Here is a 70,034-nt window from a genome sequence, read left to right as displayed (position 1 = left end):
AGGGTCAGGGCTGGAGTAGGGGGTTAGGGTGCAGGAGGGGGTGAGGGAAGCTGGCTCCAGCTGGGCAGCACTGACTTACCTCCGGTTGCTCCCGGTCAGTAGTGCAGCGGGGCTAACGCAGGCTCCCTGCCTGTCCCAACCCTGCGCCACTCCTGGAAGGGGCCAATGTGCCCCTGTGGCCCCTGGAGGGGAGCATGTGGCTACACACGCTGCCCCTCTCTGCAGGAACCACCCCCGCAGCTCCCATTGGCCACAGTTCCCCGTTTCCGGCCAATGGGAGCTGCGGGGATGGTCCTTGCAGGCGAGAGCCACGTGAGGGGAATGCTGCCCTCACCCCAGGCTGTGGGGACATGCTGGCCACGTCTGGGAGTGCGGCACGGCTGGGGCAGGCAGGGAGCCTGCCTGCGCTGCCGGAGATCGTGATCGACTGGGAGAATCTCCAGGATCTACTAGTCAATTGCAATCGACTGGTAGGTGACCACTGGTCTAGCTAGACAAAAGGTGGAAAGGGAAACTGAGGCACAAACTGGGGCAGTGAGTTGCACACAATCACCCAGCATGTCAGTGACAGAGCTTAGCATAGAACCCAGATCTCCCCAGACCCAGTCCAAGGCCTGAATCACTTTGCCATGCTGCTATCTTAGCATCAGCCCCACCCAGTGACGAAGTGTCTCCGTTAGGAGGGAGAGACGCCTTGATAAAGGTCCCAGGCCCACCAGGGAGAGGAGGTTTCTCACTGGGATTCTGAACTCCTGTGTCGCTCCACGAGGGATTTAACTCAGATGCTGCCGGCCTGCACTAGAGGAGATCACTGGGCTAAACGCTGTGTGGGACCCCGAGCACCTTCAGTCCTTACACAAAAGGGCTCCAGACAGCTCAGGTCCATGCCAAGTACCACTGGGATTACACTGGGTTGTATCAAAACCAACCCCAGGCTGGAGCTGACTGGTGCCAGTCTGACCTGTTCTGTTGTGTACGTGGGCAAGGACCAGCCAAAGTGGTTCCATTAGTCCAGGGTCTCAAACACGCCCCCGCGAGGTTATTTTCTGTGGCCCGCGAGCTCCTCGTGGCCTCCCCCCAGCGTTTATCTAGAGCGGCTCCGGCCCCACACGCACCAGGGTCAGGGCAGATTCCCTTCCTGTCGGCCGGCTCTGCCCCGGCGCCGCTCCGGGAAGCGGACGGAACCTGGGGGAGCAGAGGCGCAGGGGTGTGTGTGTTGCTGTTGCTTCAGGCACCACCCGCAGCAGATCCCATTGGCTGCGGTTCCCCGTTCCCAACCAATGGGAGATGCTGGGGGCAGTGCCTGAAGCAACAGCAACACACACGCCCCATGCTCCTGCTCCCGCACATTCCAGCGGCTTCCCGGAGTGGCGCAGGGGCAGGGCAGGCAGAGCCTGCCCTTTCCCCAGTGCACGCTGGGACAGAGCCCTTGCTGCACCCCTCCTGCACCCCAACCCCCTTCCCTGAGCTGCCTGCCGCACTCTGCACCCAACCTCCTGCCCTGAACCCCCTGCTGCACCTCACACCCCAACCCATTGCCCTGAGCCCCCTGCCACACCCCTCCTGCACCCTAACTCCCTGCCCTGAACCCCCTGCTGCACCCTTTTTCCCTCCTGCACCCCACACCCCAACTCCCTGCCCTGAGCCCCTGCCTCACCCCACACCCCTCCTGCACCCGCTGGGGGCAGGGAGGGGGCGGAGTTGGGGTGGGGATTTCGGGGAAGGGGTTGGAATGGGGGCAGGGAAGGGGTGGAGTGAGGGCAGGGCTGAGGGTGGTGGGAGGAGGTGTCAGTAATGCGGCCCTCAGGCCAATGTACTAGTCCTCATGTGGCCTCGTGGTCATTTGAGTTTGAAACCCCTGCATGAGTCCCACCAGGCAGCCTTTTGAAATCTCCCAGAATGCACTGCTTCCGGGATCTTTACCAGGGAATGGGACAGTGGGGCATTTGCCCAGGGGGCATTGCCACGGAAAGGCTTTAGGACAGTCGTAGGGCAAACCCAAAGCCGTTCTTTATACAAATCTGCATCATGTCTAATTAGGGAGTTCACTGAGGCATCCCCAGAACATCGGACATGCCCACGCCTGCCTGCATGGGCCCGTCCACACTAGTATCACTCACCCTGTGAGGGCCCCACCACCGCTTTTTTCAGCGTGCCACCTGCCTGCATCATTCTGCATGAAGGTGCCACTCCCATCCTCATGGGTGTCCTCCTGCATCCTCCGTCTCCTCCTCTCCCTTTTGCACCAGACAAAGCCACGTTCAGTGCCGAGTCCCTACCGGACAGGGACAGTGCTCCACAAAACTGGGATTGCGCAGCTTCAAACCAGACGAATGGCCTCCCAACGTCTCATGGGGTTTGCCCTGGTGCTTAAACCAGCTCTGCCCAACCAGTGCAGTCCCCAGGGCTTCAAGGGTGAAACCTGGGTGGCTTCGAGGATTTGTATCACTTGGTTCTTTAAACCTACAAAACAGGTTTATTGATTCACCCCCATGTAACTCCAGTGCCCTGTTATGCTCTGTACCACTAATCAGTTCACAAATACCAGTAAAGCTTGTCAAGCATCAGAGGGGTAGCCGTGTTAGTCTGGATCTGTAAAGGCAGCAAAGAGTCCTGTGGCACCTTATAGACTAACAGACGTTTTGCAGCATAATACCGAAGAAGTGGGTATTCACCCACAAAAGCTCATGCTGCAAAACATCTGTTAGTCTATAAGGTGCCACAGGACTCTTTGCTGCTTTTACAGTAAAGCTTGGGTATCATTGATATCTCTAATTACTAAAAACACTGAACCGGAATTGGTAATGAGTCTGAATGTGACACGCTCCCAGTCTCTATTAATGAGGTTTGATCTCCTTGGTGGTCCTGATGTCACAAAGCGATTAGAACCACAGTCATCTTGGGTTTCAGGTGGAAAAACACCCACTTCCAAGCACCTCTCAACTATCCAGATGAAACCTCCCAAATCATTTCTGTTTCTTCAGGAAAGAATCCAGGCCCATTTGAAGACTCTGAGGGAAGAGAGAGAAAAGCTGCTGGGATTGAAAGCGACTGGAGAGGGGAATAGCCGGGAGTATCTGGTAGGTGCCTGTTGTTATGAACCAGCAGGGACTGGTAGTGGGAGGCCTGTTTGGAGGCAAACTCCTGTGTGGCCTTGGTGAACATGGGCTTATGTGTGTGTTTCTCCATGACCATGGATTGTTGGGTTTGATTCATGTGTAGACAAGCCCTAAGCTTTGTGGCTTACCCAGAAATCCCCCCAAGTGAACTGAATGTCCCTGTGAAGTGCTGTCCACTGGGTCTAGACATTTTGTGCATTTTTAAAATGTTTGTTTCTTTTAACTCCCCTGACGTCTCTGTCAGTGTAGTGCTGAGTCCTGCCTCCTGCTGCTCTGGGTCTGAATTTCCACAGACCATAAATAACAGAAGATGCTGACCATGACTGACAGAGAAACTTCCCTTTCACAGGGACACAGGGGCCAAAGGGGAAGGTGTGAGAGAATCCCCTGCCTAGTACCCACAGGGTAGAGTTAAATGTCAGAAATTGTAGGATTTTCACAGAAAATCGCCCTCCTGCACACTCAGCTCTCCATGAAAGGACCCTGGGCTCCATCCATGTCCCTGACCAGCCCTTGCCCTGTTTCTTACAGAAACAAACACAAACCGAGAGGCAGAAGATTGTGTCTGAATTTCAGCAACTGCAGCAGTTCCTGGAGGAACAAGAGCGACTCCTGCTGGCCCAGCTGGAGAAGCTGGACAAGGAGATTGTGAGGATCCAGAATGAAAATGTCAGTAAACTCTCCGAGCAGATTTCCTATCTCAGTGAGCTGATCCGTGAGCTGGAGGGGAAGTGTCAGAAGCCAGCGAGTGAATTCCTACAGGTTAGACTGATTGAGAAACATAGGTGGGTGCTCCAGGACAGCCAGCTCTCCCCCTCAGTGCTACCCACCTTCAGCCTTGCTGATCAACTCCTCCCCCTTCTTCCAGCACCATCTGCCTGCTGCAATCAGCTGTTCCACTGTGTGCAGGAGATGCTAGGAGGGAGCGGGAGGAGTGGGGAGGGAGTGTGCTCAGGTTAGGATTTCCTCCCCACTTTGAGCTCTGGGGTACAGATGTGGGGACCCACATGAAAGACCCCCTAATCTTATATTCCATCAGTTTAGGTTAAAAACTTCCCCAAGGCACAAATTCCTTTCCTTGTCCTTGGACGGTATTGCTGCCACCACCACCAACTGATTTTAAACAAACATTCAGAGATGGGTCACTTGGAATCCCTATTTCCCGCAAATATCCCCCCAAGCGCCTTCACCCCATTTCCTGTGGAGGCTTGAGAATAATATACCAACCAATTCCCTTTAATGAAAGTACAGACCAGACCCTTATCTTTAGGACACTAAAATCAATCAGGTTCTTTAAAGAAGAACTTTATAATAAAGAAAAAAGTACAAGAATCACACCTGCAAAATCAGGATGGAAGGTAATTTTACAGGGTAATAAAAAGATTTAAAAGAGAGGACTCCCCTCTGGACTCAGCTTCACAGTTACAAAAACAGGAATAAAACTACCTCTTCGCATAGGGACAATTCACAAGCTAAAACAAAAAATAACCTAACACATTTCCTTGCCTTAGTCAGAATTTTTGTAATCTTAGATGGATCTTTTCAGGTAGGTTTTCAGGAGATGTTGTCCCTGCTTGGTCTATCTCTGTATCAGGAGAGGGAACAAACAAACAGAGCCCAAACAAAACCTCCTGCAAGCCACCAGATTTGAAAGTATCTTCTTTCCTTATCGGTCCTTCTGGTCAGGAGCCAACCAGGTTATCTGAGCTTCTTAACCCCTTAGAGGTAAAGCGATTCAGTACAGCTGCAGGGAGGTATTTTATGTGACTCGTTGCTTTATATTTATGGCAGCTCACAAGAGGAGGTGAGGAAGAGACAGTGTGGAGGTTGAGTGGGAGGGGGAAGAGTTGGGTTGGGGTGTGGCATTGGGGAAAGGTTTGGAGTGGAGGTGGGGCATGGGGTTGAGCACCCCCAGGGACAATTGGAAACCGGCACTCATCATTAGAAACATGCCAGACCCCCACAGAGGGAGGAGCGGGCTGCTGAATCATAAGCACTAGAGTCCAGCAGTCGGAGATCCCAGTGTAACTCGGCATGTGCATTGCTGACATCTAAGTGAGTATTATTTGTAGCAGAGTCACAGAGATATAAAAGATGGAAAAGCCCCATTAGCTCAGGGAATCAATGGCCCTGGGGCCAGGGCAGGGTCTCTTCCCCCATACTTCTTAAATCCCTTCCCTGGAATCCCCTGTGTGTGTGTGTCAGAGAGGACTGAAATTATTTTGTCTCTCTCTCTTCTAGGATGTCAGAACCACCTTGAGCAGGTATGTGGCTCCGTCGCACTCCACAATGCTGGGAAAGAGCTTGATGATGAGGGTAGCGCTGCATCTTCCCAGGGCTCTACATCAAAATGAGTGGGGAGATAACGAGTTGGATACAAATCTCTCTGATCAGCTCCATCCTGGGGTGCTAACTCTTGTACAGAAGATTCTGGAATTCTCCAGTCAGTGGGAAAGGCTGACCTCAAGTATTTTGTAGAGATGTCACATCCCTGGGGGACAGGGTGCCTCAGGATTGTGGGGATGGAATATGGGCCTGTCACTGCTGGGTGCTGGTCACTATTCAGCCCAGGGCAGTAGTTTTCAAGAGCCTTTCCCCATCTCAGGGCTGTTTGGAGACCTGTGAGAAATGAGCTGGGGAAGGGGTAGTTGGTGTCTCAGTCTAGTTCCTAGAGGCAGATTTTTACAGCACTTCACCTGGGAACCTCCTGTCCCTCAGAGCATGGAGGCCAAGGAGTGAATTGGCCATGGAGACTCAATTCCCCTTTTGTCCCCAGAGCTGATCTCTCCAGACCAGAGTTGAAGAATATTAATGACTTTTGAAGGGAAGACTGCTTGGCCCTGGGTTGTGTTGCACCTGCGCTGAGGCTGGGAGAAGTCGAGGAATTCTAACTCCAGGCCCATGAGAGCAGCGACTCACTAGCCAGAACTTATAATGAGTCACACAGTAAAATATAATCACGTGAAATTGTTTCCCTCCAGGTGTGAGAAGGGGAAGTTCCAGCAGCCAGAGGAGATTTCTCCTGAACTGGAAGAGCTAGTCAGTGGTTTCTGCCAGAAAACGATGGTGCTAATGGAGATTCTGGGGAAGTTCAAAGGTACTTAGAAGGGATCTAGGAATGGAAATTGGGATGAGCCTCTGAGAAGAGAATGGTGCTGATCAATTGGTTCACACTTAGATGATGCTGTTAAATTAAGAAATGACTCAAAGACTTTAAGGCCAGAAGGGACCATCATGATCATCCAGTCTGACCAACTGCACACTGCAGGCCACAGAATCTCACCCACCCACTCCTGCAATTGACCCCTAACCTCTGGCCAAGTTACTGAAGTTCTCAAAACATGATTTTATAACTTCAAGTGTAACTGGTTGAGCACTCAGCAGTGTGGCGCCTCCTGCTGGTCAGTCAGGGAATTAGCTTTCCCGCTGCAGAGCGCCCACAGCAGTACCCCCACACTCTGGGTCTCCTCTCCCAGGGGCATCCCAACCCTCTATACCCACCTTGCCTCAGTGGTTACTGCCAGTCATCTAGCCCCCTTTCTCTGGGGCAGCCTGCAGTCCACAATGTCCACTCATCATTAGCAAGGGGGTTGCACCTACTGCCTTTCTAGCCCTAGTACCATCCCTGGCCCTTAACAAGGCCTCAGCCTGGGGACTTGCCAGGCCAGAGCTCCCCAGCTCTGCCTGCCCTACCCCAGCCCTGCTCTGTGTAAGGTACCCTGTGCTCCCAGGCAGCCCTGCAGTGAGACTCTTGCCTGCCTAGCTCCCAGCCCTTTGATCAGGGCCAGTTGTGACCTAAATGGGTGTGGCCCCAGCTGTGGCTGCCTCCCCAGTCAGCCGACCTCAGCTGCTTTTCACCTTTTACCTCGTTTTATCCCAGGAACAGGGTAACTGCCTCGCTACACAAGTTACACAGAATCCACCATTGACTCTAGGCTAAAACTGCAACTGACCCGTGCCCCACGCTGCAGAGGAAGGAAGGAAAAAAATCCCCAGGCTCTCTGTCAATCTGACTTGGGGGGAAATTCCTTCCCCACCCCAGATATGATGGTCAGTTGAATACAGAGCATTTTGGCAAGACCCAACAGCCAGACACGTGGTAAAGAATTCTCTATAGCTCAGAGCCCTCCCCGTCTACTGCCCCATCACCAGCCATGGGGCACATTTCTCAAAGTGGATCCAGCACATCACTGAGCTCTGGTCCCGTTTGCAGCTAGTTTCGGCCAAATGGGCTGCAGGGAAGGAGAAAGCCCCTCCCCTATGGTCAGGGATCCCTTCAGCACAGGAGCCTCTGGTGCCTCCTCCACAGCAGTTGTAGGCCCAAGGCGTGTTCCTGAGAGGGCTGGCAATGGGGTGGGGTTGGTGAGGGCGGGTGGAAGAGGGAGGGGGTGGACGAGGGACAGAGGGAGGTGGGCAGTGTAAAGCTGGGCCTCTGACACTCTGCACGCTGGGCAAGACACATGGGGGCCATTGTCACAGGGATGTAGCTCTGGCTGGCTTCAGAACTTCCTCAGCCTGTGCCAAGGTCTGCACCGGCCCCTGCAGCCACTGAACAGCAGAGTCACACATGGCCCCTCCCCTCTCTCCTTTTCCCGGTACAGGGGGGAATCGGACCCTTTGAGCCAACCCTCCCCCACCTCAATTTCCACCTTGATAAAATAATTTTACTATTATTTCCACTTCTGCCTATGGAGGACGAGGTCCCGTCGTGCTGCTCTCTGTAGAGGCGCTGAGTAAACAGACCCAACATCTCACAGTTAGAGCCAAGATTTCATAAACTCTGAACATCCCATTAGTGTCAAAGGGACCCAAGTGGGTAAAGTTACCTTTATGCCAAAGTCTTTGTATGATCTGGGTCTAGGTTACGACAAAAGGCAGTAAGTGAATGAGTCAAACCAACTGGAGTCTGAAGGGACGGAGGGGATGAGGAGGGAAAAGTAAATCTCCTACAGATTGTGTGTCCTGGGATAGTTGTGAGGCTGTAAGGCTGCTGGCTCCATTACTGAGAGATGCCTGATTGAGAGGGGAAAATAGATTTCAGACCTTTTTATATTAAATACCTGAGTGTGTCTCTGGGCCTCTGTCTGTTTCTCTCTCATAATTATAAAACAGTTTCAGTGTGGGATGCTCTTATGAATATGAAAGTCTGAAATCTCACCTCTCTTCTCCTTTCTCCCCCAAGACACTCTGCCGTCTGAACTGGAGAGAAAAAGGGGAGGATCATTTGGAGCACACAGAGAGGGTGAGTCTGCGGGAGAAGATTGCCTTTAAATTATGAGAAAATTCCAGAGAAAACGTCTTCATGAGATTGTAGCTAAAGTTACCAACCAAACTGACAGCGACCATGACACACACAGCCCTAAAAATAACACATTAAACGGTAAGGAGATCCAGGGGCCCATGTCTGCCCCCACAACACACACACACACTTTTAAAGGTGGGATGACCAGGACACTTTTCAGCATGGGCATAGTTTGGGGGAAGAGGGCCACGTTGCCCCCCCACACTGCAAGCCTTGGCAGGGGTGGAGCATGGCAGGCAGTATCTATGCTTAGGGCAGGGCAGCTGAGCAGCTCCTCTCTGTGTAGTGCAGCCCCTGCCCGCAGCACCAATCTCTTCCTGGTGCTGGCCTCTCTCAATGGCCCCACCCCTGCTCCTCTTTCCTTGAGGCCCTGGCCAGGCCAGAAGCCAGAACCAGGCTGCCATCCAGGGACTGCACTGGGTAGCCCTGGATCCTCCACCTGCCCAGGGTGGTGCACCCCGGGGAGTGGGGATATGGGCTGGGGACTGCTGCCAAAGGCCCATGGACCCATGTCCAGGGCAGGTGGAGTGTCAGGGGCTCTCCATAGCGGGCAAGTCTCCCAGCCTGGCCAGGGGGCAGGGCCTCAGTCAGGGCCATGGAGCAGGCGGGGACACAAAAACAGTCCTGACACCACCCTTAGTGCTGAGTTCATGCCCATTCTGATGAACAGAAACACTCTTAACTGAGACGCTCCTGAACAGAGCTCCCTGCCACATCGCTCTGCTTCACCCCGGTGCAGCGGCTCCACCATCGCTCTTCTCCAACATCCTGCCTTTCCTCTGGGCAGGGATGGGCTCTCCCATTGGAGCTGCTCCCTGCTTCCTGGATTGGGGAGATGCTCTTCCTGTGAGACTGTCAGCTCCTCCTTTCGCTCTAGGCTGGAGATGGTGCTACCCCACCCAGAGCCACCTCCTACTCTCTGGTCTTAAGTGGCTGTTCCCCATTGCTGCACCTTCCTCTTTGTTCCCTGGCCTGGGACTGGAGGCTGCATTAGGGAGGGAGCTTCCCTCTGGGGTTTAAAGCTGGTGCCTGCCACTTCTGCTCCCTCAATAAAAACTTCTGACACCTTCTTGGCTGTGTCTGTGCTGCTGGGAATGGGGCAACACCAGCAGCGGGATGTGGGAGCTGAAGCCTCTGTGATAAATGAGAAACTAATGAAGTGGGACCCGTTACAAAGACTGAGGAGCTGCAGTGACATCTCTGCTCAGTCTCAGGGCTGGTCTACACCGGGGGGGGTCAATCTCAGATACGCAAATTCAGCTACGTGAATAGCGTAGCTGAAGTTGAAGTATCTTAGATCGATTTACCTCTCGTCCTCACGGCGTGGGATCGACGTCCCTGGCTCCCCCTGTCGACTGCGCTACCGCCGTTCATGCTGGTGGAATTCCGGAGTCAACAGGAGCGCGTTTGGGGATCGATATATTGTGTCTCAATCGATCACTACCCGCCGATACAGCGGGTAGTCTAGACGTACCCTCAGGTGTCCAGCACAGAGGCAGTTCCCTGGGATCCGGGACTGTCCCAGCCTGAACGGGGCTGCTGGGGAGTGTGAGAAATGGCCCCAGATTTCCCCAGGGCTGAGCTCTGCCCCTAACGCTCTGATTCTCTCTCCAGTGAATGTGACTCTGGATCCAGACACGGCTCATCCCAACCTTGTCCTGTCTGAGGATCGGAAAAGTGTGAGATGGGGAGACACACGACAGCGACTGCCCAACAACCCTGAGAGATTTGACACTGCGCTGTGTGTGCTGGGCTGTGAGGGATTCACCTCGGGGAGACATTGCTGGGAGGTGGAGGTGGGGGGTCGGAGAGACTGGGCTGTGGGGGTGGCCAGAGAGTCTGTGAGGAGGAAGGGAAGGATCAGGTATCACCCTGATGGGGGTATCTGGGCTGTGGAGCGGCACTGGCTTGGTCAGTTCCAAGCTCTCACCTACTGTGTGACCCCCCTGCCCCTGAGCCGGACCCCCAGCAGGATCCGGGTTTGTCTGGACTGTGACCGGGGGCAGGTGACATTTATCGATGCTGGTGACGAGGCCCCAATCTTCACTTTCCCGCCGGACTCCGACTTTGGGGGGAGAATCCGACCCTGGTTCTTTGTGGGGCCAGGATCACGGCTCTGCCTGTGTCCCTGAGACATGCAGCAGAGGCAGGAACCGGAAATCAGCCTCTCTAGACACACACAGTCCAGTCTGTATGACCTCTGGCTCCTCATCTCTATGGCCCCTGGAAGCACCTCCCCTCCCTCTCGGCAGCCTCAGGGATGGGGGAGGAGGGGGAAGACCCCTGGGGCTGCAGGAGGGGCCCTGAGGGGCAGAGGTGGGGGCTGGGCAGGGGGTAGCACTAATAGCCGGGCAGGGGACAGGCAGAGGTGGGGGTGGCAGGGACACAGCATGAATCAATCAGGGTTTGGGGAGTGGGGAGAAGCAGCAGCAGCAGCAGGGAGCGTTTTGTACAGATCTGTGTCCTTAGATTTCACTGGGGGCTCCCAGCCCAGGATCAGCAGGAGGGGAAGGGATAAGATCAGGGAAAGAAGGGAGCAGGTGATGGGGTGATCTGTGACAGGGAGGAGAGACACAGGGAAATAAACAGGGATGGGAAGTGAGGCTAGAACAATGATGACTAGAAAAGGACAGTACGAAAGGAAAGGGAACATGAGCGGGGCGGGGAGATTTATTACATGTTTATGAAAGTGAGACTGTAACTCATTAATTCCCTATATTAATTCCTGGCCATTGGTTCAATTTTAGTGCCATAAAGAAAACTGTTCTCAGTAGTTGGGGATCTCCTGGCTGTGCTGTGGTTATTAAAGCTCCTTCTTAGCTCCTTTTACTTTGCTACTTTCCAGCAACTTACTGTAAATAAAACATTACAAACAATAATTCTTGTTTGTTCCACTTTAATGTCCCAGCTGCAAGGAATATTGTGCCTCTGGGAAGAGAGTTTGGATTTTACTGTCTGATGTGTCACTAACCAGCCTGTGCTCTGCCTCTGTCCTGTGCACACCCATGTCAATCAGGAATTGCTCAGCTGTGCTCTGTGGAGAGGTGACTGTTTGCACAGGGTCCAATCCATGAAGGGACTCAGGTGTTGCAATGCTGAGAATCACAGTGAGTAATTTTTAGGCAGTGAGAAAATCACAGGGACCAGCAGCACTGTGACCCTCAGAGCTGAGTCAGGGGCCTAGAACTCCCTAGACAATGCCAGAGCGACACAGGCACCTTACAATGTGATTCACAAAAGCCACCTCAGTAGGCGGGCAGCCATGTCAGCTAGCCAATGGGAGATGCCGACAAGGGGGGAAGGGGTGTCCTAAGTCACACCTCTCTCACAGTTAAGGGCCTATATCTGGGCTGCAGAGGGGTGTGTCTCTCTGCTTAGCAACCCACAAACAGGAACCCACCATCTGATGTCTGGGGCCTCCAGTTGCAGCAGCTGCCAATGCCTGGTAGTGATGGTGGCAGCAGCTGGGAGCCCCAGGCCCTTTGAAATCGCCCCAGCAGGCTGCAGGGCTCCTAGGCGCATGCGCTGGATGGGTGCAGTGGCACATTAGGGGAAGGAAAAGCACTGGACCTTGGCAGGAGCCACACTAAGCAGGGGTGGGGGGAAGAAGCCCTGGACTGTGGTAGCTGGGTGGGGGGTTGGGCAGAGTGAGTAGGAGAAGCCCTGGACTCCAGCAGGAACCATGCAGGGTGGGGTGGGGGGCAGAAGCTCTGACAGCTGAGTCCCTCTCTCTCCCATGCCCTCTGTGTGGAGCTGGCTCTCACTCTCCGGCTGTGGAGAAATTCAGCCCAAACTACTCACCTTGGTATCTCCAGTTCCCCCCTCACCACACAGCCATGAAGGGATTCAGCCTCGGAGGCAGGGTCAGCATTAGCCCCACGTGGCAGGTTGGATCTAGGGTACACAGAGGTGAAGTGACTTTCCCTTGGCTAAGCAGGGAGTCAGTGGCAGAGCAGAGAATCAAACCCAGCACACCTGACCCCAGGCCTGTGCTTGAACCACTAGGCCACCCTTCCTACGTGAGGAGGGGGAACCTCCTCTGCTGTTTTGAGTGGGTGGGTGGGAGTGGGCACTAGACAGAGCCCCCAGGAGATGGGGAGCAGAGAGACATGAGAAAATGGACCTGGGTGCATAGGCGGCAGGTTTGTATAATTTTTGGTGGTGCCCAAAATGGTGGTCCCCCCGCTCTCGCCCTGTAAGCTGATATAAAATGAAGCTACAACGCGTCGGCACCACAAGATTACAAGGGTCAATTAAAAGTGGAAAGTCAGGAGCAGCACTTGCCTGCTTCAATATACGGTATTATATTTTGTTGCACCTGTTGTGACAAAGTGGGAATGTTCTTAATGTTTTCTCTGAATCCTGTGTGGGTGCCTCAGTTTCCCCTGCAAGGTACCAACTGAAGGTGTTGGGGACAAAGAGATCAGGTGGCCTCCTTGCCCAGAAGAGAGACAAAGGCTAGAGGAGGGAGTGTCAGTTTGGAGCTGGCTGGGGAAATGGGGAGAGACCCAGAACTTGGGTCTGGGCTCCCCACCCTCCAAGATGGACCTGACTGAGGGGTCCTGTTTTCTGTACCTACAAGCTCTGTTTTAGACTGTGATCCTGTCGTCTAATAAACCTTCTGTTTCACCGGCTGGCTGAGAGTCACGTCTGACTTCAGAGTAGGGGTGCAGGGACCTCTGGTTGCCCCAGGACCTGCCTGGGCAGACTCGCTGCGGAAAGTGCACGGTGTGGAAGGACATGCTGAATGCTCTGAGGTCAGACCCAGGAAGGTGTAAGCTTCTTGCCCTGGAGACAGTACGCTCAGAGAGAGGAGGCTCCCCCAAAGTCCTGACTGGCTTTGAAGGAGTGGTTCCAAAGCATCCCAGCATCCCCTTCCATACCATGTGCTTCCCGGAAGTCCACACAGGCACGGACACTCTCTCCTCTGGCCTTTGTCTCTTTTCCAGGCATTAGGAGGCCACCTGATCTCTTTGTTCTCCAACACCTTCAGTTGGCAGCTTTCAGGAGTGCGGCCCAGGCCATCAGTTGCCCGGAGAAAGGGTTTCGGCCATTCTCTGTGCAGATGGCATCACACTGGCACTCTAGGGCTCTACAACAATCACACCCCCTTATCCCACCATCTAGATCCTTGAGAAATGCATAGGGGAAACTGAGGCACCAACACAGTATTCAGAGAAACCATTAAGAACATTCCCACTTTGTAACACCTGTATATGACTATATACTTTAAAGGGGTGTAAAATAATCAAGTATTGTGCTAAACACAATGATACTCCAAACTGACCACCAAGTTTAAGTTGCACGTTTTTCCCCTCAGGTGAGGGCTCTGGGGTGGGGCTGGGGATGAGGGGTTCACAGTGCAGGAGGGTGCTCAGGGTTGGGGTGCTGGGGGGCACAGGCTCTGGGGTGAGGCAGGGCTGGGGATAAGGAACTTGGGATGCAGACAGGCTGCCCCAGGCCTAGGGCCAGAGAGGACTCCCCCCCCACCCCGTTACCAGCTGCAGCAAGCTCCAGGGGAGGGACCCCTCCTCTCCCCTGTCCGCAGCATACTCACTCTGCACCACAGTCAAGGCACATGCTCCTAGGGACTCTCTTAGGTCCAGAAAGCCCACTCGCCCACCTGGTGGGTACCGGGTGTCATGGAGTCCCCGGGTGATGCTCTGGAACTGCGCCCCACCAAGCCAGTCAGGACTTTGGGGAGCCTCCTCTCCCTCGGAGCAGACTTTTTCAGGGCAAGAAGCTCACACGTCTTCACCAGGCATGACTGCGGATGGTTCGCTGGTCGCGCGGCTCGGCTGGACCTCTCGCAGGCATGACTGCGGAAGCTCCACTGGAGCTGCGGGACCAGCGAACCCTCCGCAGCTGCGGGAGGTCCAGCCGAGCCGCACGACCAGTGGACCCTCCACAGTCATGCCCGCGGGAGGTCCGCTGCCCCCGGGGTTCCGGTGCACCTCCCGCGCATGATTGCTTGGGGCGGACAAATTCGTAGAGCCGCCCCTGCTTCTTCCCACAGCCATCAGTGGCCCTCAGCTCCCAAACAAGCCCTAAGCAGGGGTGAGGCACAGAGTGAACACAGTGTCTTTACACAGGGGTGTCAGTGGAGGCAGCTTGTAGCTGAGTGTAATGATTTTAATACACTGTAATTCATGATAATGTAATGCTGTCGTTCACTGCTATTTTAATAATGACATTGCTGCGATACCAGTGATAGACACACATTCAATAACTAGAGTATGAAAGAAGTGTATAAATATGCTGAAAACTGTCAGTTCTGGGGACAGACTGAGCCCCCCTAGACACACACCCCTCACCCTTAAGGCAGGAGGGGGCAGAAAGGAGTGAGCAGTGGGTAGGAGGAGGCTGTCAGGGGAGGCGACTTGTGGGAGGAGGCAGAGCAGGGGCAGGAAGCCGTGGAGTGGGGTGAAGTGGGGGCTTGGCCTCGGGGAAGGAGGAGGAGCCGGGATGGGGCACCCACCGGTACAACTAAAAGTCAGCACCTCTGGCGCGTGGAGTGGTACTAGTGGCAGGAGCGAAGGCAGGCGGGAGGCATGTGGAAGCCCTGGCTGTGCCGGAAGAGTCCCCAGCAGCACAATTGACAGCTCACTGGGCACCAGCCAGCACAGGCGCAGCACCGCCCAAATGTCAGGTGGACAGGTCCACATGGGCGCAGCTTGTGCATGCGGGCACCAGTGGGGGCCCATTGACTGTTCTGCCCTGGGGTCCGGAATTGCTGTTGTTGGGCCTGGGGGGACTGTGCTCATGTCCTGCTTGGGGCCCACAGCCCAGCTCTGCGCGTTCCCATAGGTTGTCCTCTGTGTCCGTTCCCCTTTCTGTTCACTGTGCTGGTTTAGATCAATGATGACACTCATTTAGGGGATTCCCTTGGGTAACTGAGAGAGATTTATGGTCTGAATTCTCACTGGCACAGCGCTGCCAACCCCAGGCATTTAAAAATCTTAAATCAGGCCAGCCCCCCAAAATCATGAGATTTAATCATAATAAATAGTAAATATTAGTATTATTTTATTTGCCTTTTGGTTTCTCAGAGCTTTAGATGGCGCTCAGGGCCCCCACATGGTGGGGGTGCGGGGGGAGGATTGGTACACTTTACCAAGGCCCGGAGACCCTGGGGGCCCAGCCCAGGCTGCAACCCCCATTACCATGTGTGGGAGGGGGCCTGAGTTACAAGTTTGTACTGGGCCTGAAAAAATTATGCTTGAGCATTGACTGCACTGGGGTGAAATTTTTATGTTTTATTTCTGCAACAAAAAGAGCTAGATATTTCCTTTGCTTAGAAAACAAAAGCTGAGAGTCTCACCTCCTCACATGCTTCCAGGAGCTGGGGCTTCATCAAACACACCAAATATTATAAAACTCATAATAAAATCATGAATTTGGTGATGCTGCAGCTCCTTTCCACTGAGCGAAAACAGTGTTAGTGTAAATGAGCATCGAGTCTCAAAACACTTATTCCAGCTTAACCAAGCTTTTAGCCTGAGAGTTTATCATCACAAGGTTGGGAAGAATTAGCTTTTATTCATAAATGTTGGCAAGCATAGCTTTTGCTGTCTACACACAGACCAACGAATAAAATATTTCTATTGATAATAAATGATAATTGGAGATACACAAAGTAAGAACAAGGCTGCTTCAGAACTTATTTGTGTTTGATTGAAGGACAGTGACTCCGCATCTTTTGACAAGTGATGTGACCATCTGTGTTTTCGTGGTTATAAAGCTTCAACTTTTTGAATCTCGCTGTCTGTTGACATTAAATCATTGGGATCTGACTCGCTATTGACGTATCCCCCCATAATTTCCCACAACTGTGAAAAATGAAATTGAGAACAATTGGAAGGAAATGCTAAACCCAGAGTTTTGTGCAATTGTGAACATTTAACTCAATAAATATTGGGAAAAATGCTTAAAACTGGCAGCTATATATATTTAATATATCAGTGAATTCTGGGTCTCTCTCCTCAAGACACACAGACTCTGCTCCTTCAAGTGCATCACCTAGTGTGACCAGACAGCCAGTGTGAAAAATCGTGACGTGGTGGGGGGTAATAGGATCCTATATAAGAAAAAGACCCAAAAATCGGGACTGTCCCTATAAAATTGGGACAGCTGGTCATGCTAGCATCACCATAGGGAGATGCCCACCAGCCACAGGGCCCTGCCCTGGGGGCACATGTCACACAAACGCCTGCAGGCTGCAATGTTCCCGGGGGCTCCTCCCCGCCCAGCAGCAGCCGAGTCAGTCCCAGGAAGGGAAACACCCGGCGGCTGCTGCAGGAGCTGCCAAGGCAGAGCCCGGCCGGCCTCGCTCGGCTTCTCTTCTGCAGCGAATGTCGCTTGTTCTGGGGCCGCCCCTGGGGGCGGGGCTTCTGCCTTTTCTGTTGGTTGGTTTTTAATTTCCCTCCCGAGAGCGTGATTGGCTCCCGGTTACCCAATCGGCTTTTTAAAAGCTTTAAATGCTTGTTACTGCGCTTGCACGATTTTTGGTTTTGGTTTCGCTTTCACAATCCCCTGACTGCTGCTGGTCCCGTTCCTTGAGCCTTCTGCGGCGCCACGTGGCTGCTGCGGGCGCCTGGCTCGTGTGCAGGGACCTTGACTTGTTCTTAGATGGGGGGCCGGGGGAGGGTTGCTGGCTGCCCCACGCCTGCACTCCCCCACGCCTGCACTCCCCCGCCCCTACGTGGCTGTACCTGGCTCACTGCAGGGAGGTTGTTGGTTGGGGGTTGTGGTTTGCAGGGGGGAATAGCGGTAGCTGTAGTGGGGCAGCATCGATTTACCTGCCCTTTTCCTGCTCACCTGGCAGTTGCTGTGCACCAGTAGGGGAGCAGCTGCGGGGAGGGGAACTCCCAGGCTGTGTGGGGAGGGGCTGGCGAAGGCTGCAGCTGGGTTTGAGGGAGTTGCGGGGGATTGGCCTGGTTGGGATGGGGATGGGGGGAGAGGTGGCTTTATGGGGTTCGTTGAGGGAGGGGAGTGGCACCCACTGTCCTGTGCTAATTCTTGGTCGGTCTTTGGTCATCTGGGGTGCATCAGCCAGGGGTAGGGTCTGCTCTGGGTGTGTACTGGCGGTACCTCGTGTCGCCTCTCCCCCCACTTAAAAAAAAATTAAAAGTTCTGTCCTTTGTGTTGATCTGTCTTTCTCTTGGTTTTGGTTGGTAGGTATATTGGACTGGTGGTGTTGGGTGGAGGAGGGCTCAGAGAGGCAAGGGGGACATTGGCTGTGGGGATTTCTGGGGGGCACAGAGAGCTGTTGCTTGAGGGTGATGGGGATTTTCAGGGACCCGCCCCCGTACCCCAGATTGCGTTTACCCTGAAACTGTGTCTTGTCTGCCCCAAGCTAAGTTAGCTAAGCATAAGTAACAGAAGGCCATTGCAGGCCAATTTGACATTAAGGCATAAGAAAGATTTGTAAGAACTTGTGTGACACAATTGGAAGCCTGCATGGCATAATCAAAAGGTCAACAGGAGGAAAAGGAGAACCCACCCCTACTGGTAATTGGGTAACCTGACCTAAAATAACAGCTTATTAGCTATGGAAAATTAATAAAAGCAGAAGAGTCTTGTACAATGGAAACCGCAAATAGGTGGGCATACAATTAGGAAAGTGCTTATTGTACAACTCTATTGGAAAATAGTTGCATTAGGTAATTTAGTGCTCAAGATAACGCAAGAGAAGGTATTGCAAGAAGGGGGGACGTGGCAAAAAACGGGCCTCTAGAGACAAAAACAGGAAAACCCCTAGATGGTAGGGGGTCCGAGTCACGGCCCCAGAGGGGCTCTGATTGGCTTGCTGACAAATATACCAAATAAGGCTGATAAAATTTGTAATGCATGATTACGTGTTGCAGTTTTTACCTTTATAAGCTTGAAGCTGTGTGATTTATGCAAGGCGGCTAACCCCCCTTGCTTGGGGATACGCCGACCTTCCCTTTATGCATAATTGTATTGTGTACCCTAATAAAGGTGCCTTGTGTGTCTGACCCAAAATCAAAGGTGTGGTCAATTTTTCCACGACAAGGGGGACCCCTGAGTGCATGGGGGGAGGTATTTGAATGCAGAATGAGGAGGGGGCACTGGCTTGGGCTGGGGTGTTAGGGGTGCATGGGGCCCTGACTGGGACAGAGTGTGGTGGAGGCATGAGAGTCTGTCTCTGGCAGTGTGGGGTGCATTGTGGGGGCCTGGCTGGGGCAGTTGAGGGGCAAGACTTTTGATTTTTGTTTTTATTTAGATTTTTTTCACCATCAGTGCTGGTAAATCATCCCCATCACTAACCTGCCCCTACATTCCTGACATCAGGAAAGTGAAACTGTTCCTGTTCCACTGCCCAGAGGGAGCCATGGCTGCAGAGAACCCCGTGGAAAAGTCTCCAGGAGGAAGCTACATGTCCTGTCTGTCTGGAGTATTTCACAGAACCAGTCAGTCTGGAGTGTGGGCACAATCTCTACCGAGCCTGCATCAGCCAGTGCTGGGAGGGATCCGATACAGCCGCCTCCTGCCCTCAGTGCGGAGAAACTGTGCAAAAGAGAAACCTCAGGCCCAACAGGCAGTTGGAAAATGTCCTAGAAATCGCCAAGCAACTGAGTTTACAGGCAGCAAAGGGAACAGGAGGGGACGGGGTGTGTGGGGAACACCAGGAGACTCTGAAACTGTTCTGTGAAGAGGATCAAACACCCATCTGTGTGGTGTGCGACAGATCCCGGGCTCACCGCGCTCACACAGTGGTTCCCATACAGGAGGCTGCCCAGGAGTACAAGGTATCGAGTTGCTGTCCAGTCTAATGGGTGATAACTTTGGATGTTAATTACAGGTTAATGGTGTAACTGTGTCATTCAGATGTGTGTAGCCTTCATTGTATGAAAGCTGGTGGGGGAATTATGAGCTGTGGCTGGTATTACTGGTTGTATCAGTGTTTATTGTTATTTGCATCCCCTACAGACCCCAGATGAGCTCTGACCTCAATTGTGGGGGACCCTGCACAAAACCCATTGAAGGACAATCCCTGCCCTGAGCCTTTTACAGTCCAACTGGACAAGACAGACAAAGGGTGGGAGGGGAAACTGAGGCACAGTGAGGGGAAGTGACTTGTCCAAGGTGACTCAGCAGATCTGTGGCAGAGCTGGATATAAAAACCTGGTTTTCCAAGGCCCAGTTCAGTGCCCTAACCACTAGCTACTCTGCCCCTTTCAGCAGCACTGAGCAGTGAAGAAGTTCAGACAGTAGGAGGAAAAGACTCCTTGATACAGGCCCTAGGCCCAGCAGGGAGAGGAGGTTTCCCAGAGGGATTCTGAACTCCTGTGCTGCTCCACAAAGAGTTAAACTCAGATGCTGCCGGCCTGCACTAGAGGAGATCACTGGGCTAAACGCCGTGTGGGACCCCGAGCAACAAAAAACGTCCACCCCGTGACAGGTTCAGTCACAGAGACCCCTGTGAGACTGTCACTTGATGCGCTGGGGTACCCCTGAGAACAACCGTCCTGCCAGAACAGGCACGCCTCCAGCAGGGGCAGCGAGTTATATGGGCCCGTGGTGTCCGGGCTCCAGCAATATTCAGGGCCAGGCCTCACTAGTGTTCAGGGCCAGGTCTCTCTCCTGTCCCCGCCTGCTGCCCCTGTGCCTCTCCCAGGCCCCAGAGAGTCCCTGCAGCTCCACGTAGGCATCAACTGCCGCCATAGGGTCCTAGTGCCCCCCATCCACTACTGCCAGGGCAGACTGATCCTGAGCCTGCCTTCCCCCTCGGACCCTTTCATTTTCTGGGGGGACCCTCCTGCCTGCAGTCACCGCTCCTGCCCCACGCTGGACAAGGGGTAGCCCCAGCCCCCACCCCGAGTGAGGCTACAGTGAGGGGCAGCAGCAGGGGAGCAGGCACACATGTGATGGCAACCCCTCCCCTGCCCCCACCACAGGGGAGGCGAGGGGACTTCCTGGACCTGAGAGGGGCCCTTGGAGCACATGCACTGACAGTGGTGTGAGGTGAGCATGGTGCTGGGGGGATGTAGGGACCCCTCCCCCAGAGCTCGCTGCTGCCTGCGAAGAGAGGGCTGGGGGGAGTCCTCCTCTCTGGCCTGCCTGCACCCGAAACTCCTCATCCCCAGCTCTCACCCTAGCCTTCTGCCCTAGCCCTGAGCCCCCTCCCACACACTAAACCTCTCATCACCAACCCCACCCCCAAGCCCTCACATTTTTACATTTTTAAAAAATATACAGTAACTCCTCACTTAACATTGTAGTTCTGTTCCTGAAAAATTCTACTTTAAGCAAAACGATGTTAAACAAATTCAATTTCCCCATAAGAATTAATGTAAATGGGGGAGGGGGGTTAGGTTCCAGGGATTTTTTTTTTGCCAGACAAAACACTATACTTTATTTTTATATAGATAGATAGATAGACATAGACACACACAGGATAAGTTTTAAACAATTTAATACTGTACACAGCAGTGATGATTGTGAAGCTTGGTGGAGGTGGTGGAGTCAGAGAGTGGCTATTTCCCAGGGAATGCCTTACTGCTAAATGAGGAACTAGCACTCGGCTGAGCCCTCAAGAGTTAACACATTGTTGCTAATGTAGCCTCACATGCTACAAGGCTGCCCGAATGGAGGGAGGGGAGACAACATGGCAGAGAGAGACAGAGACACACGCCCTGTGTGTGAGAGACACGCATTGCCCCTTTAAAGTACGCTGACCCCACGCTAACTACATTGCCTTTTTAAGTAGATTGGCAAGTTGAGACAGCAGCTGCTGCCAGCAAGCTGCCTCTGTCCTGAGTCCTGTCGTGTCCTCTCACCTGCTCTGTGGAGATGGGGGGCAAGAGCAGGGGAGGAGGACACCCTGACATCAGCACCCCTCCCCCCCCCCCCGCACCCTCTGCAAGCAGGAGGTTCCCGGGAATAGCTCCAAGGCCACACAGGGAACTCAGGAGAGCTGTTGTGAGGCTGCCGGTCCACCCTGGTTCCAAGCCCCCACCACTAGCTCCAACAGGCTGCTCTTTCTGCAAGCAGTGGACAAAGCAGGTGGCTGCTAAACAACGTTATAAGGGATCATTGTGCAACTTTAAATGAGCATGTTCCCTAATTCAGAGGTTCTCAAACTGTGGTCCATGGACCACCAGTGGTCTGCGAGCTCCATTCAGGTGGTCCGTGGATAGTACCCTCTAAAGGTGCGTGCCTGAGTGGCTGTACATGAGAGAATGAAGGGCCACCCACCTAATTAGTGGAGTCGCGCAGGTGTGGCTCCCAGCACATTCCACAGGACCCTGAGCTGCCATCAGATGGACTTTCAGCCTCAGTCCCTGTGGTGGTGGTGGGGGAGGCACTGAGTTACTGCCCTGGGGGTGCTGCTGGGGGAGGGAGGAGACTTACCTGCTCACAGACAATTTTAACAGTTCTAAAGCTTCAACTTTTTGAATCTCAGTGTCTAATGTCATTAGTTATTGTCTGACCAAAATATTGTCTGATCCCCCCCATAATTTCCCACAACCGTGAACATTTTAATTGGAATGAAATGCTTAAAACCCAGATTGTTGTGCCACTGGGAAAGTTTAAATCAATAAATATAAAAATTGCTTAAAACAAACATCTGTCAAAACTATATATTATAAAAAAATTCTGCCAAGCCTGACTATCACTCCTAACACACAGCTCCTGCAGTCTCATCCTCAGAGAGGGATGCCTCAGAGACCCTCCCCACCAGCACAGGGGCTGATTGCAGGACCAGAGCCCTAGTGATACATTTTTTCACTAAAGCTTTCAGGGGTGAAATTAGTTGGGTCCTTCCTGCTCTGCAAAAAGCCTGAGGGTATGGCTACACTGGCGATTTGCAGCGCTGGAAAGCCTCCACCAGCGCTGCAATTAGTAAGTGGCCACACCTGCAAGGCACTTCCAGCGCTGCAACTCCCTGGCTGCAGCGCTGGCCGAACACCCCTCTCGGCATGGGGAATAAGGATTCCAGCGCTGGTGCTGCAGCGCTGGTCATCAAGTGTGGCCACACACCAGCGCTGTGATTGGCCTCCAGGGAATAAGGTGTATCCCAGAATGCCTGTTCAGCCACTCTGCTCATCAGGTCAGACTCTACTTCCCTGGCCTCAGGTGACCCGCCCTTTAAATGCCCCGGGAATTTTAAAAATCCCCTTCCTGTTTGCTCAGCCAGGTATGGAATGCAATCAGTGAATCTTTACAGGTGACCATGCCTCCATGTGGCAAACGAGTCCCAGCATGGAGCAATGGCGAGCTGATGGACCTCATCAGTGTTTGGGGGGAGGAATCTGTGCAGGCACAGCTGCGCTCTAGCCGTAAGAATTATGATACCTTTGCCCAGGTATCGAGAGCCATGATGGAAAGGGGCCATGAGCGTGACGCACTGCAGTGCAGGGTAAAAGTAAAGGAGCTGCGGAGTGCCTATTGCAAAGCACGCGAGGGAAACCGCAGATCCGGCAGTGCCCCCACGACCTGCTGGTTTTACAAGGAGATGGATGCGATTTATGGGGGTGACCCCTCTGTAAATCCAAGGACCACGATGGACAGTTCAGAGCCGGTAGAGGAGGGGGAGGGGGAGGGGGAGGGGGAGGCAGACAGTGAGGCTACTGTGGTGGGGGAAGCCAGCCCGGAGGAGGCATGCAGTCAGGAGCTCTTCTCAAGACAGGAGGAAGCTAGCCAGTCGCAGCCCCTGGAACTTGCTGCAGAAGAATCACAGGAGCAGGTCCCAGGTAAGCAGCTTTTATTGCAATGCAAAGGTTTTGGGAGAGGAGGGGGATGGTATGGCTGCATGCCTGCATGCCTAGACATGGAATATCCCATTGATGTGGTCTATCACGTCGCAGTAATCTGCCTCTGTAATCTCTTCAAAAGTTTCTGCAAGAGCATAGGCAATTCGCGTGACCAAGTTTAAAGGGAGAGCCATTGTGGTCCCTGTCCCATTCAGGCTAACGCGTCCGCGCCACTGTTCCAGGAGGGGTGGGGGAACCATGCTTGCACAGAGGCACGCTGCATACGGACCCGGGCGGAATCCGCATTGTTGTAGGAGACCCTCCCTTGCTTCTTTGGTAACCCGCAGAAGGGAGATATCTTCCAGTATTAACTCCTGTGGGAAATGGAGGGAGTGTTTCAGTGCTGGTTTCCCCAACTGCATAGCGCGGCAGGCAGTAACCCCAGGGTTAACAAAGCCCCGAAACAGGCAGCCTAGCCATGAAGCAAGAAGCACCCTGCTCGAGCACACCGCGGAAGGCAACCCCAGGGTTAATTCCTGAGGGAGATGGAGGTGCTGCGTTTAACAAATCAGCAGCACCCTGCTCGAGCACACCGCGGAAGGCAACCCCAGGGTTAATTCCTGAGGGAGATGGAGGTGCTGTGTTTAACAAATCAGCAGCACCCTGCTCGAGCACACCGCGGAAGGCAACCCCAGGGTTAATTCCTGAGGGAGATGGAGGTGCTGCGTTTAACAAATCAGCAGCACCCTGCTCGAGCACACCGCGGAAGGCAACCCCAGGGTTAATTCCTGAGGGAGATGGAGGTGCTGGGTTTAACAAATCAGCAGCACCCTGCTCGAGCACACCGCGGAAGGCAACCCCAGGGTTAGTTCCTGAGGGAGATGGAGGTGCTGCGTTTAACAAATCAGCAGCACCCTGCTCGAGCACACCGCGGAAGGCAACCCCAGGGTTAAGTACCATTACCATTTCTGGGAGGCTGTGAATTCTCCAGCAGTTGCTGAAATGTGTGAGGAATGCTTGTGAGACTTTAAAATAACTTCAGATTATACACAATGGAAGCTCTCTTAAAATGTATCATTTGCTGCATTTTTACAGTGACCTTGAGTAGTCCTGGGCCAGTCTTATCAGTGACTGAAAGAAAGCTGCAAAACCTGAGGAGGAAACCGAACAAGAGCAAAGAAGAACTGTTGAAGTCAGTAATGAACCAGTGTGCAACAGAGAATAAAAATGCGCAGGAATGGAGAGAAAAGATGCATCACTGGAGGCAAACAGAAAGCAGGAGAAAGGCGTTGACGCTGAAGAAAACCACGAGGCAGCTTATAAACCTCATTGCGCGCCAAACAGACTGTATGCAGTCAATGGTAGCAATGCAGGCAGAGCACTACCGTGCCAAACCCCCACCCTCCCAAACCTCTTTCCCCTATGCACCAATGTCAGCTCCAAGTCCCGTTCCCCAGCATCCAGGTTCTTACCTACACCATCACCAGCTGCCCCCGACACCTGTACGGTCACCTATGAGCCCAGAGAACTATGACCCTTACCCTCTGCACTCAACCCCCATCACCATGCAACAGTACAATCCTAAGGTGCACAGCACTCCTGGCAGTACATATGCAAAACCATGAATGTACAGTTCAACAACCAACCCCCCTGCCCGTGTACTTCCTTTTTTTAAAATAAATGATTTATTTGATTATGAATCAGTTTTTATTATTGCATAAAGTGAAAGATAACAAACCCCAATGAAAACACAGGTAACAAACATCAAGGAAAACACAGCCACTTAAAAGCACTGTAACCAGTGCACGTCACTCCTGGTCAAGGCAAAAAAACATTACTGTTGGCTTTCAGCCTCAAATTTCTCCCTCAAGGCATCCCTAATCCTTGTTGCCCTGTGGTGGGCGTCTCTAGTAGCCCTGCTGTCTGGCTGTGCAAATTCAGCCTCCAGGAGTTGCACCTCGTTGGTCCATGCCTGGCTGAATGCTTCACCCTTCCCTTCACAAATATTATGGAGGGTACAGCACGCGGATAGAACCGCAGGGATGCTGCTTTCCCCCAAATCTAGCTTCCCATACAGACATCTCCAGCGAGCTTTTAAACGGCCAAAAGCACACTCCACAGTCATTCGGCATCGGCTCAGCCTGTAGTTGAAACGGTCCTGGCTCCTGTTCAGCTTCCCTGTATATGGTTTCATGAGCCAAGGCATTAATGGGTAAGCGGGGTCCCCAATGATCACAATGGGCATTTCAATGTCCCTTACTGTTATCTTTCGGTCTGGGAAAAATGTACCTTCCTGCATCTTCCTGAACAGGCCACTGTTCCGAAAGATGCGTGCATCATGCACTTTCCCAGGCCAGCCTGTGTAAATATCAATGAAACGCCCACGGTGATCCACAAGCGCCTGGAGAACCATAGAGAAATACCCCTTGCGATTAATGTACTCGTAGGCTAGGTGGGGTGGTGCCAGAATAGGAATATGCGTCCCATCTATTGCCCCTCCACAGTTAGGGAAACCCATTTCTGAAAAGCCATCCACAATGTCCTGCACGTTCCCCACAGTCACGGTTCTCCTCAGCAGGATGCGATTAATGGCCCTGCAAACTTGCATCAACACGATTCCAACGGTTGACTTTCCCACCCCAAACTGGTTCCCGACCGACCGGTAGCTGTCTGGAGTTGCCAGCTTCCAGATTGCAATAGCCACCCGCTTTTCCACCGTCAGGGCAGCTCTCAATCTTGTGTCCTTGCGCCGCAGAGTGGGGGCGAGCTCAGCACACAGTCCCATGAAAGTGGCTTTTCTCATACGAAAGTTCTGCAGCCACTGCTCGTCATCCCAGACTTCCATGACAATGTGATCCCACCACTCACTGCTTGTCTCACGAGCCCAAAAGCGGCGTTCCACGGTGCTGAGCATTTCCGTTACCGCCACAAGCATTTTCATGTCACCCGCTTTAGGAAAATCCATATCATCATCGGACTCCTCACTGTCACTTTGGAGCTGAAGGAGGAATAGCTCAACTGCCAAACGTGATGTGCTGGCAACAGTCAGCAGCAAATTCCTCAGCAGCTCAGGCTCCATTTCACAGCATGCTGAACTGACAATGGCAAGAAACGTGGACGGCGAAACTGAGACTGCTGGGAAGTGAAGCGATGCACCACGGGGCGTTGGAACAGGAAGCGGAATGACCCACACACTTCCTTCCTCTTCCCACAATACTCAGCGCCAAAACGGCGCCAAAACGGGATGAGGTGCTCTGTGGGATAGCTGCCCACAATGCACCTCTCAGTACAGCGCTGGAAATGCTGCCAATGTGGCCACACTGCAGCGCTGGTAGCTGTCAGTGTGGCCACACTGCAGCGCTGGCCCTGCACAGCTGGACAACCAGCGCTGCAAACTACCAGCGCTGCAAACCGTAAGTGTAGCCATACCCTGAGTCATTTTCAGGCAAGGAAACACCCCCTTGCTGCTGCAGGCGGGGCATGGTGTGAATTCAGGAAATTGAAACTAACCCTGATCCACTGCCCAGAGGGAGCCATGGCTGCAGAGAACCCTGTGGAAAGTCTCCAGGAGGAAGCGACATGTCCCGTCTGCCTGGAGTATTTCACAGAACCTGTCTTTCTGGAGTGTGGGCACAATCTCTGCCGAGCCTGCATCAGCCACTGCTGGGAGGGATCTGACACAGCTGGCTCCTGCCCTCAGTGCAGAGAAACTGTGCAAAAGAGAAACCTTAGGCCCAACTGGCAGCTGGAAAATGTCCTAGAAATTGCCAAGCGACTGAGTTTACAGGCAGCAAAGGGAGCAGGAGGGGACAGGGTGTGTGTGGAACACCAGGAGGCTCTGAAACTGTTCTGTGAAGAGGATCAAACCCCCATCTGTGTGGTGTGCAGCAGATCCCGGGCTCACCGCGCTCACACGGTGGTTCCCATACAGGAAGCTGCCCAGGAGTACAAGGTACAGAGTTGCTGTCCAGTCTAATGGGTAATAACTTTGGATGTTAATTATAGGTAAATGTTGTAACTGCATCATTCAGCTGTGTGTAGCCTTCATTGCATGAAAGCTGATGGGGGCGTTACAAGCTGTGACTGGTATTACTGGTTGTATCACAGTGTTTATTGTTATTTGCATCCCCTACAGACCCCAGATAAGCTCTGACCTCGATTGTAGGAGGTCTTGCACAAAACCCAGTGATGGCCAATCCCTACCCTGAGCCATTTACAGTCCAACTGGACAAGACAGACAAAGGGTGGGAGGGGAAACTGCGGCACGGTAAGGGGAAGTCACTTGTCCAAGGTGACTCAGCAGATCCTGGCAGAGCTGGATATAAAAACCTGGTTTTCCAAGGCCCAGTTCAATGCCCTAACCACTAGCTACTCTGGCCCTTTCAGCAGCACTGAGCAGTGATGAAGTGCAGACAGTAGGAGGAAAAGACTTCTTGATACAGGCCCTAGGCCCAGCAGGGAGATGAGGTTTCCCACTGGGATTGTGAATTCCTGTGCTGCTCCATGAGGGGTTAAACGCAGATGCTGCAGGCCTGCACTAGAGGAGATCACTGGGCTAAACGCAGTGTGGGACCCCAAGCACCTTGAGTCCACACCCACAAGGGCTCCAGACAGTGCAGGTCCATGCCAAGTACCACTGGGATTAGACTTATCTTCAGCAAAACTAACCCCTGGGCAGTGCGGACCGGTGCCAGTCTGACCTGTTCTCGTGTGTTCGTGGGCAAGGACCAGCAAAGGTGGTTCCATTAGTCCCACCATGCAGCCTTTTGAAATCTCCCAGAATGCACTGCTTCCTGAGTCTTTGCTGGGGATTTTGGGGTAGCTACCCAGAGGCCATTGCCACGGAAAGGGGCTAGGACAGCACTAGGGGAAACTCTAGCTATTCCTAACACAAACCAACACATCTAATGGGGTTTGCCCTACTCCAGCCAGTCCAATCCCCAGGGGGCTGAAAGTCAATGGAGTTGGACTCCCTTGAGCATCCCGGCCTGTATGGCTGCCCGCGGTGGCTTATGGGGTTGGTATCACTGTTCATTAAATCTTCTCAAAAACATCTTTATAGATTCACCGCTAAGGGACACCAGTTTTCCACTGGTTCGACTCAATGGAGAGAGTGGACATAATAACTTCAAACAATCTGAATACAAAACCCACCCAATTTCCATAAATAAGGTTTCATTTCCTTGGTGTCTCTGATGTCCTACCTCTAGAAAGACCCACTGTTGTACACAGTATTGTTGTAACTGCGTTGGTCCCGGAATATTAGAGAGACAAGGTAGGTGAAGTAATAGGTCGTCCCATCCCCATTATCCAGCCCGCTTATTCATGCCCATGACTGTCTGTAACCTGTTTGTATGAGTGATGTACCCCCACTGCCTCCTGACTATATCTTGATCCCACCCACCGTACACCCCACATTGGGGACATGACAGACTGTATATGGTATATGCTGTCCAATACCAAAACGCTAATATCCCCCTACAACCTGTATGTTACCCCCAATGACACAATAACTGACGCTTCAAACACTTTGTATCGTTTATTTTCAAATATTCTCTAATAAACTTTAAATCTGCTCATGGCCAGCTTCTGTGGGTGAATGACAAACTTTCAAACTTACACAGAGCTCTTCTTCAGACTTGGGAAAGAGTATGTTCCCCAGAGCTGAGTTGTGTGTAACTCTCTTACCAACAGGAGCTGGCCCAGCAGAAGATATTGCCTTACCCACCTAGTCTATCTAGGACAACTGACTGTTATCTTGAATTTTGGGTGGAAAACACCTCATCTACCCCCTACAACCCTCAAAATAAACCCACCAAATCATTTCTGTTTGTCAGGAAAAAATACAAGCCCATTTGAAGACTCTGAGGGAAGAGAGAGAAAAGCTGCTGGGATTTAAAGTGACTGGAGAGAAGAGAAGCCAGGAGTATCTGGTAGGTGCCTGTTGTTCTTCGCCTGCTGGGACATGGAGGTGGGAGGGATGTTTATTGGTAGAATTCTCTGTGGCCTTGTGTGTGTTTCTCCATGATCATGGGATATTGTGTGTGTGCATATCACAAATGTTCTCTCCCTGGAGAAGGACAACAGCATCTTCTGCAGGATCTAAGATGCATTTTAATTAATGAGTTAATTATGACCCCTTGTGGTTTCACAACATTTCTCCCAAACTGCACTGACTGTACCCCAGTAGACGTGGAGACAGCCCTTTCAGAGAGATGGGGGCCCAATGGGAAGCTGTAAGAGAATCCTCTCCCTTGTGATCACAGTGTATAGTCAAGTGTCAGGATGTGAAGAATGGTGGGTTTTGAACCTCAGTCCACAGAGACTGTCATTACAACCCAGCCGCTCTCCACAGCCAGCAGGGGAGGGGCTAGTGGAACTCTGGCCCACCAGAGGATCTGCCTACGAAGCTCCCGATTGGAGCAGACGTTCGGATGCATGAATTACGCCCGCAGGAGTCACGTGAAGTTGTCCAAACAACTGTGTGAACTTCTGATCTACTGCTGGACTGGACCCTGATTCTGGCTTGGCCCTGGCGTTGTCCCTGACTCAGGTTTGACCTGCAGTACTGTTATCTGACTCCAGCTTAACCCTTCGTGTGGCTGCCTGACTCCAACTCCAGTCCCGATCCCTGGTGTGACTCCAGACACTGATTCTGACTCAGCCGTTGGCATGACTCCTGAGCTCGACTGTAGCCCCAACCCTTGGTGAGATCCTGACTTTGACTCCAGCTCTGATTTTGGCTGTAGTTCCCGATTTCCAGCTGCAGCTCTGAGCACTAGGCCTGACGGCTCATGTCCTGGTCTCTACACAGATGTGTTAGAGATTGTAAAGAAACTCTCTCTCGTAAGACTGTGTGGAAGGTCATCAGGCTCCGTCCATGTTCCTGACCAGCCCTTTCCTTATTTCTTATAGAAACAGACAGAAACTGAGAGGCAGAAGATTGTGTCTGAATTTCAGCAACTCCAGCAGTTCCTGGAGGAGAAAGAGCGACTCCTGCTGACCCAGCTGGAGAAGCTGGACGAAGAGATTATGAAGATACAGAATGAAAATATCACCAAACTCTCTGAGGAGATTTCCCATCTCAGTGAGCTGATCAGTGAGCTGGAGGGGATGTGTCAGAAGCCAGCAAGTGAATTCCTGCAGGTGAGATTGAACTAGAAACATCCCAAATCGCAACACAGAGACAGGACAGCTCCTGAACCACGGGCACAGGAGTCCAGCAGTCAGAGATCTCAGTGTAACTCAATGTGTGCATTGCTGACATGTGAATGATGATTGTTATTTGCAGACTCACAGACACATTGATATTAGAGATGGAAAAGCCCCATTAGCTCAGTGAAACCATGGCCCTGGGGCCAGGGCAGGGCTGATTTTTCCCTGTATTTGCAAAATCCCTTTCCTGGAATCCCAAGTGTGTTTCAGGTGGTACTGAGATTTATTTTAATCTTTCTCCTCTCTCTCTCCTCTAGGATGTCAAAAGCACCTTGAGAAGGTATGTGGCTCTCTCTCACTCCCACACATACTTGGCAATGCTGGGAAAGAGCATGGACATGATGTTAGCACTGCATCTCCACTGCAACGTGTGTGGGGAAGATCACATGTTGGATAAAAATCTCTCTGATCAACTTCATCCTGAGGTTCTCACCCTTGTATAGAAGACTCTGGAATTCTTCAGTCTGTGGGAAAGACTGACCTCAAGTATTTCCTAGAGATGTCACATCCCTGGGGGACTGGCTGCCTCAGGATTGTGGGGATGGACTGTAGGCCTCTCACTGCTGAGGCACTGGTCACTATTCAGCCCAGGCAGCAGTGGTCAAGAGTCTTTTCCAGCCTGAGGCTTGGTAGGAGACCTGTGTGGAATGAGGTGGGGAGAGGGGAGTTGGCCTCTCAGTCTAGTTCCTAGTGGAAAGATTTCTACAGCACTTCACGTAGGAATTTCCTGTCCCTCAGAGTATGGAGGCCAGGTTGTAAATTGGCCATGGAGATTCAATTCCCCTTTTGTCCCCAGAGCTGAAGAATATTAATGAGTCCTTTCAAGGGAAGGTTGCTTGGCCCTGGGCTGTGTTGCACCTACTCTGAGGCTGGGAGAAGTCGAGGAATTCTGACTCCAGGCCCATTAGAGCAGGGACTCACTAGCCAGAACTTATAATGAATCACACAATGAAATATAATCACGTGAAATTGTTTCTCTCCAGGTGTGAGAAGAGGAAGTTCCAGCAGCCAGAGGAGATTTCTCCTGAACTGAAAGAGCAAGTCAGAGATTTCTCCCAGAAAACTATTGTGCTATTGGCGACTCTGAGGAAATGCAAAGGTACCTAAAATGGATCTAGGAATGCAAATTGGGATGTACCTCTGAGACTATGGGAAGAAAAAGTTGCTGGTCAATTGGTTCACACTTAGATGATGCTTCTATTTAATGTTGGGTGAGAAGGCCAGACACTTGGTCCAAGATATTCAGGTTGATTCATTCAAACCTTTGTTTGCACCACAAACATGCCTTTCAATTACAATTGCAAAGTAAGAAATGACTCACAGACTTTAAGGTCAGAACAAATCTCTCAGATAAACTTAAGCAGATCCATCTGCTCTGACCTCCTGCACATTGCAGGCCACAGAACCGCCTCGCCGACTCCTGCAATTTACCCATAAACTCTGGCTGAATTACTGAAGTCCTCAAATACTGATTTAAAGACTCCAAGTTACAGAGACTCCACGATTTATTCTAGTGTAGCATCTGTACAAAAAACAAAACAAAAACAGGGTCTGTGGCGATTTGACTTGGTGGAAAATTCCTTCCCTATCCCAAATATGGTGGTCAGTTGGACATCGAGCATTTCAGCAAGACCCAACAGCCAGACACCTGGGAAAGAATTTTCTCTAACTCAGAGCCCTCCCCATCTAGTGCCCCATCACCAGCCGCTGGGATATTTGCTACTAGCCATCGCATATAGAAAGAAGTTCTGGCCAGTTCCCTTCTCCCGGGGCATAGGCGGGTCATGGGGGATTTTTCTTATGAAGCTCTGATTACCCGTTACAATGTCTGACATATTATACACATCCAAATTGCATATATAGGTCATACACTGCACATGCATGAACATTTCATTGGTAGGGCTTTTTTCTTCAAGCTATTTTCATGTTCTTGTTCTCTTCTCTCTTGTGGTTTATTACCACTGATTATGCACACGTCACTTTGACCCTTGTCTCCACACAGGGGGTATTGGACTTCTCTGTGGCTGGATGCACAGCCCCCCTCAGCCCAGCTCCAACCCTTCAGTGCCGCCCCCCACTGCACAGCCCCCCTCAGCTTAGCTCCAGCCCTTCAGTGCTACCCCTCCCCCAGCTGCACAGACCCCCTCAGCAGGGCCGGCTCCAGGCCCCAGCATGCCAAGTGCGTGCTTGGGGCGGCATGCCGTGGGGGGCGCTCCACCGGTCGCCGGGAGGGTGGCAGACGGCTCCGGTGGACCTCCCGCAGGCACGTCTGCAGGAGGTACACCGGAGCCGCGGGACCGGCGACCGCCAGAGCGCCCCCCACGCCATGCCGCCGTGCTTGGGGTGGTGAAATTGCTAGAGCCGCCCCTGCCCCTCAGCCTAGCTCCGCAGCAGCAGCAGGGATGAGAGACAAAGGGAAGCCACTTTGGGGAGCTACCGGAGGTGAGCCCCCCTGTCATGGAGTCACCGAGCGATGCTCCAGAACTGCTCCCCACAAAGCCAGTCAGGACTTTGGGGAGCCTCCTCTCCCTCGGAGCAGACTGTCTTCAGGGTAAGAAGCTCATACAGCTTCACCTCCTGGGTCTCTCCTTGGAGCATTCAGCATCCTCTGCCCCTCCGTGTGCTTCCCACAGAGCCCACCCAGCGGGGTCCTGGGGAAGCCACCGGGTCCTGCCCCCCCACTTTACAGTCAGACGTGACTCTCAGCCAGCCAGTAAAACAGAGGTTTATTAGATGACAGGAACACGGTCTAACACAGGGCTTGTAGGTACAGCGAACGGGACCCCTCGGCCGGGTCCATTCTGGGGCGCAGTGAGCCAGACACCCACGTCTGCACTTCACTCCTTGTCCCCAGCCAGCTCCAGACTCCCAAACCCCGTCCATCCCCTCCTCTCTGCTCAGTTCCTCTCCCGGGCCAGGAGGCCACCTGACCTCTTTGTCTCCAACACCTTCAGTTGGCACCCTTGCAGAGAAGGGGCCCAGGCCATCAGTTGCTAGGAGACAGAGTGCCAGGCATTTATGTGCACTGGCCCTTTGCTCTGCAGCAATCACACACCCTTATTCCACCACACAGATACTTAAGAACTGCATAAGGGACACTGAGGCACCAACACAGTATTCAGAGAAAACATTAAGAACAGTCCCACTTCGTCACACACACACACACACCCCCACACAAGAATTTGTTCCACCCCTGCTCACAACAGACCCCTGCCCCCAGCAGAGATTGTCCTGGTCAGGCGTCAGAGGAGGTTCCCACTCACCCTGGGATAACCCCTGCCTGGAGGGGGGGGGTGCCCTGGTCACAGTGAGGGGGTGGGAAACCCTGCTCCCCTGAGAGACCCCCCTCCTCTGCTTCCCACATCCTGTGACATGATGGGGGATCTCCCATGTAAGGAACACAGACAGGGGAGAGACACGGGGTAAGCGATGTAGAGATGGGAAACACACACACACACACACACACCCTCCTCCTCCTCCTCCTCCTCTCATAAAACAAATTATTTAAACAAGAAAGTAGTGACAACAATGCACTGAAATATGGTTTTAGGATAAATATTTATTTCAGTGCCCCAATCCTACAAACAAAATATTGACTGTGGCAGTGAGGTACATTCAAAAACACTAAAGTGACTTAAACTATAACAATAATAATAAATTCATTATTTATTAACTACCTAGCCAGGTTATGGTTTTTTCAGTGTGGAAAATTGTGTGTTAATTTACGGGTTGAACGATGACTGAACGACATAACACCCCGCCAATGTCCATCAGTAGCGGCTTGGCTACACTTGAGAGTTGCAGCATCGGTGGTGGCTTTACAGCGCTGTAAGTTACTCCCCGTCCACACTGGCAAGGCACATACAGCGCTGCATCTCCCTGGCTACAGCGCTGGTTGTACTCCACCTCGATGAGAGGAATAAAGAGAACAGCGCTGGTGCTGCAGCGCTGGGGTGCCAGTGTAAACAGTGATTAATCTTACTACACTGTAACTGACCTCCAGAACCTTCCCATAATGCTTTTAAGTAAAGAAAACTCTCTTTGTTTTGTTGTGAACTGGGGCTCCCGGAGCTGCTTATCTAAAAAACAAACACAGCTCCTGTTTGCTCAAGCAGAGGCAGGGAGCTCCCTTTGGAAAGCCCACAGCTAGTGTTTGCTTGAAGAGGGGGGAGGGAAGGGGCTTGAGGAGTGAAGCATTGCGGCACGGGGCGGGGTGGGGGGTCCGTTTCGGGGAGGCTGCTTATCTGGTCTGTGAGGGAAAAAACAAAGAGGCTATTTGCATTTAGTGAATGAGAGAGGGGTGGGAGAAGGGGTCGGAATTTGCAAGGCAGGGAGCTGACACAGTGTCAGCTCCAAAAATCCACTCTCTCTGTCTCCCCCACGCTCCCTGTTACACTCCACCCTACCCCCGTCTTTTGAAAAGCACGGTGACGCCACTTGAATGCAGGGATAGCTGCCCATAATGCACCACTCCCAACACCGCTGCAAATGCTGCAAATGTGGCCACACTGCAGCGCTGGTAGCTGTCAGTGTGGCCACACTGCAGCACTTTCCCTCCACAGCTGTATGAAGACAGCTGTAACTCCCAGCGCTGTACAGCTGCAAGTGTAGCCAAACCCTAGGTTTGGTAATTTTGTCAAGTGTCTGTCGTACAATATGATGCTGCCGACCCCTGGCCAAAGAGACCAAAGTGGGTAAAGTTACTTTTATGATAAAGTCTTTGTATGATCTGGGTCTAGGGTACGACAAAAGGCAGTGAGTGAATGAGACAAACCAACTGGAGTCTCAGGGGTGGGAGGGGATGATGAGGGGAAAAATAAATCTCACTTACAGATTGTGGGTCCTGGGATGGTTGTGAGCTGCAAGGATGTTGGTTCTATTGCTGGGAAATGCCTGAATGAGAGAGGAAATAGAAGGTTTCAGTTAGTTTATATTTAATGCCTGAGTGTGTCTCTGGGCCTCTCAGTCTGTTCTGTCATGATGAAAACACAGTTCTATGTGTTCAGAGTGGGGACGCTGTTACAAATATGAAAGCCTGAAATCTCGTCTCTTTTCTCCTTTCCTCCACCAGACACTCTGCTGTCTGCACTGGAGACACAAATTGGAGAACCCCTAGGAGCACACAGACAGGGTGAGTTCTTCTTTGAGTGATTGCTCATGTCTATTCCACAATAGGTGTGCGTGCTCGCCACGTGCACCAGTGCCGGAAGTTTTTCCCCTAGCAGTACCCGTGTGCAGGGAGCAGCCCCTGCAACACCTGGATTCAGGGCCGGCTCTAGGTTTTTTGCCGCCCCAAGCAAAAAAAATTTTGGCTACCCCACACCCCAGCCCAAGCCCCCCACCACCACCCCAGCACTGGGCTCTCTCTCCCCCTCTCACCCACACCCCAGCCACTCCAGCACTAGGCTCCCCACCCCAAACGTGGGATCCGCTACCAGCACACGGGAGCTGAGCTCTGACCCAGCCGCGACTCTGTCCCCATGCGGGTGGAGCTGCTGGGCGGCGCGGAGAACACGGCCCCCTCCCTGGGCTTTGCGGCACTGCTGGTGGCTGAGGTGGATCCGTTCGCGCTCACTGCCCTCACTCCCGACATGCTGGCGGCTGAGGACCTGGAGAGCCCCCCGGACCTGCTGCTCTTCAGCCTCACCGCACCCTGGCCCAGCCCCGGCGGGCGGGAAGGCGAGGATCTCCGGCTGCAGGGCTGCCTGCTCAGCACCGATGAGCCCAACTGGCCACTCACCTTTTCACACACTCCAGGATCCCCTCTCGCCCCCGCAGCTGGGGCTCGGCTCCAGGGGACCCCGCTTCCCTCCCTCACCAGCTCCTCACACCCTCCAGGAGCCCCTCTCACCGCCGCAACTCGGGCTCGGCTCCAGGGGACCCTGTTTCGCTCCAGGGCCTGGGCTGCGGCGGCGGCAAGAGGGGCTCCCGGAGCATGTGAGGAGCCGGGGATGGGGGGAGCCGAGCCCGGGCTGCGGCTGCGCAAGAGGGGCTCCCAGAGTGTGTGAGGAGCCGAGGAGGGAGGGAAGCGGGACCTGGGATGCAGGGAGGGGGGAGGGGTCCTGCTGCTGCTGCCGCTCTGAGTCTCCCCAGGGCAGCGCGGCGTTTCCCTGCCCGAGTGGGCTGGGCAGGGCGCCGCCAGGCTGGGCAGGGGACGCGGATCCCAGCTCGTGTGCTGACAGGGCGAGTGGCTTTTTGTCACTCCAAGCAAAAAAACAAAAAAAAAAGGGAGGGGGGGTGGATTTTGCCGCCCCTTAGAAAGTGACGCCCCAAGCACATGCTTGGAGGGCTGGTGCCTAGATCCGGCCCTGCCTGAATTGGTGCCTGGCTGGCGCGGTAGAAGGGGAGCTGCCCCATGCTCCAGAGGCAAGCCACCGCTGGGATCGCCGCAGTCGCCACCGGCCCGATACTGGTCTCGGTCTCGGGAACTTTCCCGACACCACTCACTGCCCAGCGACCGTTCAGGGCCCAGTCCATTGTCGATCACTCTCAACGCCGGCCAGACTCCTGGCAGCGCTCCTCTTCGCAGAGCAAATATCGACGAGACTGTGGCAGAGGTCGCCAGCGGTCCTCATCTCGAAGGAGGTACTGCAGTTGGTCGCAGCACGATCGTAGATGCTGTTCCCACTCGGACTCCCGCTCCAAGTCTCTGCCAAGGCATCGTAGCCCTGGGTGTCGATCGCCGGCGTCCCGCTGTCGTAGGTCCGCCCGTCGATCACGGAGCAGCTATTACCGTTGGTGCCGTTCCCCCGCATCGAGATCGTGGTCCTGTGGCCGACGCAGATCCCGACGCCACCTCTACTCCCAGTCCAGAAACAGCAGCGAGTTATATGCCAGCCCAGCCTCTGCTCACGGCCTTTCATCTACAGGCCAGGCTAGCCAACTCGAACAGCCAGATCCGTCGGTGCTGCAGCAAGTGTGATGGCACTGAGCATCATTGCCAGCCCAGTGGTACCAGTGGTCACCATGGCCTCCGGTGCAGCCCCCAAATGTGGGCTCGCTCGGTGGCCAAGGCATTGGAAGCCCTGTCGGCCTCCACTACACCACCAGGAAAGGAATCGGTGGGACCCGTGTCCTCAGTACCGTGCCAGAGTCCAACCAGGTGGTGGATCCTCCAGTGCCAGCCAACACCCAAAGCACCGCACCGGCCTCCTCGCCCCGTCCGGACGACCTGATTGTGACCTTGCCCCCCTCCATCCCGCAGGAGGACTAGGTCCTCACCGTGCCAAACTCAGTGCTCACCACCCTGCGGTGGTGGTACGCCCCAAGCAACATGCTCCAAAGGGCCCTGTTCAGGGACAGGGCCCCATTGTTGGAGCTGGTGTCCGATGCATCAGACCTGGGCTGGGGGGCCCATGAGGGGAATTTTCAGACCCAAGGCCTGTGCTCTCTGCAGGACCTGACCCTTCACATAAACGTCAAGGAACTCAGGGCTTGGCTACACTTGAAAGTTGCAGCGCTGGTGGAGGCTTTCCAGCACTGCAATTAGTAACCGTCCACACCTGCAAGGCACATCCAGCGCTGCAACTCCCTGGCTGCAGCGCTGGCTGAACACCTGGTCTGGTTGGGGTGTAGCGAGTACAGCGCTGGTGATCCAGCGCTGCTCGTCAAGTGTGGACACACACCAGCGCTGTTATTGGCCTCCAGGGTATTAGGAGATGTCCCAGAATTCCTGTTCAGCCACTCTGCTCATCAGTTTGTACTCTACTGCTCTGGCCCCTCAGGTGACCCACCCTTTAAATGCCCTGGGAATTTAAAAAATCCCCTTCCTGTTTGCTGCAGCCAGGTGTGGAGTGCAATCAGTTAATCTTTCCAGGTGACCATGCCTCCACGTGGCAAACGAGCCCCAGCATGGAGCAATGGCAAGTTGCTGGACCTCATTAGTGTTTGGGGGGAGGAAGCTGTGCAGTCCCAGCTGCGCTCCAGCCGTAGGAATTATGATACCTTTGCCCAGGTATCAAGAGCCATGCTGGATAGGGGCCATGAGCAGGACACGCTGCAATGCAGGGTTAAAGTAAAGGAGCTGCGGAGTGCCTATTACAAAGCCCGCGAGGGAAACCGCCGCTCTGGCGCTGCCCCCCCGACCTGCCGTTTTTACAGGGAGATGGATGTGATACTTGGGGGTGACCCCACTGCCAATCCGAGGACCACGGTGGACACTTCTGAGCAGGGTGGGAGACATGAGCAGCAGGAGGAGGAGGAGGAGGGGGGATGGGGGAAACCACGAGTGAAGCTACTGGGATGGGGGAAGACACCCCAGAGTCCCAGGAGGCATGCAGCCAGGAGCTCTTCTCAAGCCAGGAGGAAGGTAGCCAATCGCAGCAGCCAGCACTTGCTGAAGGACAAGCAGAGGAGCGGGTTACCAGTAAGCGGCTTTTATTTTCAGGGTGGAAATGTTTCGGGAGAAGAGGGGGGGTTAGGGCTGCATGCATGCATGCCTAGATGTGGAATAGCCCACTGATGTGGTCTATCACGTCGTGGTAATCGGCTGCAGTAATCTCCTCAAAAGTTTCAGCCAGAGCGTGGGCAATGTGCCTGCGCAGGTTTATAGGGAGAGCCACTGTGGTCCTTGTCCCAGTCAGGCTAACACGTCCGCGCCACTGTGCCGCGAGGGGTGGGGGGACCATTGCTGCACACAGGCAAGCTGCATAGGGGCCAGGGCGGAATCCGCATTGCTGTAGAAGACCTTCCCGCTCTTCCCTGGTGACCCGCAGCAGGGAGATATCTTCCAGGAGTAACTCCTGTGGAAAATGTTGGGAGAGTGTTTAGTGCAGATCCCCCCTGTAGCTGTTTGCTGTCCCCAACGCACAGAAACCCCTGCACAGCCCTGAAGCAATCTCAGTACCCCTTACTCACCATTTCGTGGCTCCTGTTTTGTTATGTGTGGTTTTATTTGGTATGGGAAAAGAATGCTAAAGTGAACACTGAAAACTCCTTCAGTGTGTGGGAATTACTGTTTGGATGAGATAATGAACAATGCTACCCTGTTAAATGTTGCCATTTTTGCCTTCAAGAAGTGACCTTGACTGCTGGACTGCCCAGATCTACCACAGCACAGAGACCACAGAATCTGAGGAAAAAGCCGCGAAAAACCAAGGAAGACATGCTGAAAACAGTTATTGATCACTCTGCTCGAGAGAGTAAACAGCTGCAGGAGTGGAGAGAAAGGGAAAGCAGGATCCGCCAGAGGGAAAGCAGGATCCGCCAGAGAAACGCAGTGGACAGGAGGAAAAGCACAGAGCAGCTGCTAAGCATCCTGTCGCGCCAAGCGGACTCTATCGAGTCACTCGTAGCCATGCAAGCAGAGCACTACCGTGCTACTCCCCCGCCCCCCCCGCCCCCAGCGTTTCCCCTTGTGCCCCAATGTCAGCTCAAACCTCCCTTCCCCAGCATCCAGGTTCTTACCACCACCAGCTGCCTCCAACACCTGTACGTTCACCAACCAGCCCTGAGAACTATGACCCTTACCCTCTGCACTCAACCCCCATCACCATGCAGTATATGCACCCTGAAGTGCAGCAGCCATTCCACAGCACTGCAGACAGGACATATGCAAACCTGTGACTGTACAGTTCACCAACCCACCCCCCTGACCTTTTAGGTTCCTGAAATGTTGTGTGTCTGTCAATGAAGTTTTTTTCTTTTCAATAAAATAAATCTTGGCTTTGAAAACAGTCTTTATTATAGTGAAATATACCTTATTCCAGTAAAGAAACAGTCACTGCAAATCATGTTAGGGATAATAGAATCCTAACAGTGTAACCACTGCACTTCACTCCCATGCAAGGCAGCAAACATTACTGTTGGCTTTCAGCCTCAAATTCTTCCCTCAAGGCATCCCTAATCCTTGTAGCCCTGTGCTGGGCCTCTCTATTAGCCCTGCTCTCTGGCTGTGCATATTCAGCCTCCAGGACTTGAACCTCAGTGGTCCATGCCTGACTGAATGTTTCACCCTTCCCTTCACAAATATTATGGAGGGTACAGCATGCGGATATAACCGCGGGGATGCTGCTTTCCCCCAAGTCTAGCTTCCCATACAGGAACCTCCAGCAGGCTTTTAAACGCCCAAAAGCACACTCCACAGTCATTCGGCACCGGCTCAGCCTGTAGTTGAACCGGTCCTTGCTCCTGTCAAGCTTCCCTGTATACGGTTTCATGAGCCAAGGCAGTAATGGGTAAGTGGGGTCTCCAAGGATCACAATGGGCATTTCGACGTCCCCTACTGTGATCTTCCTGTCTGGCAAATAAGTCCCTGCCTGCATCTTCCTGAACAGGCCACTGTTCCGAAAGATGCGTGCATCATGCACCTTTCAAGGCCAGCCTGTGTAAATGTCAATGAAACGCCCACGGTGATCCACAAGCGCCTGGAGAACCATAGAGAAATACCCCTTGCGATTAATGTACTCAGATGCTAGGTGGGGGGGGGTGCCAGAATAGGAATATGCGTCCCATCTATCGCTCCTCCACAGTTAGGGAAACCCATTTGTGCAAAACCATCCACAATGTCCTGCATGTTCCCCAGAGTCACGGTCCTTCTTAACAGGATGCGATTAATTGCCCTGCAAACTTGCATCAACACGATTCCAACGGTCGACTTTCCCACTCCAAACTGGTTCCCGACTGACCGGTAGCTGTCTGGAGTTGCCAGCTTCCAGATAGCAATAGCCACCCGCTTTTCCACCATCAGGGCAGCTCTCAATCTCGTGTCCTTGTGCTGCAGGGTGGGGGCAAGCTCAGCACACAGTCCCATGAAAGTGGCTTTTCTCATACGAAAGTTCTGCAGCCACTGCTCGTCATTCCAGACTTCCACGACGATGTGATCCCACCACTCAGTGCTTGTTTCCCGAGCCCAAAAGCAGCGTTCAACGGTGCTGAGCATTTCCGTGCATGCCACAAGCACTGTAGTGTCACACGCGGCAGGCGACTCGATATCGATATCATCGTCGGACTCCTCACTGTCACTTTGGAGCTGAAGGAATAGCTCAACTGCCAAACGTGTTGTGCTGGCGACACTCATCAGCACAGTCCTCAGCAGCTTGGGCTCCATTTCCCACAGAAATCGCGATTCACAGACAGAGAGTAAAAAGCAGAAAGAGACTCACAATGGCGCCAAACGTGGCCGGAAAAACTGTGAATGCTGGGATGTGAAGCGATGCACCACGGGCCATTGGGACAGGAAGCGGAATGACCTGCACCCTTCCGTCCCCTTCCCACAACCCACAGCGCCAAAATGGGACGAGGTGCTCTGTGGGATAGCTGCCCACAATGCACCTCTCAATACAGCGCTGCAAATGCTGCAAGTGTGGCCACACTGCAGCGCTGGTAGTTGTCAGTGTGGCCACACACCAGCGCTGTCCCTACACGGCTGCACGACCAGCGCTGTAAATCCCAGCGCTGCAATTTTCAAGTGTAGCCAAGCCCTGAGTCATTTTCAGGCAAGGAAACACCCCATTGCTGCTGCAGGCGGGGCAGAGTGTGAATTCAGGAAATTGAAACTAACCCTGATCCACTATCCAGAGGGAGCCATGGCTGCAGAGAACCCCGTGGAAAGACTCCAGGAGGAAGCAACATGTCCCGTCTGTCTGGAATATTTCACAGAACCTGTCAGTGTGGAGTGTGGGCACAATTTCTGCCGAGCCTGCATCAGCCAGTGCTGGGAGGGATCCGATACAGCCGCCTCCTGCCCTCAGTGCAGAGAAACTGTGCAACAGGGAAACCTCAGACCCAACAGGCAGCTGGCAAATGTCGTAGAACTCGTCAAGCGGTTGAGTTTACAGGCAGCAAAGGGAGCAGGAGGGGACGGGGTGTGCGGGGAACACCAGGAGGCTCTGAAACTGTTCTGTGAAGAGGATCAAACCCCCATCTGTGTGATCTGCAGAGAGTCCCGGACTCACCGCGCTCACACGGTGGTTCCCATCCAGGAGGCTGCCCAGGAGTACAAGGTAGGGAATTGCTGTCAAATTTAATTGGTTAACTTTGGGGTTTTAATTACAGGCTAATTTCACTGACAGTTCCCTGTCACGGGTGTGACTCATCATTCAGCTCTGTAAAGTCTTCATTGTGTGGGGAGATGCTATAACGAAATTAATGATCTGGCAGCATGGCAACAGGCAAAATATCAAATCTTGAAAGCAGGATCTACACCCCCCGCCCGAAGTACCGCTCACTCCATCCCCCCCCCCTCCATTGCTTGCTCTCCCCCACCCTCACTCACGTTCACTGGTCTGTGGCAGGAGGTTGGGATTCCGGTGGGGGTGTGGGCTCTGGGCTGGGGCCGAGGGGTTTACAGTCTGGGAGGGGGCTCTGGGCTGAGCCTGGGGCAGGCGGTTGGGGTGCAGGAGGGGGCTCCAGGCTGGGGCAGAGGGTTGGGGTGCAGGTGAGGGCACAGGGTGCTGGCTCTGGGAGGAGGGTCAGGGCTGGATTAGGGGGTTGGGGGGCAGGAGGGGGTGAGGGAAGCTGGCTCCAGCTGGGTAGCACTGACTTACCTCAGGTGGTTCCCGGTCAGTAGTGCAGTGGGGCTAACGCAGGCTCCCTGCCTGTCCCGACCCTGCGCCACTCCTGGAAGGGGCCAATGTGCCCCTGTGGCCCCTGGAGGGGAGCATGTGGCTGCACACGCTGCCCCTCTCTGCAGGAACCACTCCCGCAGCTCCCATTGGCCACAGTTCCCCGTTTCTGGCCAATAGGAGCTGCGGGGGCGGTGCTTGCAGGCAGGAGCCCTGTGAAGAGAACCCTGCCCTCACCCCAGGCTGCAGGGGCATGCTGGCCCCTTCTGGGAGTGCCGCACAGCTCCCAGAGATTGCGATCGACTGGGAGAATCTCCAGGATCAACTAGTTGATCACAACCGATTGGTAGGTGACCACTGGTCTAGCTAGACAAAAGATGGGAAGGGAAACTGAGGCACAAAGCGGGGCAGTGAGTTTTGCATAGTCACCGAGCGTGTCAGTGACAGAGCTTAGCATAGAACCCAGATCTCCCCAGACCCAGTCCAAGACCCAAACCACTTTGCCATGCTGCCATCTTAGCATCAGCCCCACCCAGTGATGAAGTGTCTCCGTTAGGAGGGAGAGACGCCTTGATAAAGGACCCAGGCCCACCAGGGAGAGGAGGTTTCTCACTGGGATTCTGAACTCCTGTGCTGCTCCACGAGGGGTTAAACTCAGATGCTGCCGGCCTGCACTAGAGGAGATCACTGGGCTAAACGCTGTGTGGGACCCCGAGCACCTTCCGTCCGCACACAAAAGGACTCCAGAAAGCTCAGGTCCATGCCAAGTACCGCTGGGATTTCACTGGGTTGTAGCAAAACCAACCCCAAGCTGGAGCTGACCGGTGCCAGTCTGACCTGCTCTGTTGTGTACGTGGGCAAGGACCAGCCAGAGTGGTTCCATTAGTCCCACCAGGCAGCCTTTTGAAATCTCCCAGAATGCACTGCTTCCGGGATCTTTACCAGGGAATGGGACCGTGGGGTACCTGCCCAGGGGGCATTGCCATGGAGAGGGGTTAGGGCAGCACTGGGGGCAACCCCCAACCCGTCCTTTATACAAATCTGCATCATGTCTAATTAGGGAGGTCACTGAGGCATCCCCAGAACACGGGACACCCTCACACCTGCCTGCATGGGCCCGTCCTCACCAGTATCAGTCACCCTCTGTAGACCCCACCACCATTTTTTCCAGTGTGCCACCTGCCTGCATCATTCCGCATGAAGGTGCCACCCCAGCCCTGCCCCCACCCTCACGGGTGTCCTCCTGCAGCCTCAGTCTCCTCCTCTCCCTTTTGCACCAGACAAAGCCATGTCCAGTGCTGAGTCCCTGCAGGACAGGGACAGTGCTCCACAAAACTGGACTGTGCAGCTTCAAACCAGACGAATGGCCTCCCGACATCTCACGAGTTTTGCCCTGGTGCTTAGACCAGCTCTCCCCAACCAGTGCAGCCCCAGGGCTTCAGGGCTGAAATCCCAGCCCATATTTAAACCCTGGTGGCTTCTGAGATTTGTATCACTTTGTTTGTTAAACCTTCAAAAAACAGGTTTATTGATTCACCCCCATGTGACTCCAGTGCCCTGTTATGCTCTGTACCATTAATCAGTTCACAAATACCAGTAAAGCTTGGGTATAATTGAGATCTCTTGCTAATTACTAAAAACACTGAACCAGAATTGGTAACGAGTCTGAATGTGACACGCTCCCAGTTTCCATTAATGAGGTTTCATCACCTTGGTGGTCCTGATGTCGCAAAGCGATTAGAACCACAGTCATCTTGGGTTTTGGGTGCAAAAACACCCACTTCCAAGCACCTCTCAACTATCCAGATAAAACCTCCCAAATCATTTCTGTTTCTTCAGGAAAGAATCCAGGCCCATTTGAAAACTCTGAGGGAAGAGAGAGAAAAGCTGCTGGGATTGAAAGCAACTGGAGAGAGGAATTGCCGGGAATATCTGGTAGGTGCCTGTTGTTATGAACCAGCTGTGGGACTGGCAGTGGGAGGTCTGTTAGGAGGCAGACTCCTGTGTGGTCTACGTGAACATGGACTTGTGTGTGTTTCTCCATGATCACGGATTGCTGGGTTTGATTCATGTGTAGACAAGCCCTAAGCTTTCATTTCAGTTGATGAGTAGCCCTCGTGGCTTGCCTGAATTCACATAAATGTCCCCGTGAAGTGCTTGTCCTCTGTGTCTAGACATTTTGTGCATTTTTAAAAAATTTGTTTCTTTTAACTCCGCTGACGTCTCAGTCAGTGTAGTGCTGAGTCCTGCCTCCTGCTGCTCTGGGTCTGAATTTCCACAGACCATAAATAACAGAAGATGCTGACCATGACTGACAGAGAAACATCCCTTTCACAGAGATACAGGGGCCAAAAGGGAAGGTGTGAGAGAATCCCCTGCCTAGTACCCACAGGGTAGAGTCAAATGTCAGAGATCTTAGGATTTTCAAAGAAAATCACCCTCCTGCACACTCAGCTCTCCATGAAAGGACCCTGGGCTACATCCATGTCCCTGACCAACCCTTGCCCTATTTCATACAGAAACAAACACAAACCGAGAGGCAGAAGATTGTGTCTGAATTTCAGCAATTGCAGCAGTTCCTGGAGGAACAAGAGCGACTCCTGCTGGCCCAGCTGGAGGAGCTGGACAAGGAGATTGTGAGGATCCAGAATGAAAATGTCAGTAAACTCTCCGAGCAGATTTCCCGTCTGAGTGAGCTGATCAGTGAGCTGGAGGGGAAGTGTCAGAAGCCAGCGAGTGAATTCCTACAGGTGAGACTGAATGAGAAACATAGGTGGGTGCTCCAGGACAGCCAGCTCTCCCCCTCAGTGCTCCCCACCGTCAGCCCTGCCGATCAACTCCTCCCCCTTCTTCCAGCACCATCTGCCTGCTGCAATCAGCTGATCCACTGTGTGCAGGAGATGCTGGGAGGGAGGGGGAGGAGCGGGGAGGGAGTGTGCTCAGGTTAGGATTCCCTCCCCACTTTGAACTCTGGGGGACAGATGTGGGGACCCACATGAAAGACCCCCTAATCTTATATTCCATCATCTTAGGTTAAAAACTTCCCCAAGGCACAAATTCCTTTCCTTGTCCTTGCTGCCACCACCAAGTGATTTAAACAAAAATTCAGAGATGGGTCACCTGGAATCCCTATTCCCCCAAAATATCCCCCCAAGCCCCTTCACCCCCTTTCCTGGGGAGGCTTGAGAATAATATACCGACCAATTGCCTTTAATGTAAGTACAGACCAGACCTTTATCTTTAGGACACTAAAATCAATCAGGTTCTTTAAAGAAGAACTTTATTATAAAGAAAAAAGTACAAAAATCACACCTGCAAAATCAGGATGGAAGGTAACTTTACAGGGTAATAAAAAGATTTCAAACACAGAGGACTCCCCTCTGGACTCAGCTTCACAGTTACAAAAACAGGACTAAAACTACCTCTTCGCATAGGGAAAATTCACAAGCTAAAACAAAAAAATAACCTAATGCATTTCCTTGCCTTAGTTAGAATTTTTGTAATCTTAGATGGATCATTTCAGGTAGGTTTTCAGGAGATGTTGTCCCTGCTTGGTCTATCTCTGTATCAGGAGAGGGAACAAACAAACAGAGCCCAAACAAAACCTCCCGCAACCCACCAGATTTGAAAGTAGCTTATTTCCTTATCGGTCCTTCTGGTCAGGAGCCAACCAGGTTATCTGAGCTTCTTAACCCCTTAGAGCTAAAGTGATTCAGTACAGCTGCAAGTAGGTATTTTATAGTAGCAGCCGTGTTAGTCTGTATCCGCAAAAAAAACAGGAGTACTTGTGGCACCTTAAAGACTAACAAATTTATTTTAGCATGAGCTTTCGTGAGCTAAAGCTCACTTCTTCGGATGCATAGAATGGAACACACAGACAGGAGATATTTATACATACAGAGATTGATTAGACTCTGCCTGTTGGTATGCATACTTCCACCTTTTCATGTTCTCTGTATGTATAAATATCTCCTGTCTGTGTGTTCCATTCTATGCATCTGAAGAAGTGAGCTTTAGCTCACGAAAGCTCATGCTAAAATAAATTTGTTAGTCTTTAAGGTGCCACAAGTACTCCTGTTTTTTTTAGGTATTTTATGTTACTCTTTCCTTTATATTTATGGCAGCTCACAAGAGGAGACGAGGAAGAGACAGGGTGCAGGTTGAGTGGGAGGGGGAAGAGTTGGGTTGGGGTGTGGCACTGGGGAAAGGTTTGGAGTGGAGGTGGGGCATGGGGTTGAGCACCCCCAGGGACAATTGGAAACCCGCACTCATCATTAGAAACATGCCAGAACCCCACAGAGGGAGAAGTGGGCTGCTGAATCATAAGCACTGGAGTCCAGTAGTCGGAGATCTCAGTGTAACTCGGCATGTGCATTGCTGACATCTGAGTGAGTATTATTCTTAGCAGAGTCACAGGGATATGAAAGATGGAAAAGCCCCATTAGCTCAGGGAATCAATGGCCCTGGGGCCAGGGCAGGGGCTCTTCCCCCATACTTCCTAAACCCCTTCCCTGGGATCCCCTGTGTGTGTGTGTGTGTCAGAGAGGACTGAAATTCTTTTGTCTCTCTTTCCTCTAGGATGTCAGAACCACCTTGAGCAGGTATGTGGCTCCCTCACACTCCACAATGCTGGGAAAGAGCTTGATCATGAGGGTAGCACTGCATTTCCCCAGGGCTCTACAGCAAAATGTGTGGGGAGATCACGTGTTGGATACAAATCTCTCTGATCACTTCATCCTGGGGTGCTCACTCTTGTACAGAAGACTCTGGAATTCTCCAGTCAGTGGCAAGGACTGACCTCAAGTATTCCGTAGAGATGTCACATCCCTGGCTGACTGGCAGCTTCAGGATTGTGGAGATGGACTATGGGCCTGTCACTGCTGGGTCCTGGTCACTATTCAGCCCAGGGCAGTAGTTTTCAAGAGCCTTTCCCCATCTGAGGGCTGTTTGGAGACCTGAGAAATGAGCTGGGGAAGGGGGAGTTGGTGTCTCAGTCTAGTTCCTAGAGGCAGATTTCTACAGCACTTCACCTGGGAACCTCCTGACCCTCAGAGCATGGAGGCCTAGGAGCGAATTGGCCATGGAGACTCAATTCCCCTTTTGTCCCCAGAGCTGGTCTCTCCAGACCAGAGTTGAAGAATATTAATGACCTTTGAAGGGAAGGTTGCTTGGCCCTGAGTTATGTTGCACCTGCTCTGAGGCTGGGAGAAGTCGAGGAATTCTAACTCCAGGCCCATTAGAGCAGCGACTCACTAGCCAGAACTTATAATGAGTCACACAGTAAAATATAATCACATGAAATTGTTTCCCTCCAGGTGTGAGAAGGGGAAGTTCCAGCAGCCAGAGGAGATTTCTCCTGAACAGGAAGAGCGAGTCAGTAGTTTCCCCCAGAAAACGATTGTGCTAATGGAGATTCTGGGGAAGTTCAAAGGTACCTAGAAGGGATCTAGGAATGGAAATTGGGATGAGCCTCTGAGAAGAGAATGGTGCTGATCAATTGGTTCACACTTAGATGATGCTGTTAAATTAAGAAATGACTCAAAGACTTTAAGGCCAGACGGGACCATCATGATCATCCAGTCTGACCAACTGCACACTGCAGGCCACAGAATCTCACCCACCCACTCCTGCAATCGACCCCTAACCTCTGGCCAAGTTACTGAAGTCCTCAAAACATGATTTTAAAACTTCAAGTGTAACTGGTTGAGCACTCAGCAGTGCGGCGCCTCCTGCTGGTCAGTCAGGGAATTAGCTTTCCCGCTCCAGAGCGCCCACTGCTGGCCAGTGTCTCTCCTGACTCAGGCCCCTCCATTTCCCTCCTGGACCCCAGTGCCCCTTACCTTGGGGTTCTGCCCACAGCAGTACCCCCACACTCTGGGTGTCCTCTCCCAGGGGAATCCCAACCCTCTATACCGACCTTGCCTCAGTGGTTACTGCCAGTCATCTAGCCCCCTTTCTCTGGGGCAGCCTGCAGTCCACAATGTCCACTCATCATTAGCAAGGGGGTTGCACCTACTGCCTTTCTAGCCCTAGTACCATCCCTGGCCCTTAACAAGGCCTCAGCCTGGGGACTTGCCAGGCTCCCCAGCTCTGCCTGCCCCACCCCAGCCCTGCTCCGTGTAAGGTACCCTGCGCTCCCAGGCAGCCCTGCAGTGAGACTCTTGCCTGCCTAGCTCCCAGCCCTATGATCAGGGCCAGTTGTGGCCTAATTGGGTGTGGCCCCAGCTGTGGCTGCCTCCCCAGTCAGCCGACCTCAGCTGCTTTTCACTTTTTACCTCCTTTTATCCCAGGAACAGGGTAACTGCACCGCTACACAAGTTACAGAGAAGCCACCATTGACTCTAGTTTCAAACTGCAACTGACCCGCGCCCCACGCTGCAGAGTAAGGAAGGAAAAAAATCCCCAGGCTCTCTGTCAATCTGACTTGGGGGGAAATCCCTTCCTCACCCCAGATATGATGGTCAGTTGGATACCGAGCATTTTGGCAAGACCCAACAGCCAGACACATGGCAAAGAACTCTCTATAGCTCAGAGCCCTCCCCGTCTACTGTCCCATCTCCAGCCATGGGGCACATTTCTCAAAGGCGGATCCAGCCCATCACTGAGATCTGGTCCCGTTTGCAGCTAGTTTGGGCCAAATGGGCTGTAGAGAAGGAGAAAGCCCCTCCCCCATGATCAGGGATCCCTCCAGCACAGGGGCCTTTTGTGCCTCCTCCCCAGCAGCCGCAGGCAGAAGGCGTGTTCCTGAGAGGGCTGGGAATGGGGTGAGGGTGGTCAGGGCGGGTGGAAGAGAGATAGAGGGATGTTGGCAGTGTAAAGTTGGGCCTCTGACACTCTGCACAGTGGCTAAAACACCCCGGGTCCATTGTCCTAAGGATGTAACTCTGGCTGGCTTCAAAACTTCCTCAGCCTGTGCCAAGGTCTGCACCGGCCCCTGCAGGCACTGAACAGCAGAGTCACAAATAGCCCCTCCCCTCTCCTTTTCCCGTTACGGGGGGGAATCGGCCCCTTTGAGCCAACCCTCCCCCACCTCAATTTCCACCTTGATAAAATAATTTTACTATTATTTCTATTTCTGCCTATGGAGGATGAGGCCCGTCGTGCTGCTCTCTGTAGAGACACTGAGTAAACAGACCCAACAGCTCACAATTAGAGCCAGGATTTAGGAAACTCTTCACATCCCGTTAGTGTCAAAGGGACCCAAGTGGGTAACGTTACTTTTATGCCAAAGTCTTTCCAGGCTCTGGGTCTAGGTTACAACAAAAGCCAGTAAATGAATGAGACAAACCAACTGGAGTCTGAAGAGAGGGAGGGGATGAGGAGGGAAAAGTAAATCTCTTACAGATTGTGTGTCCTGGGATAGTTGTGAGGCTGCAAGGCTGCTGGCTCCATTGCTGAGAGATGCCTGATTGAGAGGGGAAATAGGTTTCAGACCTTTTTATATTAAATACCTGAGTGTGTCTCTGGGCCTCTCTGTCTGTTTCTCTGTCATAATTATAAAACTGTTTCAGAGCGGGGATGCTCTTATGAATATGAAAGTCTGAAATCTCACCTCTCTTCTCCTTTCTCCCCCAAGACACTCTGCCATCTGAATTGGAGAGAAAAAGGGGAGGATCATTTGGAGCACACAGACGGGGTGAGTCTGCAGGTGAAGATTGCCTTTAAATTATGAGAAAATTCCAGAGAAAACATCTTCATGAGATTGTAGCTAAAGTTACCAACCAAACTGACAGCGACCATGACACACACAGCCCTAAAAATAACACATTAAACAGTAAGGAGATCCAGGGGCCCATGTCTCCCCCCCCCCAACACCCACACACTTTTAAAGGTGGGATGACCAGGACACTTTTCAGCATGGCCATAGTTTGGGGGAAGAGGGCCACGTTGCCCCCACACACACACTGCAAGCCTTGGCAGGGGTGGAGCATGGCAGGCAGTGTCTGTGCTTTGGGCAGGGCAGCTGATCAGATCCTCTCTGTGTAGTGCAGCCCCTTCCCGCGGCACCAACCTCTCCCTGGTGCTGGACTCTCTCAGTGGCCCCACCCCTGCTCCTCTTTCCCTGAGGCCCTGGCCAGGCCAGAAGCCAGAACCTGGACACCATCCAGGGACTGCACTGGGGAGCCCTGGATCCTCCACCTGGCCAGCCTGGGAGACTTGCCCGCTATGGAGAGCCCCCGGACCCATTTCCAGGGCAGATGGAGTGTCAGGGGCTCTCCATAGCGGGCAAGTCTCCCAGGCTGGACGGGGCAGGGCCTCGGTCAGGGCCATGGAGGGGGCGGGAACACAAAAACAGTCCTGACACTACCCTTAGTGCTGAGTTCATGCCCACGCTGATGAACAGAAACACTCTTAACTGAGTCACACGTGAACAGAGCTCCCTGCCACATCCCTCAGCTTCACCCCGGTCAGGAGGTCTCCCCATCGCTCTTCTCCAATATCCTGCCTTTCCTTTGGGCAGGGCTGGGTTTGCCCATTGGAACTGCTCCCTGCTTCCTAGATTGGGGAGATGCTCTCCCTGTGAGGCTGGCAGCTCCTCCCCTCTCTCTGGGCTGGGGATGGGGCTCCCCCACCCAATGCCACCTCCTACTCTCTGGTGTTAAGTGGCTGTTCCCCATTGCCGCACCTTCCTCTCTGTTCCCTGGCCTGGGACTGGAGGCTGCATTAGGGGAGGGAGCTTCCCTCTGGGGTTTAAAGCTGGTGCCTGCCACTTCTGCTCCCTCAATAAAAGCTTTTGACGCCTTCCTGGCTGTGTCTGTGCTGCTGGGAATGGGGTAGCACCAGCAGCGGGATGTGGGAGCTGAAGCCTCTGTGATAAATGAGAAACTAATGAAGTGGGAGCCATTACAAAGACTGCAGAGCTGCAGTGACACCTCTGCTTAGTCTCAAGTGCCCAGGACAGAGGCAGCTCCTTGGGATCCAGGCTTGTCCCAGCCAGGACGGGCCACTGGGGAGTGTGAGAAATGGTCCCAGCCTCACCCAGGGCTGAGCTCTGCCCCTAACGCTCTGATTCTCTCTTCCCCCAGCGAATGTGACTCTGGATCCAGACACGGCTCATCCCATCCTCATCCTGTCTGAGGATCAGAAAAGTGTGAGATGGGGAGACATGCAGCAGCAACTGCCCAACAATCCTGAGAGATTTGACACTGAGCCCTGTGTGCTGGGCTGTGAGGGATTCACCCCGGGGAGACATTACTGGGAGGTGGAGGTGGGGGATGGGCCATTCTGGGCTGTGGGGGTGGCCAGAGAGTCTGTGGGGAGGAAGGGAGAGATCAGCTATAGCCCTGAGGGGGGGATCTGGGCTGTGCAGCAGTGGAAGGATCAGTTCCGGGCTCTCACCTCCCCTGTGACCCCCCTGCCCCTGAGCCGGGCCCCCAGCAGGATCCGGGTTTGTCTGGACTGTGACCGGGGGCAGGTGACATTTATCGATGCTGGTGACGAGGCCCCGATCTTCACTTTCCCACCGGGCTCCATCCCTGGGGGGAGAATCCGACCCTGGTTCTGGGTGGGGCTGGGATCCCAGCTCAGACTGTGTCCCTGAGACACACAGTTGAGGGGGGAACCGGAAATCCTCTCTAGCCTCAGGGACCCCAGTCTCTCTGACCTTGGAGGACTCCCATCTACCCAGCCTCTGGCGCCTCATCTCTATGGCCCCTGGAAGCACCTCCCCCTCCCTCTCTGCAGCCCCAGGGATGGGAGGGGGAAGAACCTCTGAAGCTTCAGGAGGGGCCCTGAGGGGCAGACGTGGGGGCTGGGCAGGGGGCAGAACTAACAGCTGGGCAGGAGGCAGGCGGAGGTGGGGGTGGCAGGGACACAGCATGAATCAATCAGGGTTTGGAGGTTTGGGGAGAAGTAGCAGCAGCCAGGAGTTTTTTGTACAGATCTGTGTCCTTAGATCTCACTGGGGGCTCCCAGGCGGCGATCAGCATGAGGGGAAGGGATAAGATCAGGGAAGGAAGAGAGCAGCCGAGAGGGATGATCTGTGACAGGGAGGAGAGACACAGGGAAATAGGGGATAGGAAGTGAGGCTAGAACAATAATGAATAGAAAAGGACAGTACGAAAGGAAAGGGAACGTGAGCGGGACGGGGAGATTTATTACACGTTACTGAAAGTTAGACCGTAACTCATTAATTCCCTGTATTAATTCCGGGACGACTGTCCTGTTGTTGTGCCATTAAAAAACTGTTTTCAGTGGTTGGGGAATCTCCTTTCCATGCTGTGGTTATTAAGGCTCCTTCTCGGCTCCATTTTCTTACCACCTTTAGTTACTGACTGTAAATAAAACTTTACAAACGATTCTTTGTGTTTGTTCCAATTTACTGTCCCAGCTGCAGGTGCTGGTGGCAGAGTCCTGGGATTTGCTTCCTGACTTGGTTGTGCCCCCCCCCAACCCCCACAGGGAATATTGTGCCCCTAGGATGAGTTTGGGTTTTACTGGGATGTGTCATGCTCCAGCTGGGGCTCTGTCTCTGTCCTGTGTCCTTAATTTGTAGGCAACTAGAAAATCAAAGTCTGCAAAGCTGTTAGGGGTCTAAACTGCCTAGACAATGGATGGGCATCACAGGCACCTTACAGTGCGATGCACAAAAGCCAGCTCACTAGGCGGGGAGCCATCTCAGCTAGGCAATGGGAGAGGCGACAAGGGGGGAGGGGAGTCCTAAGCCCTGCCCCCTCTCACAGACAGGTGCCTAAATCAGGGCTGCAGAGGGGCATCTATGTCTGCTTAGCAACCCAGAGACGGGAACCCAGCATCTGACGTCAGGTGGCTCAGGCGCCTAAGGCGTTTCTTGCTGGAATGAGGTCAGCACCTGCCTCGCTTCACAGGAAAGGGTGAGGGGAGAGAAGCAGAAGGTGGTTTTGGTGCTATCACCTGCCTTATAACAGCCCCATGGTGAGAGCACTCAGCTGGCACCTGGGAGACCCACGTTCAGTTCTCCCATCAAGCTGTGTGCAGCAGCTCATGAACGTGAGTACCAACCTCAGGGCAAACAGTTATAAACCAGAGCACAGACTCCCACTGGTCGTGTGTCCTGTATTTAGACTTCACCTCCCAGGTATCAAGTGAGAACACTCAAGCACTAGAACAGCCTGAACATGGAGTCACAGACAGTCCCCTAGGGTTCTCCCGTCTGTCTCGCTGCTTTTCTGCCTCCTCTCCTGCTTCGTCTCCCTGCTCCCCTGGCCGGGGCGGCCCCCGTGGTACCGCAGGCCCCGTGCCGCTCTCAGAAGCGGCTGGCACAGCACCAGGTCCCTGGGGCCCCCCCGGGGGGGGCAAAGGGCTCCATGTGTTGTTCCAGGCACCACCCCCAGCAGCTCCCATAGGCTGGGAACAGGAACTGCGGCCAATGGGAGCTTCGAGGGAGGTACCTGGAGGCATGACAAGGGCAGCACGCAGAGTCCTGTGCCCCCCCCCACCCCCAGGGGCCACGCAGGGATGTGGTGAGTGGTGCGGCGTGGAGCCAGGGCAGGCACGCAGGGACCACGCCGCTGCAGGTAAGCGGCGCCAGGTCAGAGCCCAAACCCCTCCTGCACCATGCCCCCCAACTCTCTGCCCTGAGCCCCCTGCCTGAACCTTGCACCCCTCCCGCACCCCAACTCCCTGTCCTGAGGCCCCTGCCTGAACCGTGCACCCCTCCCGCATCCCAACTCCCTGTCCTGAGCCCCCTGCCTGAACCTTGTACCCCTCCTGCACCCCAACTCCCTGTCCTGAGCCCCCTCCCTGAAACTCGCCCCCCTCCTGCACCCCAATTTCATGTCCTGAGACTCCTCCTGCACCCCAACTCCCTGTCCTGAGGCCCCTGCCTGAACCTTGCCCCCCCTGCACCCCAACTCCCTGTCCTGAGCCCCTTCCTGCACACCGCACGCCTCCTGCACCCCAACTCCCTGTCCTGAGCCCCTTCCTGCACACCGCACCCCTCCTGCACCCCAACTCCCTGTCCTGAGCCCCTTCCTGCACACCGCACCCCTCCTGCACCCCAACTCCCTGTCCTGAGCCCCTTCCTGCACACCGCACCCCCTCACACACACCAACCTTTATGATGTTCGCCTTTAAAAAAATAAATAAAATTCCCTGGGTGCTCACCCGAATGAAATGTGCTGCGCACGCCTGTGAGTGTGATCCTGCAGCGCCAGGAGACACAGACAGGAGGGAGCGGAAGCAGCAGGCTCTTTTTTTTTTTTTAGCATTTTTAATCTGTACTTTAATGGCAGCTCGTCTGTCAGGGAGATTGCCCTTTCTTGGGGCTGTGAGGAAGATGGCCCTTATAAATAAAACAATCCAAATCAACACATACATTTTCAACAACAGCTAAGAGAACAGAGTGAAACTCCTGTTAAATACACCCTGTACCTTCTGTAGAAATATTATCTGTTTAGAAGTGCCTATGTGGTTCTACTGCCTTACAAGGACTTTTGGTTAAGATTTGGTGAAGAAGCGCTGTCATATGTGACATTTCCTCTATGGAGAACTACATCATATCCTTGTAGGGGGATGGATTTGATTGCCTAGGAAATGCTTCTATTTCAAATGACTATGATCCTATTTCTTTTCACTTTTTCAGGTTTGCTCCAGTGTTGTAAACCTCCATCTTTAGCTCCCTAACAATAACGTGTTTGTTCTCTACTATGTATTGAGTAACATTGCATTCTGTAACAGGGCTAGAAGAAATTCTAATTATTATACTGCTCTATGTCACAGTTGTACTGATTACACTCCCTTTTCTCTTTAGCTCACAACAGATTATATGGGCATGAGTCTCTAGTCATTTACATGGAATTTATGCCAGTGTAAATCCGTTGATTTCAGTGGAACTTCGCCTGTTTTACACTAGTGTAAGTGAGAGGAGAACCAGGCCCCTTCTTTGGGATACTGAGGAGGGAGGGAACTCTAGAAAAGGAATTGATATTTCAGACAAGATTTTTAAATGCACTTTCATTCTATTCATTGGTATAGGAAACATCACTTTGTAGCCTATAAAAAAAAAATTGAGAGAGGCTCTTCCAAAGAGCCACTAAAAGTAAGTCAGCTCATCATGCTTAGTCTTGCTGCTCTGATAACTGGAGAGGCTCAGAGGTTTGTTCTCATGAGGAAGGCTTTTGAACCACCGCAAGTGCAAGAACTCCTCATTGCCAACATGGACCTTGATGAAGTAGTTTATTCCAGCAACCACCTGAGTTTTAAACTCCACAGCAGTGAAGACCTCAAATTTCTTCCCTTCTTTTTCTTCCACCTGAAGTTTCACCTCGTCGGCAACCTGCTGCGCTTCCGGGGTGGCCGGCTGGGCGCCCATCAGCCCCCCGCACCTCCTCATCGTGGCGGCGGAACCTGCAGCCCGCCGCAAGCCAAAGCGCAGCTGCCAGCTGAGCAGCTTCCAAGCCACAGGGGGCTGCTCCGCCTTTGCTGCTGGCTCCAGCAGGGCTCCCGCAGCAAGCTCACTCCCCACCCCACTCAGCCCGGCCCCCTGCCTGACCAGTAGGGCCTAAAAAATAGGAGGGCCTAAGGCTAAAGCCACATTAGCCTAATGGGTAATCGGGCCCTGCCTGGAGACCTGGAGCAGGAGACAGTGTCTGCCCAGCCCAGGAAGAGCCATTAATAGAACCCGCTGTACCCGAAGACAAAGGGAGCAGGAAGTGGCAGCACTGGAGGGAGAGACTCTCCCTAATCCAGGAACAGGAAAGAGCCCCCCTCAGCCCAAGGCAAAGGGATGTGGCAGCCCTGAGGGGGAGACGTCTCCATTCATGTCTCTGAATTTAATATTTCAGACATGTAGAAATAGTCACCAGAACTCAGCTGGTCAGAGTTAAGGATGTTTGAATGCTGGGCAGTGAGAAGATTTCTCTTTGTGTGTGTGTGTGTGTGTATATATCTCCTGGACCTGGTTAGGTGCCACCGGACTGCAGTAAGGGGAACCCAAGCAACTGGGCCCCAGGATCCCCAGATAATTCAAGCCTCTGGGACTGGATCAGAGCCCATCCACTGCTCCAGTCTTGGGGTCCCTGGGCACATTCTTGGGGGGCTCTCTAGCCCCCTATCTGAGGCGTGAAACCCGCTGCCTAACCCATAGTGCAGAGCTGACCCTCCAGACTCCCACATGCCTGAATGCATCGTCTCACTGAACTCCAGGCCAAGGTGAGAGCCTGCTGGTTTCAGCTGAATTCTCTCCGGGGGGCACATTGTGACCATTTAACACATGGAGAGACTCTTTGCACACATCCAATATTATTGCTCTTTCACTTAATCTCTTAACCAGATAAAGCACAGGAGAGTTCAGATCCCGTAGCACAAAATGACCAACCTAACTGCAGTGCCCCCCACTAGCTCCCCCTTCCCTTGGGAGTCCTGGGGGCCATCTGGGCTCAGGAAAAGCAGGCAGGGCCCCCTCACCTCATAAACCTGCTGCATACTGGGGGATTTGCTCTCTCCTTTTGATTTGGAGACAAAGAGCGGGATCCAGGAAGGGACTCGGGTATTACAAGGCTGTATGTCACCACGTCTAAATTGCAGCTGCCTAGAAAGTCACTGGAATGACACTGTGAGCCACAAAGCCTGAGTTATGGGGAGATGTAAATGTCTTAGAATGGATGACACAAAAGCCAGCATGCTAGGCAGGGAGCTGCCTAAGCCAGTCAATGGGAGATGCTGACCAGAGGGATGTTGTATAGGGAGTCCAGGCCTCTCACTCAGCTTTGTGGATTGCAGGGTTGTTTCTGTGACTGGCTAGTGCCCAATGTCCTTTGATAAATTTTGTTCCTGAGGTAAATCTGCCAAAATACAGAAAATTCAGAAGCAGCTTTCTCTTCTTAGGATCAAATTTGGAGCTGTCTGGGGGGTTTGAAGAAAGAGGGAGATGAGAATATGGTGTTAACTAGAGTGGAGCAAAGAAAAATCCAGCACCTGCTGGTAGGTGCCATTGTTACTCACCAATAAATCTGCACAGGGACGTTATCAATGCTCAGATCTTTGTGAGTAACAGCGAGTAACATGCTCCTCCCTTTGAGAGGCTATTTATTGTTTCCTCTGTGCAAAGCAATTTCTGTTCTGGCTTAATGTAAACTGAACAGGAGGAAGGAGAATGAAGGACATTATATTACTTACTGAATAATGCAAGTCATTTTCTTAAAAACATGATGTGACCAGGGTCACAAGGGAGCAACTGAGGTTACTCAATTCTGGCAAACTGTAAAAATGGGGGAGCCACTCCCCAAAGCTGGTGGATTTTTCCAATATTTAGATTTACCAAGCCAGCATGAAACCGCCTCTATGGTACCTCACTGGTTACCCAAAAGCCAACAACAAAGTTAAAGAAACCCAGCCTTAGGCCTCCACCCAGACACCCAAGGCAAATATGATGATCATTACTGAAAATCTTATTCATCATATAAGAAAGTTCTACCTGTTATATCCTTGGGGCAGCCGGTGTAGGAAGCAATCACTTGAGGCCAGAGAGCAGACAGCTAACCAAAACCTCCATTTTATTTACAGAGACAGAGAGCTCACTCAGCCGGTTGAAACCAGCTGAGCTATCCCTTAATAGTCTAACTCAGTTGCCATAGTAACAAAACCCATGACAACCAAATACACAACATATTCCTCCCCCCCTAATAAGAACATCCCCTAAATAAAACACACACTAAACTAGAGAAGGAGGGTAGACTGCCTCCATTCCCGGCTAAACCCTGGGGATTATTTTGCCCCATAACCGTGGGTTCGCCCTAACTAAAGATCCAGCCGATGAGGAGGCCTTCTGTCTCTAGGTGGATTACGGCGAACTTCTGGTGTTGTTGCACCCGAAAGTACTAGGGGCTCAGGGTCCGCAGCACGAATAGGTGAGGAGGTGGTATCAGCTCGTGCTGGGCAAAGGGGTATCTCAGCTGCCGGCAGTAATGGAGGAGAACAGTCAGGAACAGGTGACTCATGATTCGGTGTCTCACCAGGAGGGGTGAAGTCAGACCCCTCAACTGCAGATGGGTCCTGAAGACTGGCATGACCTGGCAACAGCTGATCTACATGTCGCCGCCAGGTAAGATTATCTGCAGTCCGGACTGTATAGGAAACAGGTCCTGTTTGAGTGATGACTGTGGCCGGGACCCATTTAGCTCTGGAAGTATAATTCCGAGCCAAAACTGGCTGTCCTGGGCTAAAGGTTCGGTCTTTTGCTCTGGGTGCCCGTCTGATGACTTGATATTGCTGCTGATGTTGCACAGTTTGTCTGGGTTCAGAAGGTTTCAGCAGATCAAAGCAAGTGCACAGCTGTCGTCCCATCATTAGAAAGTCTGGGGAAGCCTGGGTCGTAGCATGAGGTGTGTTTCTATAGGAAAGTAAGAAGGTATCCAGACGCTTTTGAATGGAGTGTTGTCCCTTTGCTGATTTCAAAGCGTTTTTCATTGTCTGCACAAATCTTTCAGCTAATCCGTTGGTGGACGGATGATATGGTGCTGACGTGATGTGGTGTATCCCATTTGCCTTCATAAAATTTTGAAACTCCTGAGAGACGAACTGCGGTCCGTTGTCGCTCACAAGTTGTTCTGGCAGACCAAAACGACTAAAGAGTCCTCGTAGTTTTTGGATAGTACTCTCTGCAGTAGTGGACTGCATTATAGAGACTTCTGGCCATTTAGAATGGGCATCTACTGCCACCAAGAACATGCTTCCTTCAAGGGGGCCAGCAAAGTCAACGTGAATACGTTGCCATGGGTTTTCAGGCCCGTCCCATGGGTGTAGGGGTGCCCACTGGGGTGCATTTCTTACACCCTGACATGACATACAAGCTTTTGCCTTCTCTTCAATAGCACCGTCCAATCTAGGCCACCAAAATAGCTTCGTGCAATTTCCTTCATGCGCACTATTCCACAGTGACCGGAATGTAGCTGTTCTAACATCTGTGATCTCAGGGGTGGTGGAATAATGACACACCTCCCCCACAACAAACAACCAGATTGGACCGATAACTCCGTCCGCCTGAACATGTAGGGAATAAGGTCGGGTGAGACCGGAGAGGTTTGTCGAGATTTTCCATGCATCACCAGGTCCATAACTTGGGATAATACTGGGTCAACGCGGGTTGCCTTCTTTATCTGAGTAGCAGTGATGGGTGTATTCTCTACCTGTTCAAAGTAGAAGATTTCCTTTTGGGCACTATCTTGATGTTTGACCGGTAAAGGCAACCTTGAGAGGCCATCTGCATTGCCGTGCAGAGTGGATTTCCGATATTTGATTTCATATGTGTGTGCAGAAAGTATCAATGCCCAACGTTGCATACGACTAGCAGCTAATGGGGGAATGCCTGTGTAGGGTCCAAAAATTGATGTCAGAGGTCGATGGTCTGTAAGAAGAGTAAACTTTCGCCCAAACAGGTACTGATGAAGCTTCCTAATTCCAAAAACAATTCCTAATGCCTCACGTTCGATTTGGGCATAGTTAGTTTTCAGGCCCGTCCCATGGGTGTAGGGGTGCCCACTGGGGTGCATTTCTTTGCTTAGAGTGCGTGAAGCAAAAGCAATAGGTCTTTCTTCTCCCGAAGGCATAATGTGTGACACGACCGCTCCCACTCCATAAGGGGAAGCATCGCAGGCCAATTGCAGGGGTAAGGATGGATCAAAGTGTGTTAGAACTTCAGAATTTAACAATGCATCCTTAGCTTTGTTAAATGCAACATCACAGGCTTCAGTCCACTTCCAGGCCTTGTTCTGCCCAAGGAGCTCATGAAGTGGTTTTAGCAGTGTGGCTAACTGTGAGATGAACTTTCCATAATAGTTCAGGAGTCCTAGAAACGAGTGCAGCTGGCTTACATTTCGAGGTGGGGGAGCCTCCACAATAGCTTTAACTTTTGCAGGGGCCTTATGAAGACCTGCAGAATCGATGATGTGTCCCAAATATTCAACAGAGGGCTTGAAGAATTCACACTTGTCTTTGCGAACTCGTAGGCCATACTCTTCCAGTCTTTGTAGGGTAGCCTCTAAATTCTTTAAGTGATCCTCTTCATTTCTTCCAGTGACCAGGATATCATCCAGATAACACTGAACTCCTGACAAGCCACACAAGATCTGGTCCCTAGCCCTCTGGAACAGGGCGGGAGCCGATGTGATTCCGAAGGGTAGGCGACAGTATCGATAAAGCCCCTTATGAGTCACAATAGTCAACAGCTCTTGGGACTTTTCATCAACGTGCATCTGTAAATATGCTTGACTCAGATCAATCTTACTGAACTTTTGTCCCCCAGCCAGGCCTGCGAAGAGGTCATCGATGCGGGGAAGCGGGTATTGCTCTGCACACAACACTGGGTTGACAGTGACTTTAAAATCACCGCAAATCCGGAGATAGCCATCTTTCTTCACTATTGGAATGATAGGAGTGGCCCATGAGCTATGGGTAACTGGTATTAGGACTCCATTGGTGACCAGGCGCTCCAGGTCTGCTTCAACTTTTGGCCTGATGGCATATGGCACAGTTCGGGCTTTCAGATATTTTGGTGGACTGCCAGGTTTAATGTTCAATGTCACAGTGATTCCCTTCATACTTCCCAAATCATCTCCAAAAACAGCAGCATGTTTCCTTAGTATAGGGGTTAGACTGGTTTCTTCTTTAGTCATCCGGTGCACTTCTGCCCAGTTCAGCTGAATCTTCCCAAGCCAAGACCTACCCATTAAGGCTGGGTAGTCACCTCTCACCACAAACAGTGGCAATTTAGCCGCCTGTCCATTGAGCTCCACCTTAACATCAATAGTGCCCAACATGGGCACAGCTTCACCTGTATACGTCTTCAGAACAGTTTTTGTTTCCTTAAGCGGAAGATGCTGTAGCTTTTCCTTATACACAGTCTCAGGAACCAGCGAGACAGCTGCACCGGTGTCTAGTTCCATGCGTATAGGTTTGCCCTCCAATAAGGGGGTTACCCAGTAGTCATGTGAGCCCGCTGCCAAAGACAAAACATGCAGTGGCACTTCCTCTTGTGATGAGGTGTCTCCTTGATCATCCTGGGTCTGCTCTAGAGTATGCAAGGTTCCTCTTTTGTCGGCCAGACCACAGGCCTCTTTTTCTTTTGTTTACAGGCATACTCAATGTGTCCCTTTTTGCCACAGTGTCGACACACCAGGTCCTTACACCAGCATTCTGATGCCTGGTGTCCTGGCTTACCACAGCGGTAACATTCTTGACTCTGCACAGTTTTGTGGGTCGGTTCTTGTGACACTTTTTGCACCCTAGGGGGTGCACCGATGTATTGTGCCTCCCTTGTAGCCAGTTCCATGGAGACAGCAATATCAACAGCCTTCTGTAAGGTAAGCTGAGCCTCTGTCAGTAGGCGCTTCCGTATAGCTTCACTGTACAGGCCACACACTAGCCTGTCACGCAGGGCATCATTTAACATTTCTTTAAATTCACAGTGTTCTGCTAGCTTTTTTAGAATGGCTACAAATTGTACAACTGTTTCATCTTCCTTTTGGTCTCTTTTGTGGAACCTATATCTTTCAGCAATTCCAGTGGTTTTGGGGAGAAATGAGACCCCAGGATTTCCACAATGTCACTGTAAGATTTAGTCTCAGGCTTAACAGGGTGTAGTAAGCTGCGTAGCAGAGAGTAGGTTTTAGCCCCTACAACAGTTAAGAATATTGGCACCTTCTTCGCTTCTGTAATGTCATTTGCAATACCAAACAGCTCAAAACGCTCAGTATACACATGCCACTGCTCTGTATTCTCATCAAAAGGCTCCAGGGGCCTGGTCAGAGTAGCCATAATTTTAGTTTCACTTTCACAGTCAGTGCAAACAAGCAGCTTTTTTTGTTTGTTTGTTCTTTACCTTAACTTCTACTTCCTTCTGTTACTGGAGCAGCACCGGAATCCCATCCTCGTCGCCAGTGTTATATCCTTGGGGCAGCCGATGTAGGAAGCAATCACTTGAGGCCAGAGAGCAGGCAGCTAACCAAAACCTCCATTTTATTTACAGAGACAGAGAGCTCACTCAGCCAGTTGAAACCGGCTGAGCTATCCCTTAATAGTCTAACTCAGTTGCCATAGTAACAAAACCCATGACAACCAAATACACAACACTACCAATCCCGAAAGATCAGACACTTTACCTCCCAAGTTAATGAATATTTCAGATCTTATCCAAATTCATGCTTACAGCCAATTCTTATTAACTCAACTAATGTTTATTAAAGAAGAAAATAGGTTAAAAGAGAGATCAGCACACAGACAGATGAGTACAGTTCTGAGATCAGATTCATAGTAGAGATGTTGAGCTTTGCAGTTGGAAAGCGTTCTTACAGAATTAGGGCTTTACTACACCACGCAGCTTCTAGTGACAGGGCTGTGCCAACACACAGTCTTGTTGCTAAAACTCAGTCTATGTAAATGCTTTTTTTCAGTATTTTGTGGGCACTTTTGCTGAAAAAATGCTTCCACACCTGCAAGCAGTGTTCGCTTTTTCAGTGGGAGTGGCATTCACACTGCCACTTGCCGCGGCAAAACTTTTGTCTTTTGGGGGATGGGGATGGGGGGGCTTTTTTAAGCACCTGTGAAAGACAAAAGTTTTGTTGACAACTTGGTAATATAGACAAACCCTTAGTCCATAGGTTACAGTCCAATGTCCATATTCAGGGTGATCCAGGTGGGATTGGAGATCTCAATCTTATGATTTAAAGGTTTCCCTGATAAAGCACCAAGCAGATCTGTGATTAAAAGGATCAGGTCCCAAGGGTCTCTATATAATCCCAGGCTTCTCTTTACAGTTCAGTCTTTAGGCGAACTTATTTCCTAAGCATCATCGGTAACTAACTACACAGACCAACATAAGGCAACTGCCCATTTACTACCATTCACAGGTGATTTGCAGAAATTTAGGAACCTTGGGTAATTTTACCATAGAAATGTGGTGCTGAGTCAGCAGCCAGGCAGAGGTTTTCTGGATTTCAGTGGCACCTAATTCTGGGAGTCAGGGATCTAAACCTGGGCTTTAGGCACCTAAGTCCAATTGCAGATTTGGGTCGTCACCTCTCCGTGCCTCAGTTTCCCATCTGTGAAATGGGGATAACGTCACTTACCTTCACTGTAAAATGCTTGAGCGCTACAGATGAAAAGTGCTATGTAAGCGCTAGGGGACAATGCTGATGATGAAATGACCCATGAGTCTTATGTCCGTGAGCTGCCATCACAGGGAAAGAGAAACTTACGGGCAGGAAATTGTTTCTCATTTTGACTCTCTGGGCTGGTGTATCCAGGACCAAGAGCAATTCCTGCTGGCTCAGCTGGGGGAATTGGACAGGGAGATTGGGAAGAAACTAGGTGAAAATGCCACCAACTTTTCCAAGCCAATATCTCATCTCAACAAGCTGATCAGTGAGCTGGAGGAGCAAGGCCAGCAGCCGGCGAGTGAATTCCTGCAGGTGAGATTGTTCCAGCCACCCAGACCCCTGCACAGAGACAGGACAGCTCCTGAATCCTGGGCACTGGCGTCCAGCACTCAGAGATCACAGTGTAACTCGGCGAGTGCATGGCAGAGATGGGAATTATAACAGTTCTTTGCAGAGTTACAGACATGGCATGCAAGAAGGAGGCTGAGGTGGGAGGGGAGGAGCGAGGACACGGCACACTCAGGGGAGGGGGCAGAAATGGGCTGGATTGTAGCCCTGATGGAAGTCGTGGAGTGGGGGTGGGGCCCAGGGCAGAGATGGAAGTCGAGCACCCCCCCCCCGGCATAATGGAAGGCTCCCCACTTTGTGAGGTATTAGACTGAAAGCTCTTTTCTGTCCTTTCCCCCTCTAGGACATCAGAGGCACCACGAACAGGCATGTGGCTCCTTCTCACCCCCACTCACACTTCTTGAGCCTGGGCAGGGGCTGGACACCGGGTGAAAGCCACGTCTCCCCAGGGCACCTCAGCACAGTGTGCGGCGCAGGGGTCCCATTTCCGCTACTTTCACTTTGTTCAAATTAACCTTGAGGTTCTCAGCCCATGAACAAAACAGTGAATTCACCAATCCCGTGGGAAAGATTATAAGAACATGAGAACGGCCACACTGGGTCAGACCAAAGGTCCATGTAGCCCAGTGTCCTGTCTGCTGACAGTGGCCAGTGCCAGGTGCCCCAGAGGCAACTAACAGAACAGGCAATGATCAAATGAACAGAACAGGTCATCGTCAATTATTAACTTGTTGTTCCATCCTGGGGGGACTGGCTGCCTGTAGACACTGGGGATGTAACATGGGCCTTTCACTGCCAGCTCTCTGCTTACCATAGGTGCAGACTTTTAATTTTCCCATGAAGTGCTCCAGCCCCCAGCCCCGCCTTCTCTCCACCGCTTCCTACCCCTGATCCAACCCTTCCCCAGAAGCCCCCCCCCACACCTGCGGCTTGCTGCTCTCTGCCCTCACCCAAGCACTTTCTCCAGCTGCCAAACAGCTGATCAACGGCCCCATCGAACAGCTATAGCAGGTGGGTTCTGAGCACCTGCTATTTTTTTCTGTTGGGGTTTGAGCTCCAGAGCACCCCTGGGGTTGGTTCGTCTTCTGCTTAGAATAACGGGATTGAGCAGAGACCAGGTATAAACAGGGATATACAATGAGTCTTAGCCCACGTACTGCTGTTAATGGGTATAACAAGGCATGCTCTTGGGGGACACTACTGAGAGGATCAATTCAGGAAAGAGCAGGGCATTCACAGCCCAAGGCTACACCCAACCAGCCAAACAGAGAGGACTTCACTTTCATCCCAGTGGCTAAACAGAAGTCAAACAAGCAATTCCCTCCAGATTCCCAGTATCACCACCAGCCCCACTCTATATGGGGATGAACAGATATGAAAACCAATACCCCAGTAAAAAAAAAAAAAAAAAGTTACAAGCCCCATACCCAGGTCAATATACAAGTCAAATCTTACCCACAAATCACACTGTTGCCAATCCTTTAGAATCTAAAACCTAAAGGTTTATTCATAAAAAGAAAGAAATATAGATGAGAGTTAAAATTGGTTAACTGGAATCAAATACATACAACAATTGCAAAGTTCTTGGTCCAGGCTTATAGCAGTGGTGGAATAAACTGCAAGCTCAAATCAAGTCTCTGGAGTACAATCAAAACAGCTTTGGATGGGTCGTTCAGTCCTTTCTTCAGAGCTTCCGTTTCTAGCAAAGTTCCTCCAGATGTTAGAAGCAGGACTGAAGATCAAAATATAGGGGTTTCCGGGGCCTTTTATATCGTCTGCCATGTGGACGGAAACCCCTTTGTTCTTACTGTGGAAAATCACAGCAGCAAAATGGAGTTTGGAGTCACATGGGCGAGTCACAGGTCCATGCATGACTCAGTTTGCTGGTAGAGCAGCCATTGCTCACATGCTATCTTGAACGTTTCCAGGAAGGCTCCTCAGAAGTAGACTGGAGTCTCCCAAGGTCCACTGTCAGTTAAGTGTTTCTTGATTTGGCACTTACTCAAAATAGTCCTGTCTCAAGAAGCTGACCTAATACTTCACTGATGCTACTTAAAATCAAACACATTGAGAAACAAGCAGAGAGCCACTATTCATAACTTCAAATACAAAAACGATACACACATACAGACAGCATAACCATAACCAGCAAATTACAACCTTTTCATAGACACCTTACTTGACCTTCTTTGTATAATATTTGGTGCAGCTCTAGGACCTTGGTTGCAACAATGATCTATACGGTCACAGTTCATTTCAGTAACATCACAATGGGCAAATCGGTAAGGCCTAAATTTTAAACAATGGCCTAATTCTGTATGTCTTGAAATACCCCTTCAAAATACGGGACTCCAGGGCACGTGTTCCAGCTGCATCCACAGCAGGAACTGGAGTCAGTGGGCGCTGCTGGTGCCCAGCCCCTTGGAGAACCAGCCCCTCAGCACTTAGGTCAGTACCCCAAATTAGGACCCTAAATCAAAAGAAATTATTGACAGTTGGATCCAGCCCCTCAGTGTGCTCTGGCTCCTATGCTGGCCAGAACGGCTGTTTGTGCCTCCTCCCCAGCAGCTGCAGGCACAGGGAGCGCCCCGGGAGGGGCGGGAGGGAGTGGGGTTGGGGCAGGGACAGCCTGGAGGAGGGAGGGGTAGAAAGGACTAGAGGGGTGTGGCCAGGATGAAACTGCTTCTCTTATATCCTGCACCCTGGCAAAGCCCCTTAGGACCATTAAAGCTGCGATGCGGCTCTGGCTGGAGCTCAGGACTTGCCTGGCTGCTGCTAAGGTCTGCACTGGCCCTTGCAGTCACTGAATAGGGGGCCTACTGAACCACCCCTCTCTCTGCCTCAGTTTTCCAATCTATACAATGCCTCTGTGTCTCTTCGCATTACAGTCTATGGAGGACGAGGGCCTCACGGTGCAGAGCTCTGAGAAGACGCTGAGCAAGTAGACCCAGAAAGCGAATGAGTCAGTGTCCTGATCCTGAAAAGTCTCAGTTTACTGAGAAAGGGGCAGAGCACAAAAATGCCACCCTAGCTGTCTGACTGAATGTCTCTCAGTAACCAGCTGCACACGGTACATCCCCAGGGCCCGGGGAGAGAAATGACAGGTACGATATGCACCATTCCAGTCTTTTCCCTTCCTGTAATCGTGTACCAAAGCACTGAATCTGCTCTGCTCTGCAATGCTGCGTGAAGACCCAGGTACCTGAGACAGCCGCAGGAGAAAGGTGTTTGAACGATGCCGGCAAATCTCAAGCCCCGCGGAGACCAGCAAAAGATCAGCACTTCCCTCTGCTGAGCTGCAACGTCTATTAACCATGTTGTTAAACTGCTGCGACGCTGGACCCGGGTAACTAGCTGCATCCGCAGCAGCATCTCTGCCCAGCACGGCTCCCCCGCCACGGCTGAATTCCTTCTCCTTGTCCCTGATGGCGGCTTCCCAGACTGCCCCAGGCCTCCTCAGTCTGTCCCCACATCCCCTCCTGCAGCCGCAATGGGCAAGTGGCCTGAGAGGTCTCTGTTTATCCCACACCAGGTCCCTGCAGCCCCTAGTGCGAGCTCCCCGCACACCCGCTGCCCTCGGCCATTGGGCCCCAGCCCTCACCTTGGGGACAGGAGCTTGGTCTCCCTGCAGTCCCTGGTCTCTCTGCTGAGACTGACAAACAGGGAGAAAATGGGGGCATGGCCTTGCTGGGAGTGGTTGTGTTACAGGGTCACCTGCCCTACTAGGGCCCAGGCTGAGATCCCAGAACATTCCACAGGCCCCTGAGCCGCCATCAGATGGACTTTCAGCCTCGGTCCCTGTGGTGGTGGGGGGGAGGCACTGGGTTACTGCCCTGGGGGAGCTGCTGGGGGAGGGAGGAGATTTACCTGCTCACAGACAATTTTAACAGTTCTAAAGCTTCAACATTTTGAATCTCAGTGTCCAGTGTCATTAAATAGTTCTGGTCTGACCAAAATATTATCTGATCCCTGTTGGGATCAAGGAGACGCGGAGTCAAGAGGTTTGTTAAGCAGGCGTCCCGAGCTCTCTTGAGCTGGGTTTTTATTAGTAATTAGATCAAAGAGCATGAGATCATGGTTACTTGTAACATATTGATTGGTTCACCCACAGCCATCTCCCCTTGTGCAATATATCATGAATGGTGAAGGGACTACATGAGCTATTGGAGGGGCTACGTGCGCTATTGCCTAGTCTGTGCTTAATCAATAACCTGAGCATTGCTTTACCTTAAGCCAGGAGTAAATGTAATAAACACGTGTGTGGTTTGCCAGCACAGCATGTTTCACTACATCTCCCCCTTTTTGTTTTTAAGCAATTTGCAGGCATAATGAATGCTCTGTTTTGTATTAAGTCGTTGCCAAGGGCAGCCGTGGACAAATAGGCTAATAAGTGAAGGAATACACTGTAATATGCAGCAACAAACTATTAATCCTGCAGCTATAACAATAACATATGCAAACATTTGCTTTAGCCAGGATAGGTCTGGCAGCCATCCAGTAAGCCAGTCCCAGAATCCTGAAAAACCAACATCCATAGTAACTTCTTTTGTTAAATTATGTAGTTTTACAATTTGGTTGTCCACTGCTTTTTCATTATTGCTTAGGTTAAAGCAACACATACCATCCAATTTTTCACACCCATAATGATGTTGCATTAAAAGATAATCTATGGCCGCTCTGTTTTGCAAAAGTCCATGTCTTAATTCGCCCTGTTCCTCATTTAACAAGGCTAGAGCTTTAGAAGTTGTATTTAAGGCTTTTACTGCCGAGCAGGCTAAGGCGTTAATATTTTTACTGTTTCGTGCCGCCAGACCGGGCACCCCAACCAGGGATACGGCCAGCGCGACGTATTCGGCCTTACTAATTAGGGCCGCGTGACTATCACAGCTTTCATCAAGGAATACACTTTGTTTTGTCTTAGTAAGTGGTGTACCCTTAGCTTCCTTTTGAGGCAAAACCAAAGACAGCCTACTAAGACAGCATGGAGTTTCATGACTGATGTTGGCTGGAATGTAGTTAAAGGTATATCCGGGGCAGGACCAGAACCAGCCCCTTGGCAATTGTAGGTACTCATACATATATGATATATTAACCATACTTGAGCAATTGAAGTTCCCTTTTGGGAATTGAATACAAGTCTTTTTGGTACAATTAACCATTCTAGCACAACTAACATTAAAACTAGCAACATGCGGTGTTAACAGGGTAACGGCAAAACGCGGTTTGTGCGTTAGTCGATCTCCCCAATTATGGTACCCGGGGTACCCTAAGGTCCTAAGGGTAGAATTTTGTTCTAGAGAATTATAAAACCATGTATCATTGTTGATGTCTTTGGGATTATGGCATACTGGTATTAGGCAAGATCCTAGCACCTCCCCCACCGCCCTCTGCTCCGTTAAGCAGAAGGTACTTTGGTTTAAAGTCTTTGCAAATACCTCCCATATATTAAGATGAACCCCCCCAGTCATTATCGGCCCCCCTTCCGTAGGGACAGTAGTTAAACTGAAAATAATTATTGTTAACAAAAGTACAGAATTGGCATTTAAGGAGGCTATTAATGCCATCATATAGTTCTCTGCCGTTTTCTCTTGTCCTGTTTTTTCCAACAGTTGTTCAGCCTGATTAGCTAGGTTCTTCACTTGGCCCCATGTGACAGGTGCATCAGATAGTGGTATGGAAAATTGCTTGGCCAATGCCCTAGCATTTTGGTGATGTAAGGAGTGACTTTCCATAGGAGAGCAGGGGAAAGCCTGTAA

General features: G+C 52.1%; 3 protein-coding genes across 4 annotated transcripts in view; 2 read left to right on the top strand and 1 right to left on the bottom strand.

The window, feature by feature from the left end:
* The window catches only part of LOC123344851 (zinc finger protein RFP-like), an 11,913-nt gene extending 1,036 nt beyond the window's left edge, over nucleotides 1-10,877 (top strand). Inside the window, exons 2-7 of one of the 2 annotated variants that reach the window (XM_044981348.1) lie at nucleotides 2,985-3,080; nucleotides 3,696-3,881; nucleotides 5,361-5,383; nucleotides 6,101-6,216; nucleotides 8,302-8,361; nucleotides 10,036-10,877. In XM_044981348.1, the coding sequence (XP_044837283.1) occupies nucleotides 2,985-3,080; nucleotides 3,696-3,881; nucleotides 5,361-5,383; nucleotides 6,101-6,216; nucleotides 8,302-8,361; nucleotides 10,036-10,553 (999 nt within the window). In that variant the 3' untranslated portion in view covers nucleotides 10,554-10,877. Of the gene's footprint in view, nucleotides 1-2,984; nucleotides 3,081-3,650; nucleotides 3,882-5,360; nucleotides 5,384-6,100; nucleotides 6,217-8,301; nucleotides 8,362-10,035 lie in introns of both variants that reach the window. The other variant, XM_044981347.1, reaches the window with a different exon arrangement.
* A 30,977-nt stretch (nucleotides 10,878-41,854) lies between these two features.
* On the top strand, nucleotides 41,855-52,403 carry LOC123344940 (zinc finger protein RFP-like). Its single transcript, XM_044981448.1, has 7 exons — nucleotides 41,855-42,298; nucleotides 44,699-44,794; nucleotides 45,379-45,609; nucleotides 47,438-47,460; nucleotides 48,175-48,290; nucleotides 50,436-50,495; nucleotides 51,886-52,403. The coding sequence occupies exons 1-7, from the start codon at nucleotides 41,882-41,884 to the stop codon at nucleotides 52,398-52,400; spliced, it is 1,458 nt and encodes a 485-aa protein (XP_044837383.1). The 5' UTR covers nucleotides 41,855-41,881; the 3' UTR covers nucleotides 52,401-52,403.
* Nucleotides 52,404-55,657: 3,254 nt separating this feature from the next.
* Nucleotides 55,658-56,176, bottom strand: LOC123344931 (cystatin-B-like). Its single transcript, XM_044981439.1, has one exon. The coding sequence runs from the start codon at nucleotides 56,169-56,171 to the stop codon at nucleotides 55,872-55,874; it is 300 nt and encodes a 99-aa protein (XP_044837374.1). The 5' UTR covers nucleotides 56,172-56,176; the 3' UTR covers nucleotides 55,658-55,871.
* Between the last annotated feature and the right edge of the window lie 13,858 nt (nucleotides 56,177-70,034).

Source organism: Mauremys mutica, chromosome 12, assembly GCF_020497125.1.
Source record: "Mauremys mutica isolate MM-2020 ecotype Southern chromosome 12, ASM2049712v1, whole genome shotgun sequence".
In the NCBI taxonomy this organism is placed as follows: domain Eukaryota; kingdom Metazoa; phylum Chordata; order Testudines; family Geoemydidae; genus Mauremys; species Mauremys mutica.
This window is presented reverse-complemented; position numbering and strand designations above follow the sequence as displayed.

Bases quoted from the DNA above. Each gene is read 5' to 3' on its own strand.
- LOC123344940 (XM_044981448.1), top strand. From the start codon at position 41,882: ATGGCTGCAGAGAACCCCGTGGAAAGACTCCAGGAGGAAGCAACATGT. The intron at 42,299-44,698 runs GTAGGGAATTGC...CTGTTTCTTCAG, and splicing joins AGGCTGCCCAGGAGTACAAG to GAAAGAATCCAGGCCCATTT. The intron at 45,610-47,437 runs GTGAGACTGAAT...TCTTTCCTCTAG, and splicing joins CAGCGAGTGAATTCCTACAG to GATGTCAGAACCACCTTGAG.
- LOC123344931 (XM_044981439.1), bottom strand. From the start codon at position 56,171: ATGAGGAGGTGCGGGGGGCTGATGGGCGCCCAGCCGGCCACCCCGGAA.